The sequence below is a fragment of the Alosa alosa genome, chromosome 1 (assembly GCF_017589495.1).
Source record: "Alosa alosa isolate M-15738 ecotype Scorff River chromosome 1, AALO_Geno_1.1, whole genome shotgun sequence".
Classification (NCBI taxonomy): Eukaryota; Metazoa; Chordata; class Actinopteri; order Clupeiformes; family Clupeidae; genus Alosa; species Alosa alosa.
Window position 1 is genome coordinate 20155638 of NC_063189.1, and position 58595 is coordinate 20214232.

The 58595-nt window shown below is 43.0% G+C and overlaps 4 protein-coding genes across 7 annotated transcripts; 3 read left to right on the forward strand and 1 right to left on the reverse strand.

Moving 5' to 3' along the window:
• The first annotated feature begins 8474 nt into the window (after positions 1–8474).
• Positions 8475–14696, forward strand: btr01 (bloodthirsty-related gene family, member 1). Its single transcript, XM_048252291.1, has 8 exons — positions 8475–8563; positions 10805–11493; positions 11759–11854; positions 12344–12577; positions 13055–13205; positions 13561–13605; positions 13713–13739; positions 14042–14696. Exons 2-8 carry the CDS (start codon positions 10828–10830, stop codon positions 14581–14583), a joined length of 1761 nt encoding a protein of 586 aa, XP_048108248.1. The 5' UTR covers positions 8475–8563; positions 10805–10827; the 3' UTR covers positions 14584–14696.
• Positions 14697–15761: 1065 nt separating this feature from the next.
• On the forward strand, positions 15762–21891 carry si:ch211-151p13.8 (uncharacterized protein LOC562078 homolog). 4 transcript variants are annotated; one of them, XM_048241237.1, is made up of 6 exons: positions 15762–16025; positions 17275–17371; positions 17854–18014; positions 19214–19364; positions 20423–20548; positions 21627–21891. In XM_048241237.1, the coding sequence occupies exons 2-6, from the start codon at positions 17323–17325 to the stop codon at positions 21731–21733; spliced, it is 594 nt and encodes a 197-aa protein (XP_048097194.1). In that variant the 5' UTR covers positions 15762–16025; positions 17275–17322; the 3' UTR covers positions 21734–21891. The 4 variants fall into 4 exon arrangements, with proteins under 4 accessions (XP_048097194.1, XP_048097278.1, XP_048097437.1 ...); XM_048241321.1 differs by having other exon boundaries at positions 15762–15932; XM_048241480.1 differs by having other exon boundaries at positions 15764–15932; positions 17878–18014.
• A 6371-nt stretch (positions 21892–28262) lies between these two features.
• Positions 28263–29721, forward strand: LOC125295727 (sterile alpha motif domain-containing protein 9-like). The gene is given in 2 exon segments (XM_048245193.1): positions 28263–28330; positions 28753–29721. Coding segments are annotated over 2 exon segments (999 nt in total). The 3' UTR covers positions 29684–29721.
• An 8118-nt stretch (positions 29722–37839) lies between these two features.
• Positions 37840–54514, reverse strand: LOC125304003 (dual specificity testis-specific protein kinase 2-like). Its single transcript, XM_048258051.1, has 11 exons — positions 54331–54514; positions 53092–53712; positions 46950–47071; positions 46454–46502; positions 46170–46316; positions 44931–45013; positions 43954–44044; positions 42653–42736; positions 42374–42460; positions 42170–42266; positions 37840–42080 (listed from the first exon to the last, which is right to left on the reverse strand). Exons 2-11 carry the CDS (start codon positions 53308–53310, stop codon positions 40822–40824), a joined length of 2238 nt encoding a protein of 745 aa, XP_048114008.1. The 5' UTR covers positions 53311–53712; positions 54331–54514; the 3' UTR covers positions 37840–40821.
• Positions 54515–58595: the final 4081 nt, after the last annotated feature.

Genomic DNA, 58595 nt, shown 5'->3' on the forward strand with positions numbered 1-58595 from the left:
CGGTAGCGCTTTATATGACTTTGGGATTGGGGCTGGGTAGAACAAAGTGGTCAAGTTTAACTGTACATGCTTGGACTAAACTATATATTTCTGTTTGGGGTAGGGGTTATTTTGTTAATTTTATTGAGTTTGTTGCATGTATGAAATGAAATCAGTTAAGCGAGAGAGAAGAAGCATAACGTGACCGTGAAGTCAAACGGCAACTAAACTTAAAATCAAATGTCCGAATTATTTCCTTCTGAATTTAGTAGCGTTCATCTCGTATATAAAATATAGGGTTGAATTGTTACATAGGTAACTGGGGGAAGTGGGTTATGGAGGGGAGGGTATGCTGCTGACGAGACATATCTGCATCAGATAGCCTATTTGCTTCTATACTATGTAAAGCGACCTTGGGTTTGAGAAAAGCGCTATATAAAATAAACATATTGTTATTATTATTATTATTATTATTATTATTATTATTATTATTATTAATTTTGTTCCTATTGATAGGTACATTCTGCACTGCAGTATAGAGGTTTCTGATCCTGAGGTAGGTTGCTGCTTCTGTGAAACTGATGATATAAATGGGGCTGTGGTTGACATGTGAGGTGGTTTGTATCTGTATTTCATGGATTCGATATTTATGCTGTCAAAAGTAATGTACTTGTAAATGTAATCTGTGCTATGCGGTATGACAGCACTGAATAAGATACAGGATGCGTTCATCAGCACTTCCTCTTTGCTCTTTCCTATGATCAAAAAGTAATCAAATTGATAAATCGAGAAGCCAATCGAGGTTAACTGTTTCTTTTTTTGGTAAGTGATCCTGAAGATGAATTTGTCTTGCGAAAACCAAAGTTTCAGTCTCACATGTTTTTCAGAGGAAACCTGTAGAGCGAGGCAAGACAGCCACAAGCAGAGGGCCTCCACCTCCAAGCTACTGGGCTTCCTCTTCCTCACTTACACACCACTGCTAATCACAAACCTCGTGCCCCAGTATATCGTCAATACACGGTCCGTTTGCAATGTCTCCTATGCATTGAATGCTCTCTTGGTTTTTTGAGTGATTGTAATGTCATTCCATACGCTGGAGGGCAACCTCCCGTGTCTCAAAGACACGACAAGCCATACCTTCATCATTAGGTCTGGTTTGGTATGTTTTCATTTGTCAGAGAGATCATTAAGCATGACTTGTTTTTGCATTTATTTGTTGTTTGCACTATGAATAAAATCTATTTTTCCCTATAAGCATGTTCGGTTACACTTTATTTGAAGGTATCTACAGAAGAGTGACATGACACTGTCATGAACATGTCATAAACATTATAAACAAATCCTAAACGTTTATGACATGGTTTTTGTCATGACAAATTAGGGTTAGGGTTAGTGTCATTCAGTTTTTGTCATGACAAGTTAGGGTTAGGGCTAGGGTTAGTGTCACCGAATGTTTTTTATGCAAAATGATTTCCTCTTTTGTTGGCAAAGCAAATGAATGGTTGGAAAACATAACAGACATCATGATGTCATGTGTAAACTCTGGCTCCATTTTTGATTACATCAATTGAGAATACAGCTACACTTTTCCTGTGTCATATGAAATTCAACAGAGTAAAGTTACACATGACTGACTGTATGTGTGTGAAAGATAGACTATTGGATTTATATTCATTTTATTGTTTTACTGTTGCTGTAAGACAATGCTGTTACATAAAGGAAAGGCCGACACGTTCTACACTGCTGCAGGACACAAATGACAGAATGATTCTGTTCCATGTCATGGTGTATGAAAAAGATCTAATGCCAAATGTTTTATGAAGAGTTTCAAGTCGGGTCTGAGAAATGTACTAAAGGGACTGAGAGAAACACTTATTTTTATTCATATTGATGGTCACTGTGCTAAAAAAGCTACTGGTATCACTCCTTGTGCTAGAGCTTTCATACTGTATGCTTAAGTTGTTTTGTTGTTACCCAATTATACTGCCCAAAAAAGTTTTGGAGTTGAATCATGCACAGCACCATTACGCTTGGCTAATCTTTTTTCAGTTTCAGTCACAGATCTGCCAATACGGTTTCAGCTGACCCACCCAAATGCAAATTCCATCACTGAGGTCTGAGAGATTTGCCTTTGAAATCATGTGAGGGTGATTATTAAACTAACAGTGGAAAGCTTGATGAGATAAGGCAGACAGAGTCAATGGGAGGACGATATAGAAGAGCAGTCAATTTCCAGGTGGGTGTCATGAGAAATGTGGACAATTATAAGTGTGGACTATTGATAATGTTGTGTCATCCTCATGATATTCCCTGTTACTTTTGTGGGTTTAACAACTACTGTAAGTGTAATGTGTTGGGTTCATAACATTTGAAGAGCCCTAATTTAAATGGCAGGCAAAGAGCAAAGTCTGTCAACAAGCAAAGTTGTTGTGCATGAGCAATAGCTATGGTGTGGCATGTATAGGGGCAGTCGTGGCCTGCTGGTTAGGGCCTCGGGCTTGGAACCGAAGGGTTGCCGGTTCAATCCCCGACCAGTGGGAACGGCTGAAGTGCCCTTGAGCAAGGCACCTAACCCCTCAGTGCTCCCTGAGCGCTGTTGTAGCAAGGCAGCTCATTGCTCCGGGATAGTGTGTGCTTCACCTCACTGTGTGCTCTGTTTGTTCACTAATTCACGGATCGGATAAATGCAGAGACCAAATTCCTTGTATACGCAAGTATACTTGGCCTACAAACCTGATTTACATTTTACATTTACATGAAGGAGCACGGTGCGCATATCCAAAATATATTTTCACAGGTGCCAGGCAAAACATGTCAGAGAGAGAGTGAGATGGTCTGCACACTGCATACACTATCAGGACTGACTGAAGATCTGTTGAGATCCAAACGTTACCTTTTTAGAGTAAGTATTTATTGGAGCTCATACAGTGTGCAGACCATCTCCCCCTCTCTCTGACATGTTTTGCCTGGCACCTGGCGCTCGGGGAGCAGCGAGGGGTTAAGTGCCTTGCTCAAGGGCACTTCAGCCGCGGCCCACTGGTCGGGGCTCGAACCGGCAACCCTCCGGTTACAAGTCCAGAGTGTAGTAAAGATCTGCTAAGTAGTTTTACATAAATTATTATGGCTGTATTGATTTAAAAGCCTAATAATGTGGTGGGTCCACCAGACCCGGGAATATCTGCTGTGTAAGTTAAAAAAATATGAACACCTAAAAATAAAGAGTTTGATTCCAAAATGCTATATCTCCATTTTTGAAAACATGTTATTTAATTGTGTATTTCAGGTAATATCAATAAAATTGCAGTTGTGTTGGTTTGATTGAGTAAAGATAAATTCTTGTGGGCAGCGCTGCCTTGAAGTCAATGGTGGGGGCCATCAAAGACCATATATCAAAGATTTACTGGAATGTACAGTACATCTATTTCCCCAACTTTTTGAGTTGATTTGTGTGGAACAATAACCCAATTACAGATCCAGTAAAATCACTTGTAGAACGAATGTGTAAAATGGAGGATATAGCATTTTGGAACCAAACTCTTCAAATACAAAAACATTGCTGATACCCAGTTGACCCACCCAATTGCAAATTACATCACTGAGGTCTGAAAGATTTGCCTTTAAAATGATGTAATGGTGATTTATGTATCTTTTAAACTAACAGTGGACAACCAGATGTGATAAGGGAGACAGAGACACTGGGAGGATGGTGAAGAACAGTCAATAAGTGGGTTTCATGAGAAATGTGAACATTTATATGGAATACTGATAACTATTTGACATCATCATGCTGTATGTAAGGGATAATGTACAGTATAGAACGCCGGTCATTATCGGCAAATAGGTCCTGGGTGAACCGGAACCCGATGCAGCGGAGGGGTCTTGTTCGGACCTGAAGGGACCTATTTTCCGATAATGACCGGCGTTCCATACATTATCCCTCTTATTACACGCTACTTCCCAAAACTAAACAATAAACTCCCCACGATATGACTCTTTAGCCTACATAGCCTATAGCGTATTTGTTACCATTTCATTGTGGCTTTTGCTGAGAAACAAATAGTTTGCAACAACACATGCTGAACTTGAATTCTTAGAACACAGCTAATCAGCCGTCTGCTTTCACTTTTGAATGAAGTTCCATTACTTATTACTTGTGGAGTAATATGAAAGACGTGAATAAAGTACTAAAGTGTGACATCACATTTCCGTAGCAACCAATTTTCTGTTCTACACAAACCAAATTAACAACGTGAAATAGGCTACTATGCCAGACCAAAGTTTTATAGAAAAGGAACAGGTTTTTTTTGCCAATTGATAAGCAGTTTGCCTTTCTGATGATTGAAGCAATTGTTGAGAATAGATCGTCTTTTGTGAAACTAACTTTGTGTAAACCGCCGTTGACATGGTGCAGTGCTGAATCATCAGAAACATCTAGGCTATTGACTGCTTCAGAGTGGCTTTCTATGTGAGTTGCACAGTTTTGAAAACGAACATTAAAGGTTATTTTAAGGACATGTTTGTGCATGCCCATAGCCAGCCACTCTGAAGCAGGCGAAAGGTGTCCAGACTCTAGTTCATCCAAAAAAAAAAACAGAAAGGGACACAAAGTGCTAAATACTGGAATTAACAAGGCCATTATTGCGGTACTGCCACCAACTGACATGAAAGAGTATTTATTTAATTACATTACAGGTACAGATGCTCAACAATGGCACATCCTAGCCTACTATTTGCAACAACTAAATAGTAAATGTTTTTGGACCGACTATTACTATGACACCGAACATTAGGAAGGCCCATTCAAGTGAATAGAGCATTCTTCAGCATTATGAAGAGCCGTGTAATAATCACAGTTATTATGAGTGCTGTTAGCGTAGCGTTGTGTATAGTTTTCTGTGAATCTCGAGAACCATAGAGCCAAGGAGGACCACATTTGTTTTGTATGTTGGGCTCAAGGGGCCATCTCAACCCATCCCATAACCACTCATTTAGCGCCACATAGTTAAAAATGAAAAAGCAAAACTGAGGCTCTATAATCGCAGGTATCTGACGTGTTCAGAACTGCACAAAATTTGACCTGTAGGGTCACTATTACACCTTCTAAATGCATGCATCAATGAGTTTCATGGAATTCCGTTCATGGGGGGCCATACAATAAATTGATTTATATGTACATTTAGTGACTATACACAAATCGGCCTGCAGATGGTAGTAATGAGTGAATGATTGCTCACACACAAAGACACACACACACACAGACATAGGCATGCACATAGACACACAAGCACACACACACACACACACACACACACACACACACAGGACTGGGCATTGGTCTTATTTTGTACCGCTCTGCGGTACATCTATATTCTGTTAATTTTATAGTTGACGTAGTGCAAAGTGATGGGTCCATAACACTTGAAGGGCCTATTTTGTCTATCTGAATTGCATGTGGTAAAGTGTATGGTTTAAGCACATTAAACCATATCATATAAATAAATAAAATGTACTGCCCCTTGATTCCAGCAGCGTATTACACCGCTCTATGCGACTTCATAGATAGATACAGTAGATAGATACTTTATTGATCCCCAAAGGGGAAATTCATGAGGACAAATAACTTGATTTTCACCAAAGGTTTTCTTTAATCTTGACTGGGAATTGACCCCAGTCCCCCCAGACCCCCGGGGGCCCCCATATGTGGACAACCTTGTGGGCACTGGACCTGAACCTGGGGGTGCCTGTGGGCACTGGACCCACCTGTGATGTGATAAGCTGTCATGATGGCTCCCTCCCAAAAGGTTATTTACTGTAAGTTCAGGTATAGCTAATTAGTGGATGGGGAACTTTTATACCAGATCTCTCCATCATTACTTTTCATTCATTTGAAAATAAAAATGAATCCAGAAAATGAATGTAACTTACCTTACCATTCAATCATGACTGCAGTGCCTCACTTAAGACAATATGTGTGAATGTTTTAGCTGCCCTGACTGGGACTGGGTACTTCAAAGTCAAATTTTGTTGAAATTGTGCATAGACAGTCAATAAAAAACTAGTGCAAAGTCAGGCCAATAAGAGGCTTGGGTAGTTCTGTTTGACCTGAGTAATAAAGAAAGTGGCATAGTGGTGCAAGTTATGTAAGAGCAGCAGAAGTGTTGTTGGTTTTCAGGACAACAACACCAAGTTGTAAAGTGTACAAGTGTGCAAGTGTTCAAGTGTGCAAGTGGAGAGTGCAGGCGGCCATTGGGGTCCAATGTCCAGGATGTTATGTAGCTGAGGGTGGAGGGGGAGAGGAGGGGAGAGTTCAGCATCCTTACAGCTTGGTGTATGAAGCTGTTGGTGAGTCTGGTAGTCTTGGAGCGCAGGCTTCTGTACCTCTTCCCAGAGGGCAGTAGATCAAACAGATTGTGAGCGGGTGACTTGCATCACTCACAATTTGGTCAGCCTTATGGGTGAGGTGGGTGGTGTAAATGTCCTTCAGGGAGGGGAGTGAAGCACCAATGATCCTTCCAGCTGTGTTCACTATAAAACGCAGGGCTTTCCTGTTTGTATTCAGTGCAGCTTCCGCCCCCACACAGCGATACAGCTGGAGAGGATGCCTCAATGGTGCCTCGGTAGAATGTGGTCATGATGGCTGGTGGAGCACTTGCTGGGAGTTTCCTTGGGAAGTACAGGCGGCTGAGCTCTCTTCTCACAGTGATGCAGTGTTGGTGGTCCAGGAGAGGTCTTCACTGATGTGCACCAGGGAGGCGCTCAGCAGGAGGTTGCTGTCCCTGCACCACGTGGTCAGATGGTCTCCCTCCAACCTGTATTGAGTCTCGGCGCCTTGGTGATGAGACCCACCAGAGTTATGTCAGGTCACAGCAAATTTCACTATGTGATTGATTGTTGCTGTAGGGTTGCAGTGCAGTCACAAGGCCAGCAGGGTGAAGAGCAGAAATGACTGAGCACGCAGCCTTGGGGGCCCCTGTGCTCAGTGTGATGCTGCTTGAGGTATTGTTGCCAACCACGTTACTACTTGGGGCCTCTGACAGAGGGAAGTCCAGTAGCCAGTTGCAGAGGTAGGTACTGAGTCCCAGTTTGTCGAGTTTGCAGATGAGTTGTTGTGGTATTATGGTGTTGAATGCAGAACTGAAGTCTATAAACAGCAATCTCACATATGAGTCTCTTTTCCAGGTGGGTGAGGGCTGGGTGGAGGGCAGAGCAGATTGCATCCTCTGTAGACCGCTTGGCTCGGTATGCAAACTGGAAGGGGTCCAGGGTGGGGGGGGGAGAATGGATTTGATATGTGACATGACAAGCCGCCAAAGCACTTCATGATGATGGGTGTCAGTGCCACAGGGCGGTAGTCATTGAAGCAGGATGGAGCAGTTTTCTTCGGCACAGGTATGATGGTGGCAGCTTTGAAACATGATGGGACGATGGCTTGCTTCAGGGGAAGTGTTAAAGATGTCTGTGAAGACATCCTTAAGCCCCCTCAGTCCTTCAGCGCCTACCTGGGATGTTGTCTGGACCTGTTGCCTTACGGTGTTGATAGCAGCAAGTGTCCTCTTCACGCTGGGTCGGGCAGAGAGGCACAGGGGCTGCTCATGTAGAGGGGGATGGGTCTTCTGGGTGGGCAGGTGCTGTTTTGTGCTTCAAAGCCGAGCAAAGAAGTTCAGGTTGTTGAGCAGAGGGATGTTGCTCTCACAGCTCTGTGGCTGGGCTTGTAGTCCGTGAGGGCCTGGAATGCCCTGCCATAGGCTTTGTGCGTTCCTGCTGTCTTTTTGGAAGTGGGTGGTTATCTTGTGAGTGTATTCCTTTTGCTTCCTTGATGCCACAGGACAGGTTGGCTCTCGCTGTTTTCATGCCAGCTTCATCCCCAGCTCTGTAGGCTTTGTCTCTGGCCCTCAGCAGCCTGAGGACATCCCTGTCAGCCATGGCTTCCAGTTAGCCAGTGATGATGTCTTTTGTGTGGGTCACATCATCCCGATGCACTTGGTGATGTAAGAGGTTACAGTGTCTGTATACTCCTCTATGTCTGTCCGTTATTGTTGTAAGTGGCTGCCTGCTTAAACATTTCCCAGTCTGTTGTGTCAAAGCAGTCTTGAAGAGCATCGGAGGCTCCCTCAGGCCACACTTTTACCTGCTTACGAACCGGTTTGTTCGCTTTTACCCTTGTCTGTATCACGGGCATTAGCATAACAGTGATATGGTCTGAAAAGTCCAATGTGGGGGAGGGGGGGTGGCTTTGTATGCTCCTTTGTGTGTAGTGTAGACCAGGTCCAGGATGTTATCTCCTCTTGTTGGAAAATCAACATGCTGGTGTAGCTTTGGAAGTACAGTTTTTAGATCAGCATGGTTAAAATCTTGAAGCATACTTGTAAAACCGGTCTGATTGGTATGTGTGTGTGTGTGTGTTCTGTGATGCAGAAGTATGTAGACACGCCTGCCCTCTGAATCCAGTCTGTTCTTCCTGCATACCACATATAGAACTGAAGTAGAAAAAGAGAAGGGTAGCCAGTGTGATAGAGGGCAGCGGGAGACTAAAAACGATAGCAAACAGGTGTTCAATTGAGCTTTTAGAAGGACTTAATCACAGGTAAGACAACAAACACAGATCAACTCTGATGATGAACATGTAATTTCCTCTGTGTTTGCTATTTTGGTCTAATACGTGTGTCTGTGTGTACTTACGTGTAATACGTGTGTCTGTATCGATCTGTGAGGTAGAGAGTGAGAGAGGTAGAGAAAAAATATTACGTGTTAATACATTTACAAATATTGTTATCCCCGCCCATTCTCACAGCAGAGTTTCTGTAGCACAGAAGACTGTTTTTAGTGTAGGCTGTGGATTGAAACCAGGGCCTGATGACCTGTGAGGTGTTCCCTGTATTTAACATAGGAATTATGAGGATTTCAATATTGATGAATCCTGTTGCTGATGTCTTGATAGTGTTGCACTAATATGTCCCCCTCCACTCTCTTAACCTGCCCGAGTGTCAATAAGGAAGTGAAAGGCTGATTCATATCTATCAGTAGTTTGGTTGACTTGTTTGACACTGTTTGACTAAGTGCACCAAAGATTTAGCTTGATGGTCTTTTGGGCCCCCATCATCGACTTCAATACCACACTGCCACCATCGACTTCAAAGCACCTAACCCTAACCCTAATCTTTACCTGACCCTAATGCCTTCCAGGCAGCGCTGCCTTGAAGTCAATGGTGGGGGCCATCAAAGACCATATATCAAAGATTTACTGGAATGTACAGTACATCTATTTCCCCAACTTTTTGAGTTGATTTGTGTGATTTTGTCAGTTCTGAGGAGAGGTGTGGTCATATGGCCATACTTGGCAGGCTTCCTGGTGGTGTAAGTCTGGGAGCCTTGGAGTGGCTGGTCTTGCCTCATTCCACCGCTCAACATCAACAGTTGAAGAGTGTAGAAAAATACCTATTATCTTCTCCTACACACAACAGTTAGGCTTTCACCTGCTGCACCCTCCCGTACAAGTTCATTGTTTTTTGTGTGTGTGTGTGTGTGTGCGCGTACGTGTTTGTGTGTGTGTGTGTGTGTGTGTGTGTGTGTGTGTGTGTGTGTGTGTGTGTCTGTCTGTCTGTCTGTCCGAGTTTGTCTGTGTTTGTGTGTGTGTGTGTGTGTGTTCTGTTTGTAATCTGACTCTCTAATCAATCTCTTTGATCTAATGTAACCTAACTCCAAAACTTGCTCAGCATGATTTATGAGATCAGGCCTATTGATGAAGTGCTATTTCAAGACACTTGTTTTTTCACTTATTAAGGTGAAATTCAGCTATGTACGTTTCCTAATCATATCACCTATTCAGGCTTTATTATCCTAATGGATAATGGGGCGTTTCAACACCTTAAAGCCTATCAACTAAACATTAAACTAAGGGTAACTAGATGTATCGCATAGTGGTACCTGCACATTCTCTCCGCAAAAATAAATCACGCTTGTCAATTTGTCTCCATCTCCTACTCCATCCCCTACTCTTGTATGTAAATGACTGTGTGCATGTGTGTGTTTGCTTTTGTGTACTGTATATGTGTGCTTCTGTGTGTGTGTGTGTGTGTGTGTGTGTGTGTGTGTGTGTGTGTGTGTGTGTGTGTGTGTGTCTGTGTGTGTGTGTGTGTATGTCAAATATAGTAGTATCATCATCCTGTACCAGCACCCCTTTGTTCAACACCACCATCTAAAGGCCGATGGGTGTACAGTCACTAAATGTACACATAAATTAATTTATTGTATGGGCCCCCATGGATGAAATTCCATGGAACTTGGCATAAGAGTCTGTCAGGTTAATAATACCGCCCTTAGCTATGGTTAGGCTAGGTTGCGTATCAACCACTCTGTAGCGGTTGATCAACGAAAAATACTGTCTCCATGGCTTATTTGATGTGTTTTAATGCAGAAAAAGACCCTGGGGTCAGTTTTCGTCAGAGTTACACTTTAAAAAGATTTACTGTTGTTATTATTCTGTTAAAATGTAGTTTATTACATGCAGGTACGTGCAGGTATGACTATTATAAACTGTTCATTTCTAATTCCGCTTATTGTTATTTTTGTGCACACCTTTGGCCAAAAGCATTTGCGAAGATCCATAAGCCTAAAAATAAGAGGAAAATGTTGCACATTCTGGCTCCAAATGTACAGTATTACATGTACCAAATGTATCTAATTTCATTAGATAATGCTTCTTCTTCATGTTAAGTTTATCCCAAGGTTTAGGTTAGTACCTTGTGAATATTTTTTTTTTTGGTGTGCATTACTCGGTCTATACAAGATCCATGAATATAAATGTAAAAGTGACCATCTCTTTCAGACCCAGTGGGGGACATCACCGGTATGGAGCTGCCCAGTAGATTCCTGTCAGAGGAGCAGTTCTGCTGCTCCATCTGTCTGGACATGTTCTCCAACCCTGTGTCCACGCCGTGCGGCCACAGCTTCTGCCTGGACTGCATCTCCTCCTACTGGGACGGCAAGAACAAGCAGAAGGTCTGGCAGTGCCCACTGTGCAAGGAGAGCTTCCGCCGGCGCCCCGACCTGCATGTCAACCACACGCTGAAGGAGATCACCGAGCAGTTCAAACGCATGGCCGAGGCTACCGACACGGCGTCAGCCATGGCCGCCACCAGCGTTACCGCGGCAGGGGTCTCCTCGGCTGCTGCCAACCCCACCTCGGCCGTCTTGCGCCAACCCAAAGAGCTGCCCAACGAGTTGATCAGTGAGATGAAGAGCCGGTTCCAGAGGCCACTGGCCACTCACAGCGGCCAGCCGGCTCTACCTCCCTATGAGGCCCACTCTCCACCACCTGTGGGGGTCACGCGGCGCTTCACAATGGGCAGCCTTGGAGGCGAGACTTCCTCAGACGCACCTCCATGCCCCGTGCACAGGCTAGGACTGGAGCTCTTTTGTCGTAATGACCAAGTGTGCGTTTGCACTGCCTGTATCGACAAGGACCACTATGGACACTCAGTTGTACCTGCCAAGAGGGAGTGGGCCATCAAGAAGGTCTGGAACTGGTTGTGTGTCTCTGTATCTGTCTGTGTTTGTATGTGTGTGTATATGCTCTTTCTCTCCTTTCCTGTGTTTGTATTTGTGTATCTGTGAGTGTGTGTGTGTGTTTGTGTTCATAAAACATGAAACAATATTTATGACATAAATATATCATAAGAAGCATTACCAGTGATAACAGAGGTGTTATGTTTAGAAATAGACAATGAGGTTCATTATAGGAATCTCAGCTGCTTCAGAGTAATGTCTTTTCTCCTGTCAGGCTCACATGGGCATTGTGGAGGTGGAGCTGAAGGATATGATCGAGCTGAGGGAGAAGAAGGCCAAGGAGATCAGGTCCGCCTTGGCTGATATTCAGGTACTTTGCTGATGTCTTGAGTCAACCTACACTCCAATTGACTGTACAAATACGCTCTGCCACATGAACCCTGCTGACTAGCATGGCTGCATGTCCATAGGTCACTTTCACGACTCACATCAGCTCTTGATGAAAATAACTTTGCCCGTCAACACAAAATAACATCACTTATCAATTTTACTGGTATAAGACGGTCATTATCTTTAGCCTGTTTTCATCTCTTCCCCTCTCTGATTATATATATATAGAGCTTTTATCTCCAATACTTCCCACCTTGTTATTTGAATGGTTTCCTCTGTAAATTCTTTTTCTGTTTTCCAAAGGTTTTGGCAGTGACACAAAGTCTGTGTTTCACAAACTTTGCTGCTTCAGTTTGTGTGGTGGTGATTCACATTGTTATCATTCCCCTCTTGCCCTCTCCCCTCACCTCCATGTCTGTAAGTTACAATGTTCACATTCGCCCGTGGCCCTGTCCCTGTCCCCTCACAGGCCAAAGCTGACCATGAGGTCCAGGGCAGTGCCAGCATGTTTACGTCTCTGGTGGCCACCATCGAGGCCAGGCAGGCCCAGCTGCTGGAGGTGGTGGAGCAGGGCCGCCTGTCCGCCGAGCTGCGGGCACAAGTGCTCCTGGGCGACCTGGAGCAGGAGACGGACGAGCTAAGGAGAAGGAGCACTGCGTTCACACAGCTCTCCGAGTCTAACGATTACGTCTTCTTCCTCAAGGTCAGCTCTGGCAGAGTGGACATCTTCAAAACTGTCCAATGTCCATCATCTGCCTTTGTTTGTGAAAACAAATCATGCTTGGATTTATAATGAATGTTGTTGCGTGTATGTTAATATAATGTAATTGCATACTAGTGACAATCTGATTACATGTAACTCACATTCAGGCATATTTCAAGGTTCGGTGATAATGAGATCATGCAAGGCCATGTCTTATAGTTTAGGCTTTCTCCTTTTCTTGTGAGGAGAAACTGAGATTAAAGCCTGCTGCCGTTTGTGTGGAGCTGAACAGCCTTGCTTGAGTGCTGTTCATGTCTATTTACGGGTGTCCTGTGAAAAGGTTGACATAAATGTTTGATCACTGCCCAGCTGAGTGCACAACATATCTCTCCACGCGGGGTTGATCCACTCCGCTCCCTCTGCCTACACCCACTCTTTGCTTAACCCCCTCCTTCTGGAACATTCTGTTCCCTGCAGACCTTCCCATCACTCTCTACGCAAAGTCCTATGACACGTGAGTGGGCGCAGGTGTCGTTGACCCCTGACCCCATGGCTGGGGCGGTGCTGCGTGGCATCACTCATATGGTGGAGCGCCTTCAGGAGGAGCTTCAGAAGCTGCCGGAGATCTGTGAGAGCAGCTTGCCTTCATCAAATATTCATGCACACATGCTCAGCGCCATCTTACTGGCCCGCACACACATGGTGGCACATACACACACACAATACTGTGGTGTGACATTCTGACATGTCAAGCAGCATTGTGCACATAAATACAGATATACTGTTTCTCGTCATTTCCATTTATTTCTGCAGAAAATAAATTCAAATTTTACATTCTCATTTGATTACTTTTTTAAATTGTAAACTGTACTTTACCAAGCGAATATTTGTTTAGTGTGCTTAAATCAGCTATAGTCAGTGCCATAAATTAAATATTAGTAAATAATAACTCAAGATTTACCTCATATTTCTGCTCACTTCAGGTTCGCATTCACAAACAGAAACATCACTTCCCTCATGTCAGCCAAGTAAGTTCATATTGCATCTTCTATCCAGAGAGCCAATTCAATTGTAACCACAGTGGTTTGTAAAAAACATATATCTCCTCTTAACTGATGTGAAACTTGTGTTTCAGGACAGCAGAGTGTGCAGGATTATGCAGGTAAAATATTCTGCCAGAATAACACAAAAATACATGTCAGGCACCTTCGCTGCCATCCTCTCCTCTCTTGATGTTTTTGAGGAAAAATGGTGCTACTGTACAACAGCGTGATCTGTGTTGTTGATAATGGCAAGCTACAGATTGCACATTTCTTTAATTAACTTTCCTAACTTTTACTTTTTGAGTACAGTGTCAAGTTGATCTTGATGTATTTTTAAGATTGTAATGAAGAGTTTTTGAAAATTCATTCTCCTGACATCCTCTCTGACTAAACTGTCCATTCTGTCATCATTCCGATCCAGAAAATGTGACCCTTGACCCCTCCACCGCTCACCCGAGGCTAGTCCTCTCCACCGACTACAAGCGGGTTCACTGCAGTGACCACTACCAGCCAGTGCCTGACTCTCCGCTGCGCTTTGACCGTGTCGTCTGTGTCTTGGCCGAGCAGGCATTTACGTCTGGTCGCCACTACTGGGAGGTGCACGTGGGGGGCAAGACTGACTGGGACCTGGGCATAGCCAGCCACGCCATCAACCGCAAAGGCAAGATCATGGTCAGCCCCGCACATGGCCTCTGGTTCCTCAGCCTGCGCAACAAACACGACTATGTCTTCCGCACTGACCCCTCCACTGCACTGAACCTGCCCAGCAAGCCCCAGAGGATTGGAATCTTCGTGGACATGGACAACGGGCTGGTCTCCTTCTACGATGCGGGATCCAAGCACCTCATCTACACCTACACGGACACCTTCACTGCGGTCATCCACCCTTTCTTTAGCCCCTGCACCAACAAGTCGGGCAAAAATGAGTCGCCACTGGTCATCTGTCCCATCTCACAAGAGTAAGGGGAATGGGACATATCGATGCTATAGACATAAGCATATTCTTTCTGTATTGTATATTGGTTCTGTATAATTTGGACTATGTGGACAAAATAAAACCTCAGATGTAAACCTCAGCTCAGCTGCTCTGTAACAGTAAAGTCAAGCCAAAATAATTCAGATCCCCAAAGGCTGCTATTAAGTAAACAAAATCCTCAAAATCCCCAAAGGCTGCTGTTTTAAAGACAGAAGTAAACAAACTTGAATTCCATTTTCCCTTCCTTATGACTAATTCATGTCGTGGCAATACAAGTCATGCCACTTGCATCACTTTTGTCTTTAGTTGTTCCAAATAATCATATGTAAATAGGCCTACACAATGCACAGGATCCACTGGTTTTAAACATTTTCTAAATACATTACACCTATCTAGACAACTATTTAACTGTTATTGTAAAAACAAATCACAAAATAAAACTATGGATGTAGACACATATTCACTCATAATTTCCTTCATATTAGGCATTGTTTTGCATATTTATTTTTAATAATCCCAATCATTAACAGAGGATTATTAGATTTGATTCGATTCGATTCGATTCGATTAGGTTAGGTTAGGTTAGATTAGATTAGATTCAACTTTATTGTCATAGTGCAGAGTACAGAGACAATGTCTAACCAGAAGTGTAAAAAAGTGCAATGTGATATACACAGTTTGGGCAGGTGGTGCATAAACAGTAAAAGATGCAGAGTGCAGTGTTGACACATATAACTATAAATATGTGCAGTGTATTAGCAGTAACCTTAAAGAGCAGAATAGGATATGCAGTATGAACAATGTATGAACAACATGTACAGATATGTGCAGTGAAGTAGCAGTAACATTATAAAAGTAGTACAAATAATAGAATATATTATAAGAACAGAATAAATATGTACAGTAGTATAGTTGTGTGCAGTGTAACAGTACCATTGCAGGGTAGTAACAGTATACATTATAAGAGTAGTAAAAAGTGTATGTGCAGGATGAAAAGTATAAAGAGTAGTAGAATATGGCTATGTATAAATGTAATTATATTATGCACATTATTGACCCCAATGTCCTTTGCATCTTAGAGAGAGGTAGAGTTATCTGTGGGGATGATGAGGAAACTCGACAGCAGAGAGCGCTACATTTCGGAATTCAATTCTGCCTCAAAGATACGGGAAAGCACTCTCCTCTCTGTTGGGACCATCCGCAGCCAATGACTGAGGCTTCACACAGTGACCGATGAATCGCGTCCTAGCTCAGTGCATCGTATGGTCCTTGTGCAACATTACTAGCGAATGGGACGGGTGATTGACTAACTAGACTTGATCAGATAATCTTAATGGTGAGTATAGGCTGTAAGGAATAAGGCAATGCGTATTTTTTATGAGGGTGACCGATTGCGTTCCGGAACAGGTGCACCTTGATGCTCTATCAGGTAGATTGCTTTGGGCGTGTGAAGGCTATGTTTGTCTGTGTTTATATGTGTTTGAAAGAGAGAGGGAGAGAGAGATAGATAGATAGATAGAGAGAGTGTGTGTGTGTGTGTGTGTGCGTATGGGGGGGTCGTCTGCATGTAAAAAAATGTCATGTTAGACTACGATTGCGTTTGTGCCTGCACCTTTACTTCAAAATATCTTCAAGGAATAGTTGGATAGCCGTTATTTCCTCACGTAGGACTACTGTACTTCAACATCTTACTTGAAATGACAGAACAACAATAACATTGTCTAGGCCTATGATATGCTACTTTTGGATTTACCATAATATTTATGTGTGATGTTTAAGGCTATTCCACTCATGTTCACTTCTTGTCCCGTTACTGTCTCTGATCTCACCATTGAAAACTACTGCTATAACCTTCATTGCAGCAGAATTATTCTCGAATTATCATTATGAATTGTCCAGTGCAGTTGCTCAGCGTATAATTGTTAAATTAATTGACGCAGCTATTATGGTCGGATTTTGCTTTTTGCATTCCACTCCGAAAATAGACTCGGTGGTGGTATCCGCAGTCTGTCCCGTTCGTACATGTTCTACCTGACCATCCCACCGATAGGCAGCCAACACATTTTTATTTCCAAGCCTGTTTGGTTACATAACGCTTTTAGTATTTCCCTTTCGGCTACTTCGTTCGCCACCTTACAATGTTAAAAACGCCAGTTTCCTATGTTTCTGTTCTAGCCCTGCCGTAGTTCATGTAGCCTAGCCTAAGCCTCTTTAGTTTTGATTGAATCCAGTCATTGTCTGCCTCACTGGAATACACACACAGCTGGACAGGACATAATGACATTGGATAAAACTGCGGTGAGATTAAAGGCTACGTACTGGGTTTCACTCTTCAGTCTTCGCAACCTGGGCTACCCGCAGTCACTGAATCTGGAATGAGGATATTGTATATATATCCTCACCTTATCAAAGCCCCCACTCTATGTGGATATCATTTAGCCTAATGTTTTATCCATATACATGCACATAGCCTAAAGGGAAGGGAAACCAACTGGGCCTATTTGAGAGTAGGCTACCTTTGCAACTTGCTCATCTACTAATTATCATATGGTGCTCTCAGTCCGTTTTATGGCAGTGTGGTAAAAAATAGTGCCTGATGAAGGTTGAAATGTGGTTGGTCTGTTGCTGGGCGAGGGCATACTTTACTCTGTCCTGTCTATCAACGATTTTCTTTTCAGGTCACTTCAGGCAGGGGTTCAGGCGATCAGAAATGAAATCACACTGACATGGCTGATTATTCCCTCCCCAGTGCTGACATGGCAACAGAAAGGAAAGGTGTGTGCACTGCTGGTATAGTTTGTGTTACCTGTTTAATTTATGTGTCGTTTTTGTGTTTTTGTTTGTCATAGTGCTATCTTGATTTAATGGATTACATCAGTTTTAAATCCATAATCCAAGCCACTGTTGCATTTTACCAAAACCCATTTTATTGAGTAACAGCTTAGAAATATTCCCGATTGAAGCTACAAGCAATGGCAGAAAAAAAATCTCTTTGACAGTTGTTCTGTCAGTGTGTCACTTTCAGCACACACACACACTCTCTCTCTCTCTCTCTCCACTGTCTGATGTGTCTTAACCTCATATCAGTTGGAACATAACGTAAACTCAGCCCATTAATCAATGTTCACAGTAATGATAACATTGAGTGATACGAGGTACACGTGTCTAATGCATTTTTTTTTTTATTGAATGGTGGACTATATATCAGCCCTGCTGTTGCATACATACTCTGAGTATCTCTGGCCTTGTCTGCTTAGACACAGATTCTTTCTCCTGTCAAGGTTCCACTTCAAAGGGTGGTGGGGTGCATTTCCCTGATGAGGAGTATGCCAGCACGGCACCTAAGTGTTCGGATGAGACCCGGCCTGACCGGGTCATCAGTGCTATACCAGAATCTGACGGGACTTACCTGGTGAAGGTGAGTGTGTGCGCGGGGCCTCTGGGATTTATAGTGAGTGAGGATCACCACAGCACGCACACTACACCACCAATCAATGGGCTTGTATTAAAGAGCTTTTTTTAGCTGCGTAGTTCGTAGCCTCAGACATGTAAGCTATGAGGAAGTATACAAAAGAATTTAGCATTGTTCTATGCAACAATAGACCTCTGAAGTTCGCCAAAAGTACCCAAATCTTTGCCCATATAAGGAGATCCAGGTGTCCAGGAGATCCAAAGTTCTCCATCTTAAAGTAGCCTACTGAAGATCACAAAACCCACTCGAAGGCAGATGACAAAAGTATGTAGGGCAAAATGCCTGTATTTCAGAGTTCTTCATCCCTGAGAGAGTGTAACAGTTGTGATCATTCAAAATCCCTATGTTATTTTTTCCATAGGAAAAAATTCAAGATACCAGATCTCCTGGCAAAGATGGCAGCTTTTTTTGTAGGCAAACTTCAGAGGTGTATACCAATCCACAAGAGTTATTAGAAAAGGAATAGGCAATGATCAATAGCATTGTTTAGTTCAAAGTTCAAAACTTCTGAAAGTCACACCCTTTGTATGAAATATGCTTGATTTAACATAATTTGCAGGTGTGTTAGCACAAGATGAATGATTTCTACGATATTGTGCACACTCTATGAAATGCACTCAAGACTACTGCTTCTCATGCCCCCCCACCCTCTGCTGAGAGCAAGAAAGAAATGTTGAGGTTATACAATCTTTCCACTAATGAACGAGTTACTCGGACTCAGTCTCTCCACTACATGAACGAGTTACTCAATCTCTCCACTACATGAACGAGTACTCGGACTCAATCTCTCGACTACATGAACGAGTTACTCAATCTCTCCACTACATAGATAGATAGATAGATAGATAGATAGATAGATAGATAGATAGATAGATACTTTATTGATCCCCAGGGGAAATTCAAGGTCTCAGTAGCATACAGACAACACACACACATTCACTAACAGCAGAAAAAGTAATTAAAAGTATAAAATATAAGAACACAACTAAGCAGTAAGGACAGTAGAAGATAAAGAATATACTAAATATACTAAAATACTAAAATACAAATTATACTAACTAACACTTAATCTAAATCTTAATCTTAATCTACATGAACGAGTTACTCGGCCTCAGTCTCTGTCATTCTCTGTCCTTTATGTCCAGGTAGGATTCCTGAGAAGCCAGCACCGCTATGAGATCATCTTCAATCTCCCACAAGTCCCATCAATGGGCAAAGATGCCACGCTGTCCCCTGCCCTCAGGACCACAGCCAAGCCACGCCTCCGCGCCACCCGCATCACCCCTCGCCAAGAAGGTACGGGCCAGCTGGCACCAGCTCCGCCATCTATGGCCCAGCATATGCCCTCAGTTAGATGGGCACAGGCTGAAATGCGTCAGCGGGCATTTTTTCTCCACACCAAAGGTTGCTAGTGCGACATTATTGCCTTAATGTTAAAATTATTATAGTGCAACATTATTGAATTAATGTTAAGATTATTATAGTAAGACATTATTGACTTAATATTCTGTTTGGAGAATCAGTGAATGTGTTTAAGTCCTGCTGAATTTGGATATCTTCCTTGGTTGGCCCCCATCTTTATGTCAGTATAACTCATAGTTTAGTATTGTCTTTTTCCCATGTCTCTTTGCAATTCTTCATAACGTCTAAGACGGATATGTGTAACTTAAACACTGTAGATGCTACATATACACAGACATTTGCTTGCTGTGTACATTTTCACAGTGTGTGAGCTAGTCCTTCCTCAGAGCTACCACACATGTCTTTAAGAATCATTCCTGTGAGGAGACCCAATTGATTCTCCAGATTCTAAGTTTTCTATTTCAGCACTTTATTGATCTACCCCTAGAGTAGGCTACTACAGACGTGGAGAATTTATTGATCTATCCCTAGAGTAGACTACTACAGACGTGGAGAATTTATTGATCTATCCCTAGAGTAGGCTACTACAGACGTGGAGAATTTATTGATCTACCCCTAGAGTAGGCTACTACAGACGTGGAGAATTTATTGATCTACCCCTAGAGTAGACTACTACAGACGCAGAGACTTTGCCAGTGTATTTTTGTTATTGTTTTGTACTCTTCTGTTTATGCAGTCACCAGTTATCCCAGTGGTAGAACTGCGAATTGTGATGTCAGAAGTTAACCCAACCAGTGACACTTATCCTATGTTTCCAGATATTTTACTGACCTTCCACTACACTTTGATTTACTGCAGTATGACAATATGCTGTTTAATATAGATTCATGTGATAAATAATCAATGAATAAGAAATTTTGTGCCAGTCTTTGTGTGACTGTGTGTGTGTGTGTGTGTGTGTGTGTGTGTGTGTGTCTCTGTGTGTGATACAGGTGGAATGAAAGTTGTTTGTGAGTACAGCACCCAGCAGGAGGGGGTGCTGCAGGAGGAGTTGATGCTGGTCAACCGCAGCAGAAGGGATGGTAGCGTGAGGGTCAAACTTCAGGCTAGAGTCATGGGTGAGTCACTTACATTCGGCCACTTACATAGTGACACATACACACACATATTTCACTCTCTCTTTCTCCATGTGTGCCTCTGTCTCTCTTACACACTCACAGATAAAGATAGAGAGATAGAGATGAGAGAGAGACCCACACAAGCACACGTAACTGGGTAGAATGCGTTGTGTTGATTATTAATAAAGATGACCCAAAACGAGCACGGGATACTGCTGAAGTTTTATTCTGCACACACGCACAGCAAAGCATACAGTACAGGGTGAGTTCGCCAATAGCTCCTGGAAAAGTTCACACATACCAACTATATTACAGGTGCTAATGTGCTATCCCAGCTACCTAGCTAAACTACTGTACATCACTGTAGGGCTATTTTTGGCATGTGGCTAGATGGACATATACATGTAAACAATGCATTTAAAAAGTAAATTCACAAAAATAACTCACAAATAATATACATAAACTGAATACAAACAATATAAAGTGAAGCAATCTTATGGATGACTATATTTAATATAAATATTTATAAGATTGCTTATGAGGCTGCAATCAGTCAACCTACCTCTCTCCATAAAGATATTAGACAGGAAAGAGGAAGGGGGGAGACAGTTTTAGATTTAAACTGTAACTAGATAACCTAGATTTATTGTGCAATTATGTGATTCATACATACAGTAAGTATAAGGTCTAACCTGTTACACACACAAGCACACATGCACACACAGAGAGAGAGAGAGATAGTCTTTCTCTCTCTCTTTCTCAGTCTTTCGCTCTGACACACATGCAAAGTGATACTCCTCTTATAAAACTGCAGCAGAATTTAGGGCTGTTGGGAATTAGGAGAGTTCTGCCTTTAGTGGTATGCCACGAGGCCTTTACTTTAATCATCTGATTTGGAAGACGTCCAGATAAGCAGTGCAACTTCTTCCCTGCACCACCCAAGTCATCCAGAGAGAGAGGGAAAGCACCAGTCTAGCCAGGAAAGCGATCCGACATCGCCCCCTGGTGGCTCTAGGAGTAGTCATCCTCTGAGTACATGTAAGTGTTGTGGAATGATGTCATTCTTGTTCTGCCTTAGATCGTCACCATGGAACGCCACAGCTGATGGAGGGGGTTCGATGCATAGGACCAGAGGAGACCAACTCCAAACAGACTGACCGGAAGAAGCCCAGTTATCAGCAATAGAAGAGTCTCATCCACACACACTTTAATCTGGACTACAACTCAAATATACAGTACAAATCAACAGAACAGGGCTTAATAGCCACGATTTCATGCACAATAGCCACAATTCTTGAATTTCCCCTAGGAGATCAATAAAGTATATATCTATCTATCTACAAGTTTGCAGTAATGTCAAGAGCTGCTATGAATGCTTGCTGTCCTCCCTTCTGTCCTCCCTTGTGGGCAGCCGTGGCCTACTGGTTAGCGCTTTGGACTTGGAACCGGAGGGTTGCCGGTTCGAACCCCGACCAGTAGGAAGCGGCTGAAGTGCCCTTGAGCAAGGCACCTAACCCCTCACTGCTCCCCGAGGGCCGCTGTTGTTGCAGGCAGCTCACTGCGCTGGGATTAGTGTGTGCTTTGTCTCACAGTGTATGAGTGATGAGTGTGTTTCACTAATTCATGGATTGGGATAAATGCAGAGACCAAATTTCCCTCACAGGATCAAAAGAGTATATATAATTATATTTATATACTTCTCCAGTTTCTTTGCCAGTGCTGACCCTCTCACATCTGTCCATTGAGCAATGAGCACTATGCCAATAGAACACAATGCTTTGCAATGCTTCCCAGGTTATATGAATCAAAAACAACCCTTATCTATATTACTCAATACACAGAATAGTATTTGATCCCCTGCATTTCCACATGAATAATCCTCATTTGAGATATTGTCTTTACGGTTTGTTTATATAAAATCAGTTGTGTTATTTACCATGAAAGACCGAATAAAATCAGACCACAATAATTGCTCAGAGATGCTTGTGCGTGTGCGTGTGTGTGTGTGTGTGTGTGTGTGTGTGGGGGGATGATACTAGAAGATCTTACAAATCCAGTTCTTCTTAATAGTTTAATTTAATCAAGTAGGCCTAGGCCTACTTGTGATTTATCTTATTGGTCGAGTCCATCAACCCCAAAAATGTGGCAACCGATGCTATTAAAAAAAAAAAAAAAAAAAACATAAAAAGGTCTTTAGCCTGAAGGTTCACACCTGAAGGTGATTAACACAATCACCTCATTTCCATATAACAATACAGGAGATGGTCACATGAATCAAAACCAAAATGCTTTTGTTTCCCAGGACCGTACACTCTCTTGTGTAGGCCTTTGGTGCCCCTCACCAACTGTTTTCCTCTGGACAGTTTGATTTAATGTTAGCATTTAATAGCTTTGTGGATGATGAATGATGTTTCACATTTCAGCAAACATTAGGACTCCTAATAGAGCGGACCAGAGTAAAGGAAGGCATCTGTAAGCTACTCTGGAGAATAAATAGGAGTAGACTCACACACTCATTACGGCCGTCTTCATAACTGAGGATTATAAAATTGCTGGCATCTGTGTCAAGGTGAGATATAAAGATTTGTGAAGATTTGAAACATTGAAATGTAAACAATAGCCTACCTCGTGAATCTAGTCAAATTTCTTGGATTGAGAGTGGTTTGCAAAGGTGTGGACTAGCCATATGACTTGGTGCTGTCTATTGAATTTAATTTAAAACATTTTATTTTAAAAATGATTTAGGAATCTTCATTGTGCTCATTGACATATGGAAAGAAACCTTAAACTTGACCATGACATTTTATGTGGTAGTCCCCAAAAAAGCTGTGTGGATTTTGATAGAGGACCTATCTACTACCAAACCTTTGATTTTTCTCAATTACAGGGAAACCCCTGTTACTATGAAGGTGAAGCTTAAAAAGGAAACACTGTGGAAACTTTGTTAACACTAAAAGAAACAGTAGCCTAGCATTTGTGGTTAGTCTTGGTGAGAACACAATTTTAGCTCAGGCCACACAAATAAGTTCCCAGAGAGTATTCACTGCAAATAAAGATGTAAAAATGAATATTCTGTATATCACTTTATAGCACAGCCAAATCAACAGTATGCAGCTATAACACTGGTGTAAGAAGCTTTTTAAATTAAGAAGCTGTCTCATTTATGCATCCATACCCCTATAGATTATTTCATGAGCCTGTATAAAAATGCATTGGGTTGCTCAAAATTCCATGGCACACCTCACTTTGCTTACTGAAATAAGGGTGGGGCAAATTCCTAAAATGTGTGTATGGTTACAAAATTGTCCTTTACAGATGCCAAGGAAGGCTTAGCACAACTTACAAGGAAGAAGAACATCTCTGAGAAAGTCACAGATCTTGGAAAGTCTGGCAAAGAGGATGACAAAACAGTTAAACCTCTGATGAGTGACAACAATCCTTGCTACAGATTCCTCAGAGTTAAGGTAAATCTAGAGTGCTGTCATATACAGTTTCACCATTCACCCTAAATTATATGCTTTTAATGCTTATCTTTTCGTATGTTTTTGAAGTTTATTTATTGGTGCTTTCCCTCTGTCTTGTAGAACCCATGGTCATGTATCACAGGATCTAAGCAGGGAATCATCAATGAAGAGGGTAGGGTTGTCGGCATGATGTATTTTTTCAACAGTATTCTAGATATTCTTTGATTCAGGAGAGTGAGTCTCCAAATTGTGCAGACTTGTTGTATTGGTGTAATGACCTTTTCCGATACATTGACACAGTAATCTGTGTCAAGCAGTGGCGGATTTAGCAAATTGGGGGCCCAAGGCGAAGGTATGTAGGCTGTGGCCCGCCCCCCATCCGATCTTTAAAAGAGAACGGAAAAAAAATGTAGCCTACCGACTGAATGGTGGATAGGCAGGTAAAGCTAATCTACGGGAAAGTAAAGGTTGGAGAGGAGAAAAAACCCTTCCCCTTTAAACCCTGCATACACTTCTTTACTCCAAAATGAAGATGGAAAGCAGAGAACACACAAAGTGTAGCACTACACAAACTAATAGTCACAATAGCCCAACAGAGAACTCGACTTCCCCCCCCTACCACCACCTAAAAAACCCCGGTGACGGCCCTTCAATTCCCCTTTACGCCTGTTTGCTTTTCTCCTACTCATATTATGGGCAACTTCTTGAAATAATTGTTTTAATACTTATATATTAATTGGTAGGCCTACACTTTAAATTTCTGTACTCTCTTGTCATATACTCCAGAACGAGCATCAGGTGGCTGAAATGCAGTCATTTCCAACCTATTCCCAACTGCTGCATCTGCTTTGCACTGCATGACATATCTGATTATAATTTCACCATAGGGTAGCCTACACAATTGTAGGCAATGGCTATATTTTGGATATATTTAGGCTAGGCTTAAATGTCACTCTGACAGACCGACATAATTGATTGTTTTTTTTAGGCTACTCCAGCCGACAGTCTGTCCTGCATTGACAAAATGTTACATAGCCTAAACAAATGTTATAGGCCTAGGTTTTTCTACTTTTTTTTACTTGTATGCTCGATCTCGATCTACTTTGTGAATGAAGTTGTAGCCTACTTTCCTTTGTTCAATGTGCATGTTGAACGATGCTGGCAAGCATGTCCCTGTTTCCCTGTCATCATGTCATTGCTCTCGTCTTGTTTTTGCTGAACCTTCCAGTGAAGTTTTCTGAGCTGTTAGATTTATAGAACATCTACTTCCGTGTAATAACATGGGCTGATACCACATAAGCCAGTGGTAACTTTTATTATCGTGGGGTAGGCTAACGCTTTAGGCGAATTCGCGATGTAGGCCTAATTCACTAACGAAAAAGGGCATGAGAGGGGAGATTTTCTGACGTTTCAACAACATCGTTGCAAGAAATAAGCAAATTTGTCGCTAGATGCCATTTCTCTCGCTAGGGATGGCCAAAACTTAATCTAGCGACAGAATCGCTAAATTGTCAACACTTTCCCAGTCGTGCTTTGTGTTTATCTTTCGCGCAACGCACGTTACAGACTAGTCCTTTTCATTGTGGAAGTAGGGGGTGTATGTGTAGGGACATAACCATAAACTGGACATTTTAACTACTACGTCAATGTTTTAAGTATTTCTTAAGAATATTATTACAATTTACCATACTGTAGTGAACTGAGCCTAGCTGGTTCATTACTGAACTCCCATAATGCTGTGCAGTGTATGTGTGTGTGTGTGTAATGTTGATGTTGGTTTTGGTATGAGTAATTGCGTTTACCTTGTCATGTATGTGTTAGCTAGTATAGTCTTTCTTTATGTTGTACCTCATGTGTTTACCCCATGTATTGTATGTGACTACCCTGTTTGTGTATCGTGCTTGTTTAATTGACCTCCTTTGTGTTGCCTGTGTAATGACGTTCGTGTGTTTTGGTGCGTAACCAATAAAACCATTCTGAGACAACTTTGCAGTTTGTTACAATACTTTAGAAGCGTTCATGATGATAAGGGGTTCAGCAGCCGCCTACCTATGCCTCTATGTTAAGACCGCCTCTGGTGTCAAGAACTCATTATTATTCTTGCAGTATTTCTAAATACATATTTTCTAAAATGAAAATATGTATTTTCAACTCAACGGTACATAAAACACATACACATTGATGAATGCTGTTTTAAGTGGTGATTTTGTTGGCAGTTCAAATGAACACATTTGACTTCCTTGTGCCCCACGACCTCTCCCCAATCAATAGGGTACACCACCACCAGTGCCAGCCCCAGGTCCAGGTCCCAAGCCACCAGACCTGCCACACAGGATAGAGGACTGGACCAGAGAGGATGTACGTCGGTGATTACTGCCAAATCTGAAGGTGCCACAGGAGTATGCAGACAAATACTATGATGATGTTTCAGGAGCCAGTCTTGCCTACTTTGAAAAACAAGACTTAATTGATTTAGGCATTCGGCATGGACCTGCAGTCTTAATTGTTAAAAATGTAAAGAAGGTTAAGAAAACCCTAGATGGCTTAGATAAATGTTGTGATACCAAAGAACTAGCAAAAATGTGTGTAGGTAAAGAAGCCCCCTCAATAGTTGAAAATAGAGATATGGTTGCCTTACAGTCCGCTAACAGTCCAAACAGAAATCCCACTGGTCAACTGGAGGCTAAAAGTGCCTCTGTCTGTGCCCCCTCTAATCATCTGCCAGTTGAAAAACGTATGTGCCAACCACGCCCCTTTGACCAGAACAGTCCATCCTTCATGTACACACAAAATGAACTGCTTCCTCCAGAGACGGGACCAACCAATCTGATTGAGCCCATCCATGACAAACTCATGGCTAACACAGAGAATGCCAGTGAGAGAGAGATACTTCATAAATTCAGCTCTGAGGTGTTCAGGTTTGCAGCTGCATGCATAAATGTTCGGACAAATGGAACTATCCATTTTGGAGTAGGAGATGCACCACACTACACACATGGTCAGGTGGTTGGCATAAATTTGGCTTCACCTGAGAAATACGTAGATGAATTTGACTTGCGACTGAAGGAGTATTTTGAAGAGAACCAAAGTGCTGCACGAGCAAGCATCAGGCCCCCGAAATTCATCCCAGTCCAGTGTTTAGATGGTTCATATTCAAAAAAGTGGGTTATTGAGGTTGACATTGTACCTACTTTTTCAGAAACCCAAGAGAAATTGTTCTACATTTCTGTCCTTAAAGAGTTTGAAAAGAAGAAATACAAAAATAAGTGCCTATATGTCCGACAGGGGGCAAACAGCATTGATTTACTTTCTGAGAAGAATCCAAGATGCTTGCAGGAGAAGCTCATGGATGTGTCTGCGGGTGTGCTGACCTGGGCATCAACTCGCAAGTCCATGGAACAAAGATGTCAAGAACTGTCTCAGAGTCATCAAGGACAAAAGCTACAACAGCTTATCACTCTTGGTAGAGACACACTTGAGCTTTCCTTACAATTTTTGGTTGTTACAAACAAATACCCTGAAAGTGAACTTGAACACTTGAGTTTTTTGAAAGAACTTAAGTTGTTTGCTGTACTCGATTTTGACCCTGAATCAGAAGTCACAGGAGCATGCAGTTTTTTTCAAAAGGATCGCATTACTAACATTCACTTGCCTCGAATGTACAATAACTCAGACAGTGTTTCGGCAACTGTTGGAAAGTTAAATCTATATAAACAGACAAGCTGGGTCTTCTGTAATGGTCGAGCCAAAGAGGAAAATAAGGACAATTTACCCTTCGACACAAGCAACTGGCTTTAGAAACGAGCAGGGGAAGTGAGTGACTATTCATTTCATTTTCAATCCTGACATTCTTCCAAGAGACAGGCTCATTGTTGTGTTTTTACTTCACTCTGGGATTACTGATGTCTCCAACCCTCTCCTTGAAACATTCTGTTCAATTTTTACCGAAAACTTGGAGGGGAAGATAATATGCTTTGTATTTGCAAAGATTCCACAGTGTTCAGCCAGTGGAAAGAAGTTGTGGGGACACGGTGCCAGATTGACATAAGTAGTAAATGTATTTACAAATTGAGTCTGTATGAGGTAAACTGCACCATAAAAAAAGTAAGAGAGAGCCCCAAACTCAGTCATCACAGTGATATTTACCATCTACTGGTTTTAGCTAGGTCCTGACAAAGAGAGATGAGGAATTGATTACCTTCCTTGACATCCTGAGTGAGAATGAGTGTGAAAACACAAAGATTGAGTCCATGGAGACGTTCAGGGATTTCAAGAAAAATATTGAGGAGAACTTCTATAGAGGAGGACAAGTGACCTGGTGGAATTTTTACCTATCCAAAAAGGCCAGGCTGCTTGCCCTTCATCAAATGGGATAAATATGAAGATCTATACAATCTGATGACACCTACAGGGGGGCACACTTCCCCATGCATCATCATCAACTTGTTCCATGATCCAGGTTGTGGTGGGACTACTTTGGCTATGCATGTGCTATGGAACTTGAGAAGGAAATTCAGATGTGCAGTTGTTAAAAACAATACTGCACAGAACACTGAGATCGCAGCTCAAGTCATACATTTGCTGACCTATGGGAAAGACCAGCAGTCAAGCTACACTCCTGTGCTACTTTTGGTAGACAACTGGGAAGATGCTGAGGACTTGCAAAGATGCATTCTTTATGCAGCCCGTGAGACAAAGCAGGCCAACTTACTGGCAATCATACTAAATTGGAATCGACAGCATGTTCATTACTAATGAGCTCTCAACCAAGGAACAAGACTTTTTCCAAGTGAAGTTGAAAGAACTAGAAGTCCACCATGAGAAACCAGATACATTTTATGCTTTTATGATCATGACCAACAACTTCAGTGAAAAGTACATAAAGGATCTAGTATGCAACAAAGTCGAAGACCTTGATGTCTCCACACATACAGGTCAACTCATTTCATTCCTGGCACTACTGAACTCGTATGTCGATGGCTCTTTCATGTCACTGTCACTGTGTGAAGAATTTGTTGGGATTAGAAATGGTCTTTGGGGACAAGAAACATTGAGGGACAAAATGGATCCTTACTTTACATTATTAATTTGCTTCAATGTTGAGGAATTTGGTACATACCAAGCAGTTCGATTTCTACACCAGATGATCGCCAAACACTGTCTTCAGGTTCTCACTGGAAAGCACCATCTAAAATTGAGTGAAATTGCAATAAACCTTTTGCACTGTGACCTTCTTTATAAATCGGGCATGGGTAAAGACATACTGGTGCAAAACATCCTAAGTATGCTAATCACTCGGCAAAGGAAAGCACTTGGAGATGATAAAGACACATTGTTTTCTCCTTTGGTGGAAAAAATGCCACTGGCTGAGGGAAAGTTAGTATTAATACAAGCCATAAAGAGATTTGACTAAAATGCAACTGTGCCTCAAGCTCTGGCAAGACATTTCTACCTCAAAGAAAATAATTTTTCATCAGCACTGCAGTGGGCCTTGGATGCCCAACAGAAGAACAACAATTCCCACATTGCAGACACTATTGGTCAAGTGTACAAGTGTCGTTTAAAGCATGAAATTGAATGCAATAGAGATATCAGCCCAGACTGCCTGGACTTGTATTTGGAGTTAGCATTGAAGGCCACACAATCTTTCAAAGATTCACAAGAGAAATGAAGAGAAGAGATTGTGAAGAGAAATGAACCCATGGATTGTTTTGAGCAAAAATATAGAAGACGGCAAGACATGTACAATACGTCTGGATATGTTGGTGAAATGGATGTGATCATGATCATCTTTAATGTTCTTGAGGACATTTCCTTTGCCAGCAAATATGATGGTCACCAGTGGCATAGAATAGTCCAGTTTCTGAAGGGAAACTTACCCATCAGTGTCCTCTATGAAACCAGCTGCCCAGTTCAGCTACATTTCTAGCGGTGTTGTCCAGGCATGAGAAATTCCTGAATTTACTGAAGCCAAGGATGAAGGAGATCTTTCTATTCTTTGAGAACTACTTCACATATTTGAAACCCAGATCGATTGAAACAATCCCTTCAGCTGAAGAGCGAAACAAAAAAAAAGAGTGTCTGAACTTTTTAATAAATATGTCAATTTTCTGCAAATCTGGGGAAGAGAGAGAAACTGACAGATCCAAACAACCGAATATCAGTTTACAGCAAACTGTCGAAGAAAACATATGTTATCTTGAGGGAAAGCGTGCTGACACATTTGCTGGGCTGCTCCAGTGGTTGAATGGAGCATTTTTTAAACAAATGGCAGTTCATCTTTGAGAACTCATCAAGAAAGTCTTCATCAACAGGGTGAATTACATCCTGGCAAACATTATTGTTCACTGTGTCCGTCCCAACTCCGCAAAGATCAGAAAATACAATGATTTAATTACTCTTCTCAATGAGTTGCTACAAAGTGAGGGAACACATTCAGACCGCACAGAAGTTTACTTCCTTGCCATGGTACTTCTTTGGCCAGGAAAGGACAGTGCCCTGGAAATATTCAAAAACATCTGTACCTATGTCACTTCCACAAAGAGGTCCTTCCATTGCCGCTTCCATTACATGTTCCCAGCTAAGAGTTGCATTGCTCACTTCTACTTGGGAAAGTCCAAAGGTCTTAAAAGAATTGTCCACAAAGCAAAGATTGACCAAGCGATTGACAGTGACAAACAGAAAAAGCCCCACCAACTATGGCAAAGTGGAGCCATATGGAAAGAGCCTGGAGTTGAATGTTTGTTGTTGCGAATAAAAGGGAAAACTGAAAATGGTGAAATATATGTGTATTATCCTGGCAACCTCAGAATCCCGGTGCGCCCTGTTTACCTTGGAGGTCTACATAGTGGACACAGCATGGAAGAAGTGTCCTTTTACCTTGGGTTTACCATGGAAGGACCTGTTGAATGACCCATAAGATCAAAGTCAAAGTCAAAGTCAGCTTTATTGTCAATTTCTTCACATGTTCCAGACATACAAAGAGATCGAAATTACGTTTCTCACTATCCCACGGTGAAGACAAGACATATTTTACCAATTTAAGTCCACAGACAAACATAACATTCAAGTAAACAAAAAAGTAAGTAAATAAGTAAATAAGAGGGCACATATAATAATGAAAAAATAAGAGCAGCAAAATTTGGTTGAAATTGTGCATAGACAGTCAATAAAATACTAGTGCAAAGTCAGGCCAATAAAAGGCTTGGGTAGTTCTGTTTGACCTAAGTAATAAAGAAAGCGGCATAGTGGTGCAAGTTATGTAAGAGCAGCAGAAGTGTTGTGTTTTCAGGACAACAACACCAAGTTGTAAAGTGTACAAGTGTGCAAGTGTTCAAGTGTGCAAGTGGAGTAGTGCAGGCCCATTGTGGGTTCAATGTCCAGGATGTTATGTAGCTGAGGGTGGAGGGGGAGAGGAGGGAGAGAGTTCAGCATCCTTACAGCTTGGTGTATGAAGCTGTTGGTGAGTCTGGTAGTCTTGGGGCCGCAGGCTTCTGTACCTCTTCCCAGAGGGCAGTAGATCAAACAGATTGTGGCGGGGTGACTTGCATCACTCACAATTTTTGGTCGCCTTGCGGGTGAGGTGGGTGGTGTAAATGTCCTTCAGGGAGGGAGTGAAGCACCAATAATCCTTCCAGCTGTGTTCACTATGCGTTGCAGGGCTTTCCTGTTGTATTCAGTGCAGCATCCGCCCCACACAGCGATACAGCTGGAGAGGATGCTCTCAATGGTGCCTCGGTAGAATGTGGTCATGATGGCTGGTGGAGCACTTGCTGCGCCTGAGTTTTCGAGGAAGTACAGGCGGCGCTGAGCTCTCTTAAGCCAGTGATGCAGTGTTGGTGGTCCAGGAGAGGTCTTCACTGATGTGCACCCCAGGAATTTGGTGCTGCTCGCTCTCTCCACCACAGCACCGTCGATGGTCAGTGGCAGGTGTTGGGTGTGACCTCTCCGAAAGTCAACAACAATCTCTTTGGTCTTGCTGGCGTTCAGCAGGAGGTTGTTGTCCCTGCACCACGTGGTCAGATGGTCGACCTCCAACCTGTATTGAGTCTCGTCAAGCCCTTGGTGATGAGACCCACCAGAGTTGTGTCGTCAGCAAATTTCACTATGTGATTGTTGCTGTAGGTTGCAGTGCAGTCATCGTCAGCAGGGTGAAGAGCAGCGGACTGAGCACGCAGCCTTGGGGGCCCCTGTGCTCAGTGTGATGCTGCTTGAGGTATTGTTGCCAACACGCATTACTACTTGGGGCCTCTGACAGAGGAAGTCCAGTAGCCAGTTGCAGAGGTAGGTACTGAGTCCCAGTTTGTCAAGTTTGCAGATGAGTTGTTGTGGTATTATGGTGTTGAATGCAGAACTGAAGTCTATAAACAGCAATCTCACATGAGTCTCTTTTTCCAGGTGGGTGAGGGGTGGGTGGAGGGCAGAGCAGATTGCATCCTCTGTAGACCGCTTGGCTCGGTATGCAAACTGGAAGGGGTCCAGGGTGGGGGGGAGAATGGCTTTGATATGTGACATGACAAGCCGCTCAAAGCACTTCATGATGATGGGTGTCAGTGCCACAGGGCGGTAGTCATTGAAGCAGGATGGAGCAGTTTTCTTCGGCACAGGTATGATGGTGGCAGCTTTGAAACATGATGGGACGATGGCTTGCTTCAGGGAAGTGTTAAAGATGTCTGTGAAGACATCCTTAAGCTCCCCTGCGCAGTCCTTCAGCGCCGCGACCTGGGATGTTGTCTGGACCTGTTGCCTTCGGGTGTTGATAGCAGCAAGTGTCCTCTTCACGCTGTCGGCAGAGAGGCACAGGGGCTGCTCATGTAGAGGGGATGGGTCTTCTGTGGGCAGGTGCTGTTTTGTGCTTCAAAGCGAGCAAAGAAGCGGTTCAGGTTGTTGAGCAGAGGGATGTTGCGCTCACAGCTCTGTGGCGGCGGGCTTGTAGTCCGTGAGGGCCTGAATGCCCTGCCATAGGCTTTGTCGTTCCTGCTGTCTTTGAAGTGGGTGGTTATCTTGTGAGTGTATTCCTTTTTGCTTCCTTGATGCCACGGGACAGGTTGGCTCTCGCTGTTTTCATGCCAGCTTCATCCCCAGCTCTGTAGGCTTTGTCTCTGGCCCTCAGCAGCCTGAGGACATCCCCTGTCAGCCATGGCTTCCAGTTAGCCCGTGATGATGTCTTTTGTGTGGGTCACATCATCGATGCACTTGGTGATGTAAGAGGTTACAGTGTCTGTATACTCCTCTATGTCTGTCCGGTTGTTGTAAGTGGCTGCCTGCTTAAACATTTCCCAGTCTGTTGTGTCAAAGCAGTCTTGAAGAGCATCGGAGGCTCCCTCAGGCCACACTTTTACCTGCTTACGAACCCGGTTTGTTCGCTTTACCCTTTGTCTGTATCGCGGGCATTAGCATAACAGTGATATGGTCTGAAAGTCCAATGTGGGGGAGGGGGTGGCTTTGTATGCTCCTTTGTGTGTAGTGTAGACCAGGTCCAGGATGTCATCTCCCTCTTGTTGGAAAATCAACATGCTGGTGTAGCTTTGGAAGTACAGTTTTGAGATCAGCATGGTTAAAATCTCCAGTGAAGATGGTGAAACCGTCTGGGTGTGCCGTCTGTTGTTCACTGACAGCCTGGTACAGTTCACTAAGAGCAGCGTTCTTATCGCTGTTGTTGTTGGTAGGCGGGATGTATACTGCGACTAGCAGAATCGCAGTAATTTCCCTTGGCAGGTAAAAGGGCGGCACTTTATGATCATAAACTCTGCCAGTGGTGAGCAGTGTTTGCATACTACTACAGTGTCCCGCACCATTAGTCCGCGGATGTAAACACAGATTCCTCCTCCTCGTGATTTACCTCCCTTTACAATGGCCCTGTCTGCTCGATAGCATGCTAGCTGCTCCAGTTGTACAGCAGAGTCCGGAATGTTGTCATTTAACCAAGTCTCAGTGAAGACGAGCACACAGCAGTTACTTACTGTCCGGTTCGTTGATCTCAGCAGTCGTATGTGATCCATTTTGTTGTCCAGTGATCGTACATTTGCCAGGAGAATGGATGGTATGGCTGGGCGAAGTTGGGCTGGCAGCTAGCCTGGCCCGGGCGCCTCAGCTTGCCCTCTTCTGCTTCCTCGCACACCGCTTCCGGCGCTTTCTTTCGGGGGAGGAGTAGCAGGCGAGTCCGGTATTGTTGCAGGCGGAGTAGTCCGAGTTCCTTTAAGCGTCTCTGTTGCAAAGTCCAGAACGCTGCAAAACTTGCTTTTGCAGATGTCAATTAAAACTGCCTGCTGTACTTGTAGTAATGACGTAGTAAGGCGAGGCGGACCGCGTAAAACTTTCGGACAAACACTTTTTTAAGAACAAAACACCATACGGTTGGGACAGAGAGAGGTCGCTGCGTGTGTACGCGCCGCCATCTTGGATCCATACAAGATGGGCTTGGGGGGTCACTGTGCAGTAATAGCATCTGCTCGGAACCTACAACAATGGACTCTCATCCTGCCTCAACACCATCACCCCCCCTTTAAATCCAAACCCATTTCCTTCAAACACTCCACCCCCTGGTACACTAACCAGCTCCGCCTCCTCAAAGCCAGATGCCGACAACTGGAATGACTCGCCAATAAAACCTCCAAACTCCACAGACAGCAATACAAAGATGCTCTCAACTCTGCCTGCTTCTGCCACTATTTCTCAATCATCAAATCTGATTCCAACAACCCCAAGACCCTCTTCTCCACCATCAACAAACCCCTAAAACCCATTGACACAATCTCCAACTCCTTTGCCACCTCCAAGTGTGATTCCTTCCTCTCCTTCAAAACCACGACTGACAACATCCATAATCAACTGGCCCACTCCTCCCCCTCTTTTACCCTTGGACCTCCACCCCCCTGCCCTCCTCCTGCAACCCAGTCACTCTCTTCATTTACTCCAATCACTGAAGCTGATGTATCCTCCATAATATCCAGCATGAAGCCCTCAACCTCTGCCCTTGACCCCATCCCCACATTTCTTGTCACAGCCTACCTCTCTTCACCAACATGATCAACTCCTCTCTGGTCTCTGGCATTGCCCCCCCACACCCCCTCAAGCTTTCTTTAATCACCCCCCATACTGAAAAATCCCTGTCTTGACCCAGACATCCCCAAGAACTACCAGCCCATCTCAACCCTCCCTTTTCTGTCCAAAACCCTGGAATGAGCTGTGGCTACCCAACTTCAAACCCACCAAAACTCCAATAACATCTTTGACCCATAACAATTCAGCTTCCGCTCCAAACACAGCACCGAAACTGCACTCCTTAAAATCACTACCCTCACCATCCTCATTCTCCTAGATCTCAGGATGCAAGAAAACTTTCTCCAACTCAATTGCAAGAAATCAGAAATCCTCATCTACAAAATTCTCAACCATCTTGCCCTTCCATACCTCTCCAACCTACTCATCTGCCCCAGGTCCGTTGATGCAAACACACTCAAGACCACCAGGACCAAGCTCCGGACCTACTGTAGGGCGAGAGGGCCTTCTCAGCTGCTGCATTCTTTCTCTGGAATGCCCTCCCCAACCACATCAAACAATCAAACACCCTACCCGCCTTCAAACAGGCCCTCAAAACCCACCTCTTCAAACTTGCTTTGCTGTTAATTGACTTCCCCAGGTGTTCCCTTCTCGTTGTCTACCTCTCAAGTTTTGTCTTCTGTTTGTCCATGTACCTGTGCGTTTTCTGTTCCATAACCATGTCCATCATCCCTGTGTTATACGGCTTCCACACACAGTTGCGTTCCATCAAAGCATGCCAGTGGGTGTTCCTGATGGTAGCTATGCAAATGACTTAAGGTATAACCGTAATTTGATTGGCTGGTGCCGTCTGTTGTTCGCTTGTTTGTAATTTGATTGGCTAGTGCCGTCCGTCAGTGCAGCAAAAGTTGAACTTCTCAGCGAACAGCAGAGCAATCTTGGCCTTAACGGACCAACAATTCAGTTCGGCAACGGGTGACGTAAGCCCATGTAAAGTGAACGGGATGCGTCTCCAGCACTGCAACGCATGTAACTGTGTGTGGGAGCCGTTATTTGTATTTATGTATCTGGGACATTCCAGGATTAGGGGACATTTTAGGCAGATACACTTCTTTAAAAATATGTTCTATTTAACATTTTCTTTTGAATATTTAAGAAATATAGGTAATAAACTACTAAATTATTTGGCATCAAAAGTACTAGGTACTAGTTTCCCCTCGTATGTTTCATTTGCTGTGTATATAAATGTACGCAACCCTGTTACCAATACAAAAGAGTCTGAAAAAGTATGTAAATTATGTTAAATTATATAAATAAATTAATTTTTATGTCAACCCTGTTAACTATGATAATAATCCTATTGACTAATTACAGTAACAGGGTTGCAAATAACAGGGCTGCAAATCAATGCTAGTATAGCATTCTCCTCTAGCTAGGTGTGAAATTTAGCTATTATACCAAAGAAATAACAGGTGTTGCCTGGTTATGTTTTACCCACTCTATTATCCCAGAAAAGTTTACAAAAATTCAAAAGGGCACTCACCTTTGGTCTACACTTGGTTTTTGAAAATGGTTTAATGTAATTTCCTGTGACCAATATGACTCTGTCTGCCAGGCAAAAATGGTTTGGGTAACAGGGCTATGTGCATATTCGGGGACACAACTTTGACATACAGTGATGGCCAAAAGTATTGGCACCCATGCTAAAGTTGACTGAAAAGAGGAATATAAAATCATCTTTTGGAAATTGATCTTAATGCCTTAAGTGAAAAATGAGGAAATATCTAACCTTTAAGGACACCACCATTTTCTTAGTGAATGAATAATGTATATATATATATATATATTGCAGGGAAAATAAGGTTCCAAAAATAATTCAGTGGAAATGCATGGATTCCAGTTGCTGCTACTGGAAGAATGTATTGACCTAAAGTGTATTGAAACATGATACCGAGTGTGAACGTATGTCTCATAGCCCAAAAATAATTCAGTGGAAATGCATGGATTCCAGTTTCTTCCAGTAGCAGCAACTGGAATCTGATCCCTTATCATACCTGTTCATTCTTACTCGTTGCTTTCGACTTATAAGTGACTAAATTCAAGATGGCTGCAAAACGCTTAAACTTACATGAAGATACTGTCTGTATAAATAGTCTTGCAAGTAAACTACCAGTGCTTTTTCAAAGTTCTCAATGTCTCGTTTTAAATGTCAGGGCCCTCGAAGTCTACCAATGAAGTGTGGAGATACATTGAGCCCTAAATAAATGGGTGTAAAACAGTGATTTATTTGCATGGCTAGCCCAATGCGAAGCACCACTATTGAAAAAGCTGTTGGTAGCATCGCTAACTAAGCCAGATTTTTTGGAGTGCAGGGGACAAGCGAGATGGGCTATGAGACATCACGTTCACACTTTCGGTATCATGTTTCAATACACTTTAGGTCAAGATCACACCGGAATTCTCCTTTAATGTGTTTAGAATGCATAACGGTTCGGCAACTGAGCTTTTAAAGTTCATGATTATTTGTTTATTTTGTATCAATTTTTAAATGTACTGTGTGTGGTTGCCGTTTTATAAAAGCAATAAGCCCCTTGAGGCCGTTCTATATTGTGAATATAGCACAGCTAAGGGTTGTTTACCGGCACTCAGCTTCACTTCGCTCGCTTCGTGCCTAACAACACCCCTCAGCTGTGCTATATTCACGATGTAGAACGGCCTCTCGGGGCTTATTGCTTAAATATATTCTATTCAGTTCAGTTTCTCTTGTAAAAAAGATGACTGCAAACTGTTCTTAACCTGAACAAAAATCAAAATGAAATTAGGATATAGAAGATTCAGAAAAGTTTCATTTAATTTAGTCATTCAAAAAATGTCTTAAATAACATGAATAATCAACAACAATTAAAGCTGGTATTCCCCAATAATGATAACAAATATCAGTTGCAATAAGTGCCTTTTTATCAGAATGACAGAGAGAGAGAAGTCTTTGCATAAAAGCCTGATAACATGTCACATAAACTTGCACAGAAATGTCCAATCTGGGCCTTCACATCCCATCAACCTACATTTGTTTTTCTTTCGATTATTTACATGGCAAAAAAACTTTTTTGCAGTACCAGCACCACTATGATCTGTCAGTGTAGCACCTCCTCATCTTTGCGCTGACAACATTTTTAAATTCCCTCACTGGTTTAATCCCAAATGAGACTATGTTGATTTAAGTAACCAAATGTATCAAAATATATCAAAATACCACTTTTGGAAATGTGTACATTATTTCAAATATCAAATGAATATATGGCTAATTTGGCTGTGTGGTAGGTCACAGTCAAATTAGCAATTAGTAGTGATGAAATACCATGGAGTGCACTACTTCTCCAGGAAAGTGATTCTTCTGCAGAAGGCCGACCTTTAGGGACGCAACCGACTAAATATCTTTGAAAAATCAAGAAACATTGCCTACAGCAAAGGTTCTGGGCACTAGGCCTAATAGACCTCTGAAGACCGCCTAAACAAAAGGACCCAAAAGCTAACATCTTTGTCCATATAAGAAGATCCGGGTCCCGTCGTGACCATATAAGGAGATCCGGACCTCCTTATATGGGCAAAGATGGCAGCTTTGGGTCCTTTTTTGTACTGTAGGTGAACTTCAGAGGTCTATTGTTGTTGGTTCTGATGATTTACCGTATGGAGAGGAAGTAAAAGAGATCTCTGTGCCGATGTCAGAGAGCCAAGCTAGCCACATCAAAGGGGAACATCTACAACAGGCAAGGGGCTGGTGTCATGGACTGGCACCGTTTAAACCATTGTGATTGTATTTCATCGTCATCTATGGGTAAACACCCAAGCATGCACCGTCCACCTCTTTCCAGCTCGTGCCGAGCCATGTCTAAAAGCAGATGCACAGACTCACAGAACACATGGAGATTCTTTGGACAGAGTTACATACTTTTGTAGAAAAAGCATGCTGTTGCTGTTACCTTTACCAAGTGGGTAAACCATGAACACTTCATCTGGTTCTCTAAGCATGACAAATTACTACTAACTAGACTGAGGTCACAGATTCAAAGGCCAGCCTCACTCAGTATATATATTTATACTGTATAACTGATCAATGTGATTAGCAAATCTATTGAACAGAACCAAAAGGCTTGGTTTTTCCCACTTAGGCATAGAATGCGTTTACATGCAGTTATGTTTCCCGGTTATGATTGGGATTTTGAAGTATTTTTTTATTTACGCATGTGAACATCATATCCCGATTTCAGAACCCCGGATAAGCCCTTATTCCGGTTTTGAGTATCCCGGTTAGGATGGAGGCTAGGTGGAGTACTTCGAAAGAAACGGGGATACTGTTCCAGGTATACACCTTATCCTGGTTTCTCAGACAAATGCATGATTGCATTAGAAACCGGGATAAGGAGTGCTAATAGAACTTTATTGTTGATAACTGGAATACTAGTATTCATCATGGGATATTAATAATAGTTTCTCTGTGTTCATGTGACCACCATATCCTGAATATGATCAAAATTGGGATAAGCCTCATAACCGGGATACTGAAGTGCATGTAAACACAGTTAATGACTGAACTAATCCTGGCCACTCACTGCAGTCTAGCAGGAGCAGTTAGGGTATGGTCCTGGGTCTTCCCTTCATGAGGGAGGCCAATAAATAAAATAAGCACAGTTTGTCCCAAACAGGCTACGGTACAGAATAAGCATTTCCTTGATATTTCAGAGTGCAGCAGCTCTCAAAGTGTACAAAAGAACACCTCTGTAAAATATTATGCACAAACTCACTTTACATAGACTTATTGCACGTTTTTTTCCCCTTCCTAGATATACATAAATACAGAAAAAACAGAGAAGAGCTCAAAAACTTATTCACTTTGAAAAAGAATGTGCACGCACGCACACACGACCTTGGAGGTTGCAATCATTTTTGCACTATGTAAATTGAAGAGAGGCTAAAATTGCTTTTCATGCTATAGTACAGTTTCATCAGTATAACAAAAAAATAAAATACAAGCAAGCAAACACACACACACTCACGCACAGCTGTCAGTTTTGGATTAGAGATCTGGAGGTGTGAGGAGCAGTGCAAGCACCTGATCATATTCAATATGAATCTAAATCTCCAAATACAAAAGGAATTTTTCACAAATTTTAGACAATTTAAAGACTACGAAGAGTCACACCGTACAACTCTCCCACACAACCCCGGATTTCTTGGTTCCATTGGCCTTACTCAGAAGACCACCATTTGCCCAGTGTCCTGCACTTCTCATACACGCATGCATACATACATACATACATACGGCCCTGACCGTATTCCTCCAGACCCAAAGGGTGCCTAGGGCACATTCACTCCTGAACTGCACTTAGCTGTTGATCCACAACATATAGCTGGCACTAAGGTGTGGTCCCCTTCAGGCAGGGATCACATTTACCGGCAGCAACAGGCAGATTTCCTTTTGTTCCCTACGGTCGGCAGCGTTACGCTAGTGTCAAACAATTGGAATGCTGAACTTGGCTCAACTTTCATAGCGTAATGCAAGGCTCATCAATTGTCAGTTTAGGCAACAGAACATTGACTTGTTCGTGTAACCTCGGAATGAGATAAAAACTTATTTTGAATTATTACGGTTTGAGCCTTGTTTTACGCTTTACCGCTGCTGCTTTGTTATTTCCAATGTGATCCTTACTCAGCCTCCAATGCAAACAGTGCCAGCCTTAAGAAGCATGTCACAGGTGAGGGGTGCTGCTGGACGTTTCCCCCCCACGCCCCTTGGCATGCGCCCCCAGCTTAAGTCTGTGCCTCTGGGAGGGGCAGGCCCGGCTCACAGGGTGGGGTGGGTGGTGAGAAACCCTTGGCCCCACGACACAGAAGGCCCTTGGTTGCCGTGGCAGCAGCAGAGGCGGTTGCCGCCGCTGCAACGCCCACCTCACCACCGGCAAAGTTCCGGTAGGACCGCCGGCCACGGCCAACCTGGCGGGTTGGTGCAGCGCCACGCAGGCACACGGACGGGAAGGATGGGAGTCCCGCCAGACAGCACCCGGGACAGGAAATTACCTCGTCCTGCGGCTCACCGACGAAGCCGCACGGCTCGGGGAGGACAGAGGTGGTGGTGGTGGTGGTGGTGGTCGTGCGGTAGCCATTAGTGGCTCCCCAGCCGAGCAGGCGTCCAGTGGGCAACGAGATGTTGTTATTGTCCAGGCGGGGGAGGGGCGGCAGTGAGGGAGGCCCGTTGGAGACAGGCAGCACCAAACCATTGGGCTGCAGCGATGAAGCGGATGAGAAGGACGAGGAGGAGGATGAGAAGGACGCAGACGAAGATGAAGCTTTGACCAGAGGCCTGGGGCCTGGAGGAGAGGTGGCGGTCCCTGCTGCTGCTGCCAACATGCTCTCGGTGGTATCAGGGGAGCTGGTGCAGTCCATGGGCTCGGCCAGGCACAGCTCCTTCAGCTCGGCACCCTCCTCATCCTCCTCTTCCTCCTCCAGCCGCTCCAGAGACACCATTTCCAGTTCCAGGGCCACTCCAGAGTCCCCCATCTCGTTCATCGAGGCTGACGGCGACTCCGACTGACCTCTCCCCTCTTTGGTCACCCTGTCGTCCACCAGGTCCCTCTCCAGGCAGCTGTCCCCCTTGCGGTCCTCTCCGTTGTCGCCGCTGCGGGGCCCCAGGTCACGTGGCTGGGATAGGGCCATGGGGCGTCCGAGCTCCGGCGTGCAGGGCAGCGACTGGCAGCGGCGCGGCGGCCCACGAAGTGGACGGTGGCCCCGGTGACGGCTCGGCGAGGTGCTGGGCTCCAGCGGGGGCAGCGTGAAGGTCAGCGAAATGACAGACTTGCTGGGCGTGTCGTAGAGCTTGATGTGACCACCGTTCAGGTCCTGCCGCAGCGAGAAGGGGTTGATGCGGGCCGGCGTGCCCGCCTGAGAGGGCGTGGTGGCCGCCGACAGTGATGGCGGGAGCATGTCCGACTGGCTCCGCGACAGGCGCTGGTCACCCGGGCAACAGGGCGAGTTCCTCCGTCGGTATGGGCTATTGTCGAGGGCGATGGGTTCTGGAAGGGGGGGAAAAAAAACGTTTTTGATCGCATCGAATCACATCAGGCAGGTTTATTCATGAGCTTCCATGGACATTTGAACTCACCCAGCACCACAGGCGCGTCGTTGCTCTGCTCCTCTCTCTCCATGCGCTCCAGCTCAACGACGAGGTCCGAAAACGAAGGCCGACTCTCTGCACACATCTGTCAGATGGCAGCAGGGACCACAGAACAATCGTCACAAAGAAACACTTGATTTGAAAGGTTATTCCTATGGAGACAACACAGCTTAAAGTGGACATGCGACTTACATTACAGCAGCTGACGGCTAGGTTGAAGAGGGACTGTGGACAGTCCCCTATCATATGCTCAAAGGCCTCCACATCCAATCCAAAGTCCTACAGAGACAACAAATGACATACTTGCAACTCAGCTCACAGATCAACAGCTTGCATCACTGGGAGCCACAAATGTGCAGCACAGTATTGAGCACACGTACTGACGTTTCTATGGTAGAGCTGTCTGTGATTCAGCCACAGGAAACACAAACACTGACATGGCTTTAAACTATGAAAGTTCAATTGTCCTACCTCAGTTCTAGGAAGGATGTCTGGGTCCGCTTCAATCCGGGCTATGATCTCACACAAGATGATGCCGTATGCAAACACATCCACCTGAGGGCCAGACATACAGTACACAGGCTGGTAAGCAAATGCATTGGTAAACATTTTTGTTTTACTACCAACAAAATCACAGGTTACCGATACATGGCATTCTGCATGTCTGTAAACTGACCCCTTCCATCTGAAATAGGCAGCTTTTGGCCACACTATGCAAAAAATATGAAAGCACTGTCACTTCACACACAATTCTTTAAAAAATTAAGAAAAACTAAAAGAAAAAAAGAAAATGTATTAACATGCTTTCATCTTGCATTTATTAAACCTTAGATTTCATTTAGACTACCAATCCCTACGCCAACAGTCAAAGCTTGAGTTATAACACCAATACTATTGTTGGTCTGAACACACATGGCAGAGACACTGTAAAAGAGAGAGGGGAGAAAAGTGCAGTTTAGCAATCGCCCACCTACCCAGGGCAAGTAAGAGTCTTTGTCGGCCAAGTTGATAGGCCCAGGGCAAGTAAGAGTCTATGTAGGGCAAGTTGATGGGTATTTGTGGATACGGGTGTGCACTTCCAAAATATATTTTCAGAGGTGCCAGATAAATTGTTTGGATCTCAACAGATCTTCATCAGGCAAAAAAGACATGGAAGAGAAGGCCTGTGTCACATGACCATAAAGAGACGGCCTGTATCACATGACCATAAAGAGACTGATGAATAGGCCTATGGTCATGTGATATAGGCAGACACCTGCCTTAACCAGGCAGGGTGCATCCATGGGGTGGCAAACAGCACAAACTGCATGCAGGGCACTATGCCCAAGTCTCTAATTGAATTAAAAGCTGTACATTTTTACAGAAACAACATTATGCAAAATACATGGAATAGCAATACATATAGAAACAGTTAATTGTATAGGAACTTGCTATTAGCTCTGCCATATCCAAAGACTGGCTTTATTTACTGCTAATATAGGGGATAAATCACAAGAAAGGTTTAAGATCAAAATGCATGTTTAGACCCTTTGGAGACATGGTATCTAAATAAAAAGCTTCTCTTCTTAGGACAAGTTGATAGGCCCAGGGAAATTAAGAGTCCATGTTGGGCAAATTGATAGGCCAATCACTAGCCCATCAGACCTGAGCTCTTCCGCCAATCACAGTCTCAAATATTCAGGGCCAGTTGAAATGCAGAGGGGGCTGGTAAAAAAATCTGATGTACTGGTGGCCATGGGGGTAAAAATACTATGTTCGAGACTGTCTCTTACCTTCTCATCATAGACCTCTCCTCTCAGCACTTCTGGAGCCATCCAGTAGGGGGAGCCCACTACTGCCAGACGCTGCTTCTCCCCGCCATCACTGTAGGAAGAAAAAGCTTCCAGCACTGCAGTTCACGGTTGGCAACATATTTAGTGGCTGAACGCAAGAGCGCTAATTTGCTCTGGGTTCCCTGGTGAATTAGGTAATGGAGTTTCAAAGCACGTTTTTACCCCACCCAAACATGCAGTCCATGTTTAATGCAAGATACAGTGTTAGATTAGAGCTCAACAATATACATTTTATAATTGGTCATAATTTAACCATGAACAAGCAGTAGAGATATAAGGTTTTCAAACTAAACATCTGTCAAAGATACAAACCATCCTCATCTGAGGCATCCCAACCAGTGGAGAAGGTGTCATATTTAAATAGACTAATAGACAATACAGTAAATAGTCTAAATAGTCTTAATATGTAAATACATTTAGATATAATATATATACTCATTTAAGCAATAAGTCCCAAGTGGCCGTAGGTTACACTGATTTCAGAACAGCTAATGGGTGTTGTTAGGCATGATGCGCCAACGGTTACTACATATATCTGGCAAGATTTCATAAAATAAAGCCACATCAACATGAACTGTAGCGATTTATTCATAGATAATCATTCTTCCACCAAGAAATATATTTTGTCTATCAGAATGGTTGCCAAGCAACTTCGAGACACAGCTACTCTTTTGTATCGAGTTGTGGTAGTGCAGTAATACAGAACAAAATGCAGTCAAGGTGTAAGTTGCTGGCATATCAAGGACCGGAACTATCCATTTTAGAATGTTGCATAACAGGTCTCTTGTCATACAATTGATTGTTCTCTTTTTGTAAGTCGCTTTGGATAAAAGTGTCAACTGACTACAACTGACTACATACATTGGAACCACCCCGCCTTTGCACGGGGGTGTGGCATGCCGCTGGCATTGCCTTACCTGTAATCAGGGATTTTCTCTGCCAGTCCGAAGTCACCAACCACAGCAGTGAAGAGCCCGTTTTCACAGCGCACCAGACAGTTCTGTCAGATGACAAGATTAAGAGAGAATAAATACCTCTGCAGGTAAGTCTCTGCCTAACCAGGGAGAAAGGACTTTCACTTTACACAAGAAAAAAAAAAAAAAAAAAAAAAATTCAATTCAATGAACATGCTTTCATCTTGCTAGATTTCATTGAGAAGGCACCTAACCCCTCACTGCTCCCCGAGCGCCGCTGTTGTTGCAGGCAGCTCACTGCGCCGGGATTAGTGTGTGCGCTTCACCTCACTGTGTGTTCACTGTGTGCAGTGTGTTTCACTAATTCACGGATTGGGATAAATGCAGAGACCAAATTTCCCTCATGGGATCAAAAGAGTATACTTATACTTTACCAACATAAAAACAAAGAGTCAACCCCCCTGTTAAATTTGACTTGGGTGAGGAGCGTCTGGCACAATGAATAATAAATAACGATTAAATATGCAACATAGTGGGAAGTATGTGAAGATTTTTTCAGCGTTTGTCTTTAAAGTGAATGCATGCGTCCTACACTCCATGTGAGCCGAAGGTCCACCAGGTGACCAAAAATAGGCTCTCGCGCTTCAACTCGAATCCAGCAACTTCACTAAATTCTGGCAAAGACTTTATGGGGCACAGACTTTATGGGGAACATTTTTGATGCAAAAATAAATAAGAAACTCCCCCATCACACATGGCCTGCAATATCACATCAAGCAGATTCATTTTTAGTTGAAGCCTTTACAAATGTATGTAAGTTCCCTCGTAAAAATCTATGACCACTTTCATTTCAGATGAATATTAGTGCCAGCGTATGGAAAAACGAATGCCTCTAACAAAACCATCCCTGTTACTCCCAGCAGGTTTAAACGTCAGATGACCTCAAAACTGAGGAGAAACAAGGTTTCTGGTTTCTGTGTTAATTCAAAGAGACATACTGCGCAGCGGTTTGTGTCTGCCAGAGAATGCCTCCATGAATGTTAATGTTACTTGCAGCAGAGTGAGGTGTGTGGTAGAGTGAGGTGTGTGGTAGAGTGAGGTGTGTGGCAGAGTGAGGTGTGTGGCAGAGTGAGGTGTGTGGCAGAGTGAGGTGTGTGGCAGAGTGAGGTGTGTAGAGTGAGATGCGTGGTAGAGTGAGATGTGTGGCAGAGTGAGAGGGCACAGGAGGTCCGGCCCATGTACCTTGGAGGTGAGGTCCCGGTGGAAGATGCCTTTACTGTGGAGGTACTGCAAACCCCGGGCGATGTCTAGAGACAGGCCTATCCTCACCGCCCACGACAGGTACATGTCACCGTCCAGCAGCTGCTCCAGATTCCCCCCGTTGATGTACTGTAACCATAACAACCACAGTGATCATGACCACACGTGAGGTCACCCAGGCCTCCCATTTCCCAAGAGCGGTTTCTATGGAGACAGTCACCTCATGTCAGTAAAGGATGTAGAGGAAGATAAAAAGTGAAAGATACCTCTGTCAAGGCGTGCAGCTGTCCTTCATGAACACAGACACCTAAAAACCTGGTGAGACATGAGACAGACGGAGCGATCAGCATGTTTCTAAACACATCTGAATGGCATAGATTAGGACTACTACTGACACATCGCAGATTCCATTTCCTGATCACAATGCAATTTAATCAAGGTCAGCAAAACAGAGCCTGATGCATGGGGAGTGTAAAACATGCCCAGGGCACTGCTTATTGATTCTCCAGGATCTATTAGAACGAGTGACCGACAGAAAGAGAGGCAGACAATGAGAGAGAGAGGGAGAGAGAGAGAGGAAGAGAGAAGAGAGACAGACAGAGTCAGAAAACAAGAAAGAGAGACAGACAGAGTCAGAAAACAAGAACGAGAGACAGACAGAGTCAGAAAACAAGAAAGAGAGACAGACAGAGTCAGAAAACAAGAGAGAGAGAGAGACAGACAGAGTCAGAAAACAAGAGAGAGACTACCAGCCATACTAACCCAAGGATGTTGGGGTGGCAGAGGCGGTTCATGAGCTGCACCTCCCGCAACATGTTGGCCTTGTTACTGGCCTGTGTATTCATCTTCAGAGCCATCACCTGCCCAGTGATCCGGTGCTGCACCTGAGACACACACACACAGGGTAGAGATGTTATAAACAGGTATGGGTAAAATGACTTCAAATTTACCAGGATTTTACCAAACCCATGTGGAGAGTATTATGGAGTGTATTACATCCATAACCTGATAGACTTTATAATCCGGCCATAATCTCTGGGATAAAAAGATATAAATATTCGGGTCATTGCAGAAATTAAGCAAGCGAGTGAGTGAATGGGTGAACTACATGCAGAACATCCTCAGATCCTATTGCATTTATCCAAGGCTGACTAGAGGATGAGAGAGAGAATGTGCGTCATACAGAGAGATGGAGAATGATGGGGACAGAGGAGGGGAAATCCCACTTTAGTTTACCATCAGATACATCAGGTCACTGTAGCGGCATGATGTTGAGCATCCTGCTGTCTATAAGCACATGCACATGGTTTTGACTAATTAAGGAATATCGAATACCAAGGTGCTCCATTATATGAAACTATTGTTCAGGGATGGCACAATAACAAGTAGAGTGGGGCGACACACGTATTTAGGAATGCATGCATACCCGACAAGGAAACATTTGGTTCAGTTTAAAAATAAGGCAATCTGTTTGTACTACTACTAGTCAATACTACTACCAGGGTTTTCAAGAGCTTCTTGAAGATAGAGAGGGACGACCCTGTTCTGCTAGCACTTGCCAGGTTGTTCCACCAACAGAGAGACTACAAATAAAAAATATTCTGTAAGGGCGGCGGTGCCAGACGACACTCCTGGGAGGAACGTAGCAGCCGAGAAGTAACATACAGAGTTCCCACTCCAAGTCGGATGTAGAATTCCATGACTTTCCTGAAAAAATGTTCTCAGTATGACGACCATTAAATGTTTGTACTGTATGTATGCCCACTGATTCTATACAAGGCCCTGGATTTGGAACAAAGTGCAAAAAGAGTGGTTGTGAGGGTATTATTATTATTATTATTATTATTATTATTATTATTATGGGTTTGACTCCCGGCTGCTACTGTTGTGGCCTTGGGCAAGGCACTTTACCCGGAGTTGCTTTCAGGAGACTGGCGTATGGAAGTCACTTTGGATTGGAAGTGTCAGCCAAATAAATACATAAAAAAAACGAGATTTTGCATCTCAAGGGGTTTCCTCTTAATAAATTCAAATTCAAAATTGTTGTTACTTGTACCCATATTTTGGCATCAATCAGTATTTTGTCTGCAAATATAATACTTTGGTGTTGTTCATATGCTGTGGAGACCAATGTGTGATCATTTAGTGTACAAAGTGCCAATGTTGTACATTCATAGACAAATACAGTTTACACTGCTATATACCTCCCTTCCTTCACTACATTTCTTTCCAAACACAAAATCATTTAAAACCTGGACAGAACATCTTCTTGACCCAACTTATAATATGCTTGTAATATAATAAGAGTGTAATATAATAACAGTATCAGTATATCTTCAATGTATTTTAAGCCCCAAACGTGTAATGTCTCCACAAAGACAACTTGGAAAGACAACTTCACAGGAAAACTAAACAAGTCATGTGACTCACTGCGGCACTCTTCCTGAACTATCCACCTCTAGTGCTGGTAAGTGGTAAGCATTCATGAATTGGATTTGTGTGTGTGTGTGTGTGTGTGTGTGTGTGTGTGTGTGTGTGTGTGTGTGAGAGAGAGAGAGAGAGACTGAGCAAGTGTATGTCTGCACGCACACCCAGTCCGATGTGTTGGGTATTAATAGCTGCACCACACTAATTGGCTTTCTGGATTTTCCCATCATACCACATGACCTGCAGGAACACAGGACACCGTCCCTGTGACAACGCAGACAGACAAAATGACCCACGCCCACTCTCTACGCAATCTCTTCCTCGTGGTGGTTTGCTATACCCTTCCATGTCCCCTTTCATGGAAATAGCAGAGCAGAAAGGTGAACAAGGCAAAACATCAACTTTAGGTGAACCCAACAGCTTTGTGACATTGGCCTTCTCACAATGACACACAAATGTGGGAGGGGCCTCTAAGGTATGAGCTACACCGGGCGCGTAACTGAAGGGTCATTCCACGTCAATTCAACCAGGGCCCACGCACTTAGGTCTCAAAAAATTCTGAAAAAATTACCAGGTTTACCTATGTTACCCAGGAGACACACTGTACAATGCCTTTTATGTAAGATCAATACTTTCCAAGATACAGCCAGTTTTACAGGGGGAGGGGGGTGTTGATTTTGTTCGGCCTCTTTTTTTTGTCAAAGTTCACAAGCCCAAAGCACAAGAACTAAACCATGTAGGAGGCTCAACTTTTGCATGCTGGTACATCAATAGGAATAGTATGTAGCAAAATTGTCACGTTTGGTCTGGATGATCCTGCATGGTCATAGCTGTCCCTCAAAGTTGATCAAAATTTTATTGGAGTTTTTGGCTGGGCTCTTTTTAGGCCTTCAGAAGACATATTTGTACTCAACATAGGCTCTTGATTTATTTCCCTTACTGAGAGAAGTAGAAACACTCTCACAAAAAACAATGAACAGAAAAGAAATCCCTTCAGGGTCTGAACAGCAGACCTCACAAGTCTGAACAATTATTTTGGTTCTCATTTTCAGAGTGCCTTAACACCTTGTGGGAATATACGATAAGATTTTTTTTTTATATAGTTTCCTTCACTCTCCGGACGGAACACTTCAGTTACGCGCCTGGTGTAGCTCATACCTAACTAGCAACTAAACAACCTCAGCCGGAGACGAACAGTCAGTGTCCAGTCAGTGTTTCCCATCCGTTGACTAATCTGTGGCGGGGCGCCGCGGAAAAAAAAACGGCCGCCACAAATTAATCTTCCATCTTGTACTAATTAAATTAAAGATAAGATAAAACCCTTTCATTGAGCTGCGCTTTTTATGCACGTAGCCTTTCCTTGCCTCTCCCCGCCGCGCTCTTTCTCTCGTAACGAGCCCGCTGCCCCTCCTCTGCATGTGCAGTTAACAAAACATTAACGATTGTTCAAGAATTGATGTTGCCACATAGAAGCATTGCATAGAAGATGACGGGCTAAATTGCTATTAAATCTGCTTAGCATCATGACAATGCTGCGCAAATTTGTTCAAAACTGCTGCATTAAAGTTAACTCTGCTAAGGTCTTATCACAACATAGGACATTGAGGAGTCTAAACTAAGTTAAGTTATGCAATCAAGCAGTATCTCAAAGCTAACTTTAGAATACTGTTTGGATGTCGAGTTTAACATGCTTACTTACAGCTGCTTGTCAATTTCGTTACTCATCATGCAGGACTAATTTTATTGACTCTGACATTAAATGTTTGCAAAATCCAGATGTAAACGGAAAAGTGTTTTCCAAGACTCAAAAGTGCTTTTCCCAAGGAGAAGTACGAACCTTTATTTTGACTAACTAGAAAACGTTATGAATTGCATCCACACATCAGTTAAAATTGCAAGGGTTCCCTCACGAACGTCTTAAAGTGACAGGCACTTAATTATACCTATACACTACCAAGACAATCTTTAACCCCCCCCCACCACCACCACAAATTCAATCAAATTCTGTGGGAAACACTGCCAGTCTATGGAAAACAAGACCCCTTAGACAATCACAGGACCATGGTGTTACATCATGCATTGCGTCAGTCTTCCAATAAAAAAAAAAAATAGTTTTGATTTTGAGATCCATGCATATTGCATCTCAGAAGGGCATTTGGGTTCATTTGGGGGCAGCTGTGGCCTACTGGTTAGCGCTTCGGACTTGAAACCGGAGGGTTGCCAGTTCGAACCCCGACCAGTAGGCACGGCTGAAGTGCCCTTGAGCAAGAGACCTAACCCCTCACTGCTCCCTGAGCACCGCTGTTGTTGCAGGCAGCTCACTGCGCCGGGATTAGTGTGTGCTTCACCTCACTGTGTGTTCACTGTGTGCTGTGTGTGTTTCACTAATTCACAGATTGGGATCAAAAGAGTATACAGTATATACTTATATCTGTTGTGCTGTTTTTTTTTTTTTTTTTTTGTAAGTATATTTGTTGGGCCTTTTGCCTTTATTTGTATAGGACAGTGAAGAGTGAGACAGGAAGTGGGAGAGAGAGATGGGGTGAGACCGGGACATGGCCTTGGATTCGAACCAGAGTCCCCGTAGGCACTTGGACCCGTATATATGGTATGAACGCTGTAGCCTGTTGTGCCACAGCGCCCCCCGGTTGTGCTGTTTTTAACTATATTGGACATGTCTCTGATACCGATTCTCTGCTCAGGGAGTTACTGATCAATGTAACTGATCTACATTGGTAAAGTCAGTTGACTGTTCAGAAAATTGCCTTTTTTCCACCTTTGGACAACACTGTACAGCCCTTTGGAATGATGGCTGCAGACTGCAATATTTGCGGTGGGTACAGTCAGACATTGCAGGTGTGGTGCAGGGGAGGCAGGACTTCAGAGGTCTAAATGACATGGAACTCCACGGAAGTCCTCAAGACTGGAATGTAATCAGCATCCAGAGAGGTGCGGAGGCCTCTCCAGCATTTCTGCATTTAGTTTTGAATTTAAGACTTAAGACTGTTATGCATTAAATTTAAATACCAATTTCATATTATTACATTTTAGACTTTTTTTTTAAGACCCTGCGGGAGCCCTGCCTCTTTTGACAAAACCGAGAAAACAGGTTGGGGAAGCAAGCAGCCATGCCTTAGTCAGCCCTTCGCCTGTTCTGCAGATAGATAACCTAGCTAACCTAACATGGATGAAAAATCAAAAGCAGAGTGGATGTACACAGAAATGGGTGTAGAAAATATTCCACTTGATTCATCTAGATTAGAAACAACAGCAGAAAATAAGATGACAAAATTTGAGATGGCTCTTTCGTGGGATTTTTTTTTTTTTTTTCATATAGTACAGTAAGCAGGAACACGTGTCTGAAGTTCTAGGAGTCTGGGATCCATGTGCATCTCATTCTTTTAACACATGTTACAGCTCATGCACTAGTAGATGTACCTGAGCATACGTGGTACACATACAAATACAAATACCCATGTCACTTTAAGGCTGTAGGCCTATAACAGAAAAAAAGACTAGGATTTATGAACGAAATTCACAATGCAGGTGATATTTGCCCCAAATAAATATGATTACAAAAGTATGGTCGAAATAAAAACATGAAAAGAATACAGTCCTGTTGATACCCTAGTCATTCATTGATGACCTAACAATCCCTTTTTATAATAACCAGCACCACTAGGCCAAGGCCAATGCTTCTGTGTTGTATGCTATTGCCAACCCACAATTAGCTACAAAACACAAACACACCATGTAGGGAAACGATTTGACGCACATTCACTAGTGCTGACAATTTCAAAAGAAGGATACTGAATTCTTACACAGTTGAATCATTTGAACGAAGGTGACTCACTGAACACCATATCTAAAACAAACACATCAGACAAACAGGCAGGGCACCTCTCCATGTTTGCCCAACAGTGACAAATGACAGCCTTCAACAGAGGATAATGAAGCCAGGAAGAAGTGTAATGTTTAAAGCTGCTTTAAAAAATGCATTTTGGTACAGGAGTGTCGACATCCATGATGGTGAAGGTATATCACAGATCATTTAAGATTAGGGAGAAAACATATTAATCTTTATTCTTTAGCCTACATGCCTGTTTCCTTCCCAACATGTATCTGTGTGTGAATGCATTTTGCTGCGGATCCAATTAGTCTTGACAGTATGTTCTATTATGAATATACTCTCTCTGTCACTCTTTTAACACCAACATCATCATGCACATAATCTCTCACACACACACACACAAATTACCTAAGTGACAGGATGTTGCACGTTGACCTTATAACAAGTGTTACACCAAGGACTCATGAGCAGAGTCGACAGAGATTTGTGTCATATTAGTCTGATCCAAGCATATTAAGATTCAGCTTTAAACTCTGTAGGTATGATTGTGCAGTCAGACATGCACACAGCACAGGCAAATTTGCACAACTGCATTCAACTCAAAGAATTCAGTGTAATTTACATTACCTTGAACACCTCCGAAAAGAACCCGGATCCAATCTTCTCACAAAAAAAGTCGTCAATTCTGGCCAAACTCGAGACCGCACTTCGGAGTGCACGGTAAGAGGAGGGTCGAATTCGGTTTGGTCCATGAATTCCATGCAGAGGGGGCTCCGAAGACTCGGAGTCCGTCTCGTCGTGATCCATGGCAGCGATTCCGAGACGATAGTTTAAGGGCCTGTCCATATACCCATACACCGCATGATCGAAGAGTGCAAACAACCCCTTGTGAGGATTAATCCGTTAATGAAACGCTGTTAGCTTGATGCTGTCAAAGTCTTCGTCTGTCTGATGAGCACTTTTCCACATCCACATCCATTCGACCGAGAGAACGGCTACCATACGTACATCGGTAACGTTACATAGTGTTGCATGTTCCAGCGGAGAAGTTGTTTCACCACCTGGCTGTCCCGTTATCCTCCGGGTAAATTATAATAAGAGAAGCTGCCGTCCATGGGATGAGTGGTGTGTAGCCGTAGCCGTCCTCATCCCCCACTCTTCCGCCTGATCTTACTGTGATTAACTAGGTGTCCTTGCCACCCCGGAATAAAGTAGCAAAGCCCTTGTGAGAGGGCACCTGGGCAAGTGCTGTTTAAAATAAGAAAAACAGGATAGCAATGAATATATGGTATCTTGGTGTATGCAGAAGAAGTCCTATACAGGAAACATACCACTCAAATTCACCAGTGCCAGGGCGTTCAATATGCTATGCTAGCTATGATGGCTAACAGCAAAGGTGCTAGCATAGTTTCACAGCATGAAAATTCACTCTGCAGTATTTAATTGTAATCAGTTCCAAAATGTTAAGACTGGCACATAACGGCAAAAACACAGCTGCTCTTACACATAACGTTACCCAAAAATGTCTGACAGACAAGGGAGCAAAATTCTGCTGACACCGGAGGAGTGTAAAATTCAGTAGGAAGGTTTGTTAGCAAGCTAGGATAGTTACGTTAACCTACGACCACAATCCTGATGTGTCGGGACAAACCATAAGACTATTATGGCTTGTTAACGTTATTTATTTTCCTTCCGGACCGCTATAGAATAAATTCACAGGCCAATTTGTAAATTCAGGACTGGGCTCTTGCAGAGATCATCATGCCAAGCGTAAGTGGCCAATATAGCTAACGTAGGCTACATTAACCGATTCTCGTATAAAATAATTACAAACCAATGCGAACTGGATGACTAGAAAACACTTACCAGTTCTTAGATGTATTGCCGAAGATATTAACGGCAACATACGTGTTCAAACGCCCTTCTTCTTGACGGGCAACGTCTCACGTTGTAATTAGAAGGCTTTTCTGTCATTAATCAATCACGCTTGGCAGCGTTGTTGTCCTCAGCATTTAGCGGTGCCGCCCGCCCGGTACCTATTTCTCTTTTATGGCAGCTCTGACAGAGACTTGCAGACGCTCTAAAGTCCATTATTTCATTGGAGGAGAATCGGGGCGGGTCTTGACAGAGAACAGAGAGGCTGGCTGGCTGCGCGTGCGCTATTGCGCTGACACACTTTTATCCTACCACGCTTCGGCTTCTTGGTACCCATACGAGGGGCGCATTGAATGAATTCCGATGAATAGCAGTGAATAAAAAATAAAACAAAAGAGACCGTAGGTACTAAAGTCTTAGGCAATTTAACTTACATTTTTCTTTAACAATGCAATAAAGACTATTTAGGAAACAGAATATATTGCCCTTTTTTGTGGACTTTTCAAAAATCAACCCCTATAGCATAGGCTGACTGATTTCAGATCTAGACCTATTTTCAGATGTGTGAAGTGTGTGTGTGAAGTCAGGAAATGTCCAATCAGAGTTTTTGACCATTCTAAAGCGTGGTCCACCAGGATCTCTTTTGGGCCCAGCTCTTTTCACAGTCTTTATCATTTTTCTTCATGGAATGGTTGTCAATGATTTAGATGACACTATTTAGGGCCGAGCATTGAATGGTGCGAAAGCCCAATTGTTTCTGTAAGGATTATTGGTAATATCCTGCCACATTTTGCCTTTTTTGAGCTAGTTCCCATGGGCGAAAACTCATGAAATTTGGCACACAACAGGTGTCCAATAAAGCTGTCATGGACAAAGGTTCCTCCAAAGGTTTGGCTCCGGGTGTGGCCTATGGACTCCATAGGTCCCCCTTGTCACTTAGTCTCATGGTTGGCATATACATTTAGCCATGCACACCAAATTTGGTAGGTGCCTGTAACTCCGCAAGACGAACAACTTTCAAATGTACATAACATTAGCCACACCCAACATGAAGTGAGATATTTGGGATACTGTGCGCGTTGTGCACATGAACAAATTTGATGTATGTTTGGCATATAGTTTCACCTACATGCACAACATTTGGTAGGTATGTGTAACTCCTCAAGACAAACAATTTCCTGCATTAGCCATGCCCAACAGGAAGTGGGGTAATTAGGATTTTGTGTGTTGTGACCAAGGTGGCAGGCAAATTCCCAGAAGTAGAAAATCAATGGAGGGAGGGACCTCTTCTCTGCTAACCCTCATAGAAGCCCATTCATTATTTTTTTTTATTCCATGTTTCTACTAACATGACTCTTGCCAGATGAATTTCGTTCCGCCTAGCTCCACTCACATCCATCTGGGACCGCTTCCGTTGGGATTGATTTCGGTACGAGATTTTATGGTAGAACCAATCAGGACACAGGGCGGGAGTTTCATAGATGTGAAGTAGCGGAGAAGCAACTGTGAGACTGTTTTGATTCAGACAACGCATCGAGGAAGCAAGCGTCACAGGTTGGCTTCGATGTGAGTGGTTGAAGTAGCACGTCAATAAAGATGACGGACAAGTGGCTTATCCAATCATATGCAAGGATTTTTGATAAGGCCCAGCCTTCTGAAACACCTCTCCAATGGAGCGATCCCAGATGGATGAGTGGAGCTAGGCAGAGCGAAATTCATCTGGCGAGAGTCAGGTGATGTTTCTACCACATTGTTTTACAACCTTTTGCCATGTGGCAGTGTCATTTTCGGTCAGAACAAACATATTGGTCAAGAGAAAAATCAACATTACATCAATATTTGCCAGGGGTATGAATAATTTTGTTCTTAACTGTATATATATATATATATATATATATATATATATATATATATATATATATATATATAAACCACTAGGTCAACAAGATATAATCTTGTGTAAACCACAAGATCGAACAGATGAATGAGTGACTAGACCTAGGCCTAATTTATTGTGAACATGGATTTCATCATTCTGAGTGAGGTAATTCTACATGTGTGTCTGAGTGTGTAATTCTACGTGTGTGTGTGAAAAAAAAAAAGTTTGTGTATATATATATAAATATACACACACTTTTTTTTTGTTCAAATGTCATGTTTAGATACAATGCATCAGTCAGTTTCATTTTGAGGTGCAATTCTCCAAGAGGATCACTGCTTCACAATGATATCATTGAAGAAAAAACAGACATACCATCTGTCACCACTAGAGGGGGACTCTCTTTGCAGCTGTGGCTGTTTTCCACATTTATTGGCACCCACCCACCGTTGGTAAAGTTGAGGACAGAGAGGAATAACTTACAGGGGTGACTTACAGAGGTCAGTACACTTTCCCTTTGTTTGAACCATGTATTCTCTTGTTTAACGTCGAAGAATAACAGTATCTGACCTGTGTGTCATTTAAGGAAGTCATGGATTAGTGCTTGAAAGTCCAGACACTGCTTAACTTAAAGTTGAAAAAAAAATGACAAAAAAACCTTCAATTATATTTTATTTTCAGATTTTAAAGGAGTGGCAATAATTGTGGCACACATTCTGCTATTTAAATATATTTCTTTATATATGTATTTTTTTCATAACCTGATATGCTGCTGCTCCTAGGCACCCTGTGTAGGTGGGGTTCTAAATAGACCAATATCTCCTTAAGAGCAGCTGTCACTGGCACTGTACAACTTTATGATATTGCAAGCCAACAAATAACTAAATGAGTTCCATAACATTTAGTGGGACTGTCAAGACTGTCTGCTAAGAGCTAAGAGGGCATCTGTGGAACCGGAAATGTATCCTTTAGCAGAGTGACATCACAACCATTAAAGGTGGGCTATAAGTGCCTTGGATACAAGTCCTGCATGCTGCAACTTCATGCATCTGCCTCCCACTTGCAAATGAAACCCACATTACCTTAGAGATTCCATGAAAACTGGAAATCATATAAGCTAGGTGTTTCTGGTTGTGTGTGTGAGTGATGCAAGTATTTCTGTACTGTAATTCAGTGTGTTCTTCCTGGCTAATTACAGTTATTTCAATTTTGTTTTGAAATGTTTATGAACAGTTTATATATACAGTGCAACCAGTAAGTTTTCAGACCCTTTCAAGTTTTCCACATTTTGTTATGTTTCAGACTCATCTTAAAATGGATTCAATTATAATTTTTTCCTCATCAATCTACACCTAATACTCAAACACTCCGCAAAAAAGCAGGTGTTTGGAGTGTTTTGTAAATTTATAAAACTTACTTATGTAAAAAGAAATTTACATAAGTATTCAGACCCTTTGTTAAATCACTGGACTAAAAATTAAATCACTGGACATTATTAGGAAAGGTTTTAGGAACTTTTCCACTTGAGAAGAGCCGTGCTCTTGGGCACTTTCAATGCTGCAGAAATGTTCTTGTATCCTTTCCCAGATCTGTGTCTTCACACAACCCTGTCTCGCAGGTCTACGGACAATTCTGTCGACCTCGTGGCTTGGTTTTCACTCTGACATAAACCATCAACTGTGAGACCTTATATAAAGAGATGTGTGCCTTTCCTAATAATGTCCAGTGATTTAATTTAGGCACAGGTGGACTCCAATCAAGTTGTAGAAGCATCTCAAGGACCATCGATAGAAGTAGGATGCACCAGAGCTCAATGGCAAGTGTCATAACAAAGGGTCTGAATACTTATGTAAATTTCTTTTTACATAAGTAAGTTTTATAAATTTACAAAACACTCCAAACACCTGCTTTTTTGCGGAGTGTTTGAGTATTAGGTGTAGATTGATGAGGAAAAAATTATAATTGAATCCATTTTAAGATGAGTCTGAAACAAAACAAAATGTGGAAAACTTGAAAGGGTCTGAAAACTTTCCGGTTGCACTGCACTATATTTGATGTAAAGATCAGACCTTCATTCTGTCTCTACAATTCAGAATCGTTGTGCCCTAACTGTTTGCTGTGTGTATCTCAAGGTAAGGTATGAAAGAACTTCTGCTTCACATTCATGCTTCATGTTACAATTTTATAATGCATATAGGCCTACCATTTGTATTTTCATTGACCTTTGTCATTTCAAAAATCTGCTTACGGCCTTAGATGTCTGTCCTAACACAGCAATAAGCTACCTCTGTGGAGAAACTGGTGAACTAGTTGGTCAGCCTTGTACAACTCCCCAACCTGGAAATGAAAGCAAAACATTTCACATGACCTGATATCA

Coding starts and splice junctions, on each gene's coding strand:
- btr01 (XM_048252291.1), top strand. CDS start 10,828: ATGGAGCTGCCCAGTAGATTCCTGTCAGAGGAGCAGTTCTGCTGCTCC. Junction 11,855..12,343: donor CCGCCTTGGCTGATATTCAG/GTACTTTGCTGA, acceptor GTCCCCTCACAG/GCCAAAGCTGACCATGAGGT. Junction 13,206..13,560: donor TCAGAAGCTGCCGGAGATCT/GTGAGAGCAGCT, acceptor TGCTCACTTCAG/GTTCGCATTCACAAACAGAA.
- si:ch211-151p13.8 (XM_048241237.1), top strand. CDS start 17,323: ATGGCTGATTATTCCCTCCCCAGTGCTGACATGGCAACAGAAAGGAAA. Junction 17,372..17,853: donor CATGGCAACAGAAAGGAAAG/GTGTGTGCACTG, acceptor TTGTCTGCTTAG/ACACAGATTCTTTCTCCTGT. Junction 20,549..21,626: donor ACTTCAGGCTAGAGTCATGG/GTGAGTCACTTA, acceptor GTTCTGCCTTAG/ATCGTCACCATGGAACGCCA.
- LOC125304003 (XM_048258051.1), bottom strand. CDS start 53,310: ATGGACAGGCCCTTAAACTATCGTCTCGGAATCGCTGCCATGGATCAC. Junction 46,503..46,949: donor TGCCACCCCAACATCCTTGG/GTTAGTATGGCT, acceptor ATGTCTCACCAG/GTTTTTAGGTGTCTGTGTTC. Junction 44,045..44,930: donor GAGAAAATCCCTGATTACAG/GTAAGGCAATGC, acceptor TTCTTCCTACAG/TGATGGCGGGGAGAAGCAGC.